This window comes from Chenopodium album, chromosome 12, assembly GCF_948465745.1.
Source record: "Chenopodium album chromosome 12, dcCheAlbu1.1, whole genome shotgun sequence".
Classification (NCBI taxonomy): domain Eukaryota; kingdom Viridiplantae; phylum Streptophyta; class Magnoliopsida; order Caryophyllales; family Amaranthaceae; genus Chenopodium; species Chenopodium album.
The window spans coordinates 50,644,713-50,716,801 of NC_137845.1; the positions used below are offsets into that span (position 1 = coordinate 50,644,713).

The following is a 72,089-nucleotide window of genomic DNA, read 5'->3' on the forward strand; positions in this document are numbered from 1 at the left end:
TTAATTGCAAATTATAAATCCGTCAAAAAAATTACAAATAAAAAAGTTTCAAAATAATTAACCCCAACAACTATAATGTAGTCGCAAAATCTCCTAGAGCGTTGCAAATTAGCAACTATGTAGCAACTACTACAAAATCAGTTGCAAAATTTGCGACTACTCATCTCTGTTAGTCGCACAATATATTTTTTACGACTGAATATCATGGTAGTTGCAAATATCAGTCTCAAATTAGTGACCGCATAGCAACTACAACAAAATCAGTTGCAAAATTTGCGACAGCGCATCTCTTTCTGTCGCAAAAATATTTTTTGCGACTGAATATTAGGATAGTCGCAAATATCTGTTGCTAATTCCCCTTTTTCTCGTAGTGTTGGTTGCCACTCACAATTGCACATTGGATTATTTACAAGGTTCATGTCACACACATGGCCATTCTTAATGCTTTTTATGGCATAAGTGTATCCATCTGGTAGTAAGCTGACATGGATTCACCGGCCACACCTTGCATCAGCACATTCAGCGGTGTATCTATCACACTCTGCTCTCCTCACTATCGATGAAAAACCCTCCTAAATACAGTAATCCCTCAAGGTTTCCTTAAAATGCTCTCTATCCACAAAAAGTTGTAATGCTTTCAATCTAATCTTCCCTATGTCTGAATCAAAATAAACTTCTCCATTCCCATACACCCTACTCAAATAGGCACCATCATCATCATAAAAAGACTCATATGACCTAAATGGCTCCCAACCACCAACAACATAGTTTCTGTTCAACAAATCCCTAACATTCTCTTCAAGTTCATCACTCTCTTCCCTAGATTTAGTCTGATCTTCCTCACATGCATTTGATGGTTGATATTCACCTTCAGAATCATCACTCCCTAATCCACCATTGCCCACCCCTTGTTCATAATACCTCACATTAGGGTCCCTCTCTCTACACCTACCTCTTACAATTTGACCGGGGGGAAACTAAATGTGAAGGAATCATAATCCCCTTCAATCTAGCAGCGGTGTGAGGCAGTTTTTTACCATGAGGAAAAATAACAGTTCTATTTCTTTTTTTTGGAGGGGGTGTAGGTTGATTAGTTTGAGGGCCTGTTTGTGTTTGAGGAGGTGGGTGTGTTTTAGGAGTGGGTGTGTTTCAGGAATGGGGTGTGTCCCGTCATTCATTTCATCACCATCAACTGCAAGTGAAACAAAGAGAGGGGAGTTTTGTAGAGGTGCAAGTCTGGACTCTTTTTGAGTGGATGTGTAGGAGATTCAATTGTTAGGCCTACAGTTTTGGGGTTTTTCCTTACTTTCAGTTTGGACTTAGGAGGTTTACTGGGCCCAACAATTGTTTGTCCTATTGGGGTTGATGGGGAGTTAGATGGGCTAGCGGTAGATGAGCCAGCAGCGAGTGGATCAGCATTGGATGGGCCAATTAAATTTGAAGCAGGAATTAATAACTATTATGGTTTAACTGTTTTGGCAAGGTTCCATATGAAACTAGGCTCATCTAAATAACCCACCCACACATCAATCTCCCTCTTAGTAATATTCTCAAACATTTTCATCAAACTACCATCATCCACTAACTTAATAGCCTTCATTTGGTAACGATAATGCAAACCAGAGAAAGTAGGCAGCTCAAACTCTCTTCTTTGAAATTCCTCACACATGTCATTAATCACATCAATTAGCAAACACTTATTAATATCATCAACCGTTAACTCAACATAGTTACCACAATAATGGATTTTCAAAATCCTAGAATCATCCATCTGCAAATTCAAACAAATAAACCAACAACACAAATATCAACTGCAGCCCAAGTTTTAAACAAAACAAAACTCCCCACAACAGCTACCAGTTCAGCACATCAAATTGCAACAACTAGCAGTAACACACATTACACTCCAAACACGATATACCCAAACACTATACAAATCATCAGCAAATTGGCAAAACCCATAATTTTGTAAATTCTACAACATTTTTCATTTCGAATACCAATTTATAGTACGTTCCCAAACATAAAAACACAAAATTAAAGGCCGAGCAAACATACCTTCGCCAATTACAGAGCTACACTGTCGTCGCCTTCTTCTCCTCTGTCCACCGCTACAATCGCCCTCTAAAAAACCCTAAAAATTCGATCTTTGTAGAAAATGATTTTGATCAAACTTAGGGTTTATGGGTGAGAGAATTAATTTATGGTGAAACAGAGAGTAGAGTTAGAGAAGGAATTAATTTAAGGAGAGAGAAAAGTACAATTAAAAGGTGAAGTTAGGTGACGGAGTAAATGCTCCTCTGACGTCCATCATAAATGTTGCTTACGTAGGGTACCGTACAGTTACTAAATGTACCCCGAGGTTACATTGTGGAATTTCTCAAAAGGTTGGGCACACCTTAGAAAACCCAACACCTCATGGTTATTATGTACTCTCTTTCCGTTTTTAAATACTTGCTCCACTTTTCTTTTGCGGTTGCTTTTAAATACTTGCTCTATTTCCTTATTTGGAAATCTTTTACAATAATTAATTCATTTCTCTCTCCTCAATACTCTCCACTACTTCTTTTTTTTACAATTATTCTTCTACCAACCCCACTACTCCATATTTTATTAATTTATTCAATTTCTCCTAAAATTCCACGCATGAAGAAATGAAGCAAGTATTTAAAAATAGAGGGAGTAAAAAAAACCTTTTCTTTTTAATTGATTGGCAAAATACGAAGTAAAAAACTTTGTAAAGAGGACAAAAGATTCAAAGACAAGGACACTGAAATCTGCCAAATGCCAACGCATCTTCCAAATAACACACATTTCTAAAAAGCACGATGCTAAATTGCTAATATAGTGACTTTACTGACATTACCACTTTTAGTTGTTTGGAGTGGATTGCCTACTCCATCACTCTGTCTTTTCCTCATACAATTCACTCATTCAAAATGGTTCAAGGGGTTAGCACCAACAAATCTGCCCGATTTTCTTCTGGTAATCTTTCAATCTTTTTTTCAATTGTTAAATTTCTTACCTTTCTATTAATATGTGCTTTGATATGTTCGAGTCCCTAAAATAACGGTTAAAATGTTAAATGTGCACATGATTCGTAAAAACGGGAGTAATTATAAGGTTTTTTTTTTTTTAACTAAGTATATTGGCTGGTTTTTTTTGTTGTTCTTCTAATATGGATATATGAATTTAAAGAGGATTTTTAAGTCTCTACCTACTTGAGACCAGCTTGGTCTCAAGTAAGGGTACTTAGGTCATTTTCCCTTAAAAGCTGTCTTTTTATATAAAAAAAAAAAACCGTCAGTGATGGGCCCCCCACTTGGTTTCTTGTGAAAAGTTGTAAAACTCTGAAAAGTGGAGAGAGAAAGCATTAGAAGCTTTCATAATCTTAAAATAGTGAAAGAGGGAAAGTGAAAGGTTTATGCTCAAGGAGAGAAAGAGACGAAGAAACTGCAGCATTTCACCTGAAGGCGTAGAAATTCTGCATATCGGTTTGAAGACACTGAACATCCATCTTGCAGTTAGTTTGTTGGTAATTTTGTCAAAAAATTTTGGATTTAGCATTTGTTGAAGTATTAGGGTTTTAGTATACATTTGCACTGTATTTTTATAGATTTTAATTTTGGATTTTTTGTTATATGTGCTGCATTTTTTGTGGTGAAATTTGATTATATGAAGTTGTCATTTTGGGCTCATGTTTGAAATTTGTGTGATGGATGATTGATGAATTTTTCAAAATGGATGATTTTTTTGTTATTTTAATTGTTGAATTTTGGGCTCTTGTTGGAAAATGGATTTGTTGTCGTGTTTGTGTGTTCCTGTTGTTATGTTATGAAGTTTTAGAGTGATATCACTGAAAATGGATTAATTACAGTGATATCACTGAAAATGTGGGAAAATGCGAATTTTGTTAACAGAAGGGTATAATGGTGCCTGAATATGCAGTGTTGGTATTGTATTAATACCATTATATGTCTGTTTGGTATTGTATTAATACCATTGTGTGTTTTTATTGTATTAATACCATTGTGTGTTCATTGTGTGTTTGGTATTGTATGAATACCATCAGATAACATCTTGTTAGGTCTCGATGACAACGATAAGCATATATTGTATTTATATATATTGTATTAAAACAGCTAATCACTTCCCCTTAAAATAAACAGCTCATCACTTGATATAAATTGAGAAAATTGTAGTGAGCACATTAATCAAACCCTAGGCAATGGCACAATATAAATGCATGCTATTATATTGTGGTGTTTGTGTGTTCCATGTGTGTCTGTTTTTAATGTGATTTGAATTCTTGTGTTTAATGGATTGTATTTTTTTGCTTTGTTTTAGTCATGGTGTTGGAGAAATCTGGTGACTCCTCAATAAGCTGCAAGCGTAATTGGGGGGTGAGTGTAATTTAATGTGATTTGAATTATTGTGTAATGAAGAAGTGTAGTAGTTTGTTTGTAATAGTTATAGAATAAAGATGTAGTTCAATTACCTGGGACAGACCACCTGTGTGTAATTTATTCACCGTTGTATGCTTTGCAGGGTACCTTGAAAAAAATTATGAAAACTGTACCAGCGGCTTCTTCTAACAAACAAATGGATAAGCGGAAATTGAAAGGTGTGGTGGAGGAGGTAGTACCTCAGGATTTAGTAGTTGAGGAAGAGTTTGAGGATGAAGATGTTAGTGAAGCAAGTACTGATGATGATGATTATGTAGAAGAGGATGAAGAGGTTGATCCTGATGATGAGTTAGATGCTGGTGACTATGTACAAGAGGTGTACGTAGAAAGCAAGAGTGGGCGTAAGAAGCGTAAAGTGGTTGAGGAAGTGGTTGAGTAAGAAGAACCTGTGCCCAATACTACTACAAGCAAACCTGTTAAGCAACAGAAGAGGATAATTAGAACAGTGAAGCGTCCCCCGGCTGCAAAGAGGCAATATGTTCAGAGGCCGGCACCTGTTGAGAGGATGTACGTGGAGAGGCCGCCAGCCGTGGAGAGGCTGCCAGCCGTGGAGAGGCAGCCAGCCGTGGAGAGGCAGTATGTGGAGAGGGAATACGTTGACAGGCCGGCTGTCGTTGAGAGGCAATATTTAGAGAGGAGGCCTGCTGCTGCAGAGAGACAATATGTGGGGGGCAGGCAGTATGTGGAGAGGTCCGCACCAGTACATAGGCGACGATTAGCTGTGGAACAAGATGATCAGGTGAAATTTAAAGTTAATAGTGTTTTTTGAATAGTTTGTAGTTTAGGGTTGACTTTATTTACCAATGCATATTTTTGGTGTTGCTGTAGATTGATCTAGAACCGGGCCCATCGGTCGGTGAGAAGGTGAAAATGAGTGGGGTTGTGGTTAGTACGCAGTTGAGGAAGTGCAAGAAGGTAAATTGAGTTTATTGTAATAATTTTTTGTAAGTTAATGGTGCATGTGCATTAGGCTTACATTTCTGATGGGATTTTGTGTTTTGATTCGACAGTCTGCAAATTACATTTGCCGTGTTTCTGCATTTTGTGACCTGATTACTGTGCTGAAAATTGAGCAAGGGAAGATTGACCTTCTGAATAGGTGTGGTTTTGGAGGGCTGTTGAAGTTGAAACTTAAAAAAATTGATCGTAGGTTTTGTTACTGGCTGATGACAAGGGTTGACCATGAGAGGAGTATGTTTGTCGGTGTTGATGGGAAGGAGTTGCCTCTAGGACCCGAGCAATGGAGGTGTATTTTTGATCTTGCTCGGGGTCCAAATCCCGTGCCAGAGGCTGTAGAGGATCCAGTTATGGAGAGTAAGTTGACCGACATTGTTAGGAATTTTGGTGATGTGAATGCTAGTGGGAGAGATTATATCTCGATTCAGAGGGCGTATGATTGTTTAGGGTTGATGCCAATTGGAACAGAGGAGGAGAAGGACCATTTTATGAGGGCGTTTCTAATAGTTGTGTTGGGCTGTATTCTGTGTCCTACGACTAATGGGCAGAGCTTGGCTACTAGCTTGTTGCTTGCTGTCACTGTTGGTGCTGATGCTAGTCAGTATGACTGGTGCTCTATGGTACATAGTAGGTTGATGGGTCATGTGCGTGACTTTCAGAAGAGATTTGATGCTAAAGGCTTTGCTACTGGTGGAGGTGGTTGTGGCCTTTTTTTTATGGTGAGGAGATTGTTACTTGGTTTAAAATGTTGTGTATTTCTGCTGTTATGTGTAGTCTATGAAGTTTGTATTTTGTTATTTAAATGTATACTTGTTTAGTTCTGATTATTATACTTAGTAGAGTTTTGTTTTTGTTGTAGATTTTTTATTTGGATCATCTTGCGTTGCCACCGCTTACCTGGGGGAGAATGCCCAGAATTGATGTCTAGACGGAGAAGAAAATAAGTGCAGCTATTCAGCAGGACTTGTTGCCATCTTTAGATTATGGAAAAGTGAAAGTAAAGTCCATTTATTATGTATTCCATATTTCAAATATTCCGGTTTTCCAAGTTGTTGTTGTTGATTCTTCTGTTTTGTATCCTTGTCTTTGTCAGTTGCTTGACGTAGCGTATGGGGAAAGGCATCCATGGGAGCCTAGGGACACTGCGGAATCATTAGAAGTCAGGGTTGGAAATGAGGTATGTTGGCAATTATGTAGACGAGATTCGATTATGCTGCTAGTATATTGAGCAATAATGGATTGTAACTATGCACACTTCACATATTTATGCATTAAAATTTCTGAATCTTCCATTTGTTATATATGCTTTTGTTTTAATTATATACTTGTTATTTCTGGCCATATATGTATATATTTTGTTATTATTGATTTTGCTTATGATATTAGTGATTAGTGGTCCTTAACAGCTGAATAATTTTTTTGTTTTAGTGTTTAATATATGATGATATGATGAATTGTATATTGCATGTGGTCTTCCGAACAGGAAGAAGTAATTCATGTTTTGAGGGATAAATTATGTTCTACTAATTGCATTTTTGCACTGCCTTGATTTGGTTTACTTTAATTTGTTCCCTAATTCATGTTTTGAGGGATAAATTATGTCCTACAAGTTACAATTACATGAAATCATTCTATACTTTTAATTCTGACCAATTACAAGTTACAATTTGAGACCTTTAAGCATACTTTGTGTGCTACTTGATTAATTCTGACCAATTGATTGTATTGCCTTTATGAATATTTTGCTCTCTGATCAGGCTTTTGGCCCCATAATCAGAAATAATTATTGACTTTGTTGTCACATTATCCTCCCAATCCGTTGTAATTAAGGATATGACTTGATTTTACCAAAGACCCTATGTTATAATAGTTCATCCTCTTGCTCCATCACTTCTATTTGTCATGTCATACCGAGAAGATGATTTTTTTTCTTTTGAACATCATATGTTGTTTCTTCACATTTTTCATGTACTACACCTAAGTTAGTGGTTGCATACCATTCTGCTGAATAAAAATGCATTCACTTGGTTGGTTATACCATCCTAATCATAGATGGTATCAATTGTGTTATCATCCTAGTGGCATCCATGGGAGCCTAGGGACACTGCGGAATCATTAGAAGTCAGGGTTGGAAATGAGGTATGTTGGCAATTATGTAGACGAGATTCGATTATGCTGCTAGTATATTGAGCAATAATGGATTGTAACTATGCACACTTCACATATTTATGCATTAAAATTTCTGAATCTTCCATTTGTTATATATGCTTTTGTTTTAATTATATACTTGTTATTTCTGGCCATATATGTATATATTTTGTTATTATTGATTTTGCTTATGATATTAGTGATTAGTGGTCCTTAACAGCTGAATAATTTTTTTGTTTTAGTGTTTAATATATGATGATATGATGAATTGTATATTGCATGTGGTCTTCCGAACAGGAAGAAGTAATTCATGTTTTGAGGGATAAATTATGTTCTACTAATTGCATTTTTGCACTGCCTTGATTTGGTTTACTTTAATTTGTTCCCCAATTCATGTTTTGAGGGATAAATTATGTCCTACAAGTTACAATTACATGAAATCATTCTATACTTTTAATTCTGACCAATTACAAGTTACAATTTGAGACCTTTAAGCATACTTTGTGTGCTACTTGATTAATTCTGACCAATTGATTGTATTGCCTTTATGAATATTTTGCTCTCTGATCAGGCTTTTGGCCCCATAATCAGAAATAATTATTGACTTTGTTGTCACATTATCCTCCCAATCCGTTGTAATTAAGGATATGACTTGATTTTACCAAAGACCCTATGTTATAATAGTTCATCCTCTTGCTCCATCACTTCTATTTGTCATGTCATACCGAGAAGATGATTTTTTTTCTTTTGAACATCATATGTTGTTTCTTCACATTTTTCATGTACTACACCTAAGTTAGTGGTTGCATACCATTCTGCTGAATAAAAATGCATTCACTTGGTTGGTTATACCATCCTAATCATAGATGGTATCAATTGTGTTATCATCCTAGTCATAGATGGTGCCTTAACCCAATTGTATTACCATCCTAGTCATAGATGGTGCTTACACTTGCAAATGTATTTTAGTGTTAGTGATAATGGTTCCAAAAGCCAATACCTCTATTACTTTTGGATGGTATCAATACCTCTATTACAGTCCTAGGCATAGGTAGTTCCACAAGTTGCAAGATTTAGTATTGATTCTTGGTTGTTGTTTGTACTGGCCATCTGTGTGTATTGATCTTTATGTATTGTAGGTGGTGAAAATATTGAAGCCCTATCTGGAGAGATTTGAGAGCATTTTGAATGCCACTAATAGGGGTTTTGTTAGGAAAGCCCCTAAGGAGAGGTCTCCAATTGCGAGGTCATTGGTACTTTGATATACATTGTGGGTAATTATATACCATCCTGACTATACATGGTACATTTTACAATTAGGATGGTATCATATGGAGGTCATAAGTACTTTCCCATAAAGGTAATTATATACCATCCAGGCCATAGTTGGTACCAAATTCTCATACATGGTACTATCTTATACCATCATCACCATATTATACCATCACCATATTACACCATCTAGACCATAGATGGTACCATATTATACTATCATCACCATAATATACTTATTGGACCATAATATATTGGACCATGGATAGTTCCCTTTTTTATTCGATATATTAGTTCCGTTCCTTATTATATTGGACCATGGATAGTTCCCTTTTTTATTCGATATACCATCCTGTTATACCTAGATTAGTGGAATAATCAGAACATCTAAATCACCAACTCACTATACATCTCCATCAAGATAGAAAGTACTTCAGGTCAAAACTAAATACAGAGACCTTATATTCTTATGGGCTATGTTGAATTACATGGATTACATGGAGAAAAAGGGTTAGTTAATAAACGACTTAATATACACTAACAATATTATTATTAATGGGCTGTGTTGAATTACCGTATTATATTATCATCACCAAAATATACTTATACCATCCTGAACCATGGGTACTTCCTTTTTTATTCAGGATGGTATTGTATTGAAACCATCGTATAACATAGAAAACACCTTCATAGTTCTGTTGGTGTTATGTTGTACTAAAATGGTTGTAATAGGTCTTTGATGGTGTTTCTCCTGTTTTACGTGCAGGGGTCATAATTGGATGGAGTAAATGGCGTTGTAGTTGCATTTATTGTGAATTTAATGTTGGACTATAAATATGGGGTGGTAGATCTTGTAAATGTATATGTTCAGGATATATCATTTCTTTTAAAATGACAACTTCTCCAAATATTTGTAGTAAGTTAAAATCCACCCAATTATCCCCTAGTACACGAATTCCGTATCATCCACCTTATGTTATGTATCTTAAGCCTCTAGAGACATGTGAGGTAGACTTTGATATCAACAACACGGTGTATTACAAGAAGTACGATGATATTGATCGCGTGGATCCAATAGAACTAGTCGAGTTAAGGGTTTCTTTGTTGTCTTCTGCGGTTTATTGGGAGCCTTTCATAGGACGGTTCATGCTCATACCATCAGGTGAGAAAATCTTCCCTAGTCACTTACCTTTTTTGTGTGATTTGTATTGCATGCATAGGGGTTGGTGGGATTATCTTCAGTGGGAATTACAAAACTTGGGACAAGGCTTGATTCCTGAAAATTTACTACCAATATTTGATCCAAAACCCCAATACCAATTTGATAATTTGGCTATGTATGCTGTACCAACGAAGACATCTCCGATCTTTGTTGGTTCTTTCACTGATTCTATCCATGTAATGGAATTGGCTACTGTTGCGGTGGTGTTGCATGTCCAAGTGTATTTTTCATATTCCAAAAAGCGGCAACTGCGTTTCCATGTCCACAAAATTAAGGCTGCTCCAACTTCACCGTACTCCAGCTCAACACCGATCATTCCAAAAGGGAAAAAAATTGTTTTCTGGAATGCTAGAGGAATGAACCGTCCATGTTTTGTACGTCATTTCTATGAACTTTATCAACGTCACCAACCAACCATAATGGTAGTGACAGAAAGCCGTAACAGGTATAAAGATCTGCTACTTATTAAACTAGCACTCCCTTTGACTTATGAGTTGGACTTGTATGGTCCTATAGCTTCACCGGGTGGTGTAGTGGTGCTTTGGGGCAAAGGTGAAGTTCAACCTATGGCCCATCCACTCAAACACCCGGATGTACCACAGATAGTTCAGCAAGTTGTTAACCTTTCGTTCCACGTAAGATTAAAAATTATTTATATTGGTGCATTCTTCATACCATCCAATTTGTGGTTAGTAGTTGTCTCACTACGAATTTTATCAACTTTTGCAGGGAGCTCGTGGGTGCATCACCCACTAGCAGGAGGTCACTGAAACAACTATTCGGACAATCAGTCAATGGGAATAAGAGTTCCAAAAAAATCAGAGCTTATTTTAGATGGTACCTCATTGCCATGTTTGCTAATACCAATTAGAAAGTACTTGGTACTAATATGATTTGTGGTGGTGCTTTATTTTGAATATATATTATTGTAAACATGAGTATGGTACCATTATGGAACCATCTGATGCATTATGGTACTTATATTAGTGAATTATATTTTACGCTCGTGTTTATTGTTTTTCAATTACATTTTAAAGTAACCCTTTTGTAATGGCAAGATCATTTTAGATGGTATGTGATCACTTTTGTAATGGTAAGATCATCTTAGATGTGATCAGTGTGGTAATAGCATGTAGATGGTATCACGTAATGAATTTGTTTGTATGATGGTGTTACTTTTCATGTTATCATTTTGCATCATGTATACGATGGTATGACGTATGATGTTGTTCGCACACCATTATTCAACGTTATGGAGGACATTGTTCACACCACACAACTTAATGCTGCCCCTCCTTTTTATGAGTTGTAGAGCTGTTGAATAAATTTTGCAACTATTTTTGGACCTAACTTTCAACAAATTTTCAACTTAGTTGAAAAAAATCCGCTATAAAAGGGCCATTGGTTTTAGTTAAATGATACCATATTGTCATCATTCTCCAAGCTGAAAATGGAGTACGAAAATCTCGAATGCACGACGATAATATTCAAAAAAGGCATGAAAGAAAAACTGGTAAGATTTAACATGATCATTCATTCAATCATTTCATTGTTACTATGTGGTTATATTATTGTGCATGTAACGATAAATCTTTATTTGTTCAGCCTTTACCGGTCGCATGGAGACCGTGGCTACATCGCCCCACAGACGTGGCTAGGGTAATGCGTGTTAATAAGGGTCGGGTATGGGATGTAACTCTTTCTAGGACTGAAGTTACTTCGCAAAATCCAGTGTTTCTCCACCTTGGGTGGGACACATTTGTCGCTGATAACACCATTGTTGCAGGTGAGACACTAAAGGTTTATTATGCCACCGACGCTTTATTTTACGTACACATATTTTCACCAGCCAATGAGGAAAGACTACCAAACGCTGTTGAACAGTAGAGGGGAAAACACTGATCATATGTTGTGTTATCAAAAACCTATCTTTATTCTCAATTAATGTTTGTCATACTAGGTACCATCTAGCCAATTGTTAGTAATGTATTCATACTAACCTGGTGTTCGTTGGTATTTTCCATTTTTATTCCTTTTTTATAATGTATAATTGGTTATGTGTAATTGTTATAATTAAATAAGGTGAGAGGAGGGTGAAAGAATCCCTAGTCACTAAATTTAGTGTATGTGTTGTAATAAAAGTGGAGTACACACTTCATTAAATGAGAAGTCACCTTTAACAAGATTCTCATTAAATGTGTATTTCCTTCAATGCAATAACTCTTGATGGGAATAAAAGCATCAGAAAGCTCATCTCTTTCAGTCACTTCCATTAAATGAAGTAAATGGAACTGATCGTTCATAAATGATAAATGCATTACTTCTTTATCTATTGATATATGTGTTCGGGTGTTCAAGAAATTACCACCACCTATGTTGGTGTTGGAGAAACCCCATTCTCACATACAACGGTATAATTAAGACCGCAAATGGTATCACATAAATAAATGTAAAGATGTTAAATAAGTTAAAACTACCGTTGTTCTCAGCCAGCCCTCAAATAGAGTTTTGTAAACATCAAAAATAAAAGCCATTTTGTAAACATCTAGTAGGTAAAACAACAAGCAATATGCATCCTTTCTAAACTCTCTCCCAGGCCCTAGTTCTAGTAGAGTCAAGTAAGGATAATCGGGATGAAACCTTAAACCGCGTATAGCACCCGAACCTTTACCACTGTAAACAGCTAGTTGAAATGGCCGAATTAGATTCTTCGACCGGTTCTCGAGAACTATGGCACCTATGGAATCTTTGACATCCCTCTCTCCCGGTTCTTCCAGTTCCTTGCATATGTCGAAATCTTCAACCTTAGCTTTTCCCTTTTCGGCATACATGTACCTGCGGGTCATGCTCCTTGTGACTCTTTTATGGGTTGACGAAGACTCATCGTGTTCTTTTTTTCCCATGATCAAATTTGATAAAATATAAAATGTAACAATTTAGCAAACAATGTTTCAATTCAACATTTGGAGAGTACACTATTATATTTTGTTTAGGTTGCAAGTACAATATGGGTATAATGTATTAATTCTGAGGATGCACTTTCTTTAATTCAAGTTGTTGGTATGCTGTTAATGTCATGTACGGATTTATGTGCTAGTGTACTGCACATTTAACAATACCATCCTAAGCTAGATTGGTATTTGTAATATATTCAAATAGTATACCATCTAGCATAAACATGGTACTGAGTACTATCACACTAACTCGTAAAAGACATGTATCACAAACTTTTAGTATACCTCGCCTAGGTAACACATTCAAATAATTGAAATCACTTTTATTACAGCAAATACACTAATGTGTGTGGTACCAATTATGGTCTGGAAGGTATGTAATTACCCACCATGTATAAGATAGTATTATTGACCTCCATATGATACCATCCTTATTGAAAAAGATACCATCCACACACAGTCGGGATGGTATAGTGTGGGACATTATTAGTACCATTAACCTCTACGATAGTATAACATGCAATGCCTCTAATCTGACAAACCCGTAGCTGTTACACTAAAGGGACAACGTCGCCCTTGAAGGTGTGGGGAGCTGCTCTTTACTACCATCCACTCCCTGTACCATGACTGAGTGTCTGTGTTGAATTGCTTTGAAATGAACATCTTATTTGGAATAAAACCCTCCCCCCAGGCAGTCCCCAAGGATGCTTTGACCTCCCGGCCCGAACGTAAAGGTTTTCAAGGACAAGCTCCCCGAACTAAACGCTGCGTCGAACACATCTGTGACCTCGTTCACGACAATGAGTGCAATGCTGTAACTTTCAGCGATTTGTTTCATTTTTCTAGCTACGGCCAGTAACGTTCGATGCCGTTCGTAATATCCCTTAGATGTGTTGTCATGGTCGTCGCGGAATAAATGTGTTATAGAATCAAGCACGACTACCCTGGTGTGCCTACATCCTTCATGTGACTGCAACACCATTTGCTCCACTTGGTTCAACACTAATAGAATTTGTTGAGAATTGTCAACCTTCTTCACTTGAACCAAACTAAGTGGATTTTCAACAATGGAGTGGTGTTGTAAAAGATGTGTACTTATCTGACTAAGCCTCTTAACCGGAAACACCGGGCACGCTTGTATGTAAATAGAGGATCCATATAAGCCACCATCTTCCGGCAACAACGTACAATTCAATACCAACTGCAAGCATATTTGTGTTTTACCCACGCCACTTTCACCGTAAATTTCAGTTACCTCACCGATGCGTACACCACCTTCTAAGACCAAGTCTAATCTTTGACATTTGGTCTTACATTTTTTATTCATTTTCATAACTGTGGGTATAATTTTTTCACTACTTTTATATATAGGGGGGACTAGGATATATATGTGGATAATGCCTTTGGATTACATTATCCACAAGTACATGCAAGTACATGCAACACGTAAACACCCACACAACCGTGATTTAAGCATGTCCTATGATGGTATAATTGACATCCTCATTGGTTTTGATGCTTGTGGTTTGGCATACCTTTCCAAGGGCTAGATGGTATGTAATGCATTCCATCACATGTTAGTTAAATACCATTAGCCTACTTTTGTACCACATCCAGGACATTTTAAAATAGTAATTAAATATTACAACAATACACAAAAAAAACACAATAATTCATAACAACGACTCATAACAGCACAACAACCAAGTTCGATAAAGTCAACCATTATTAAAGGAGAAACTAGGATGGGGATGTAGATTTCGAAAATGTGGATTTGGATTTTGCATAAGGGTATGCGAATGTGGATTTTGTATGCTATTGTTGGGCACATGCGCCGGGTTGATAAAATGGCTGCCATCACCAAATTGGACTTGACCATACGCATTGTTGGCGGTGAAGTAACCAACTGCCTCACTATGCTGGCTCATATGTATCCCACCAGCCAGCACCCTCCTGGAAGGACCACTCCCACTTCCGGTGAACACCAACGGGTCACCAGCAAAGTATCCTTGGTTGTTCACCTATATATTCATATAAATACCACAACTATGAATACAATCATCTCCAACACCAACACTTAACAACACACTAAAATATACACTTTACTCAAATTATAGTTACCTGATTATTGGGGAACATATTCCCAATATGGTGCAGAGAAGGTAATACATTTGGGAAACCAACCTGTATTAATGTAATCACTTAGATAGTGAATAATAAAAAAAACGGAAAAGATTTGGCACAATACTAAAACACTTAAAGCAGTTCAACTTACTTGTTGTTGCATGAACTCAGGTGGATAGGGATTCCCATGACCGTATTGTACTTCGTTCTCATGTCCCTTGCCCAGTTTCTTTTTGCCCCCTGTCTTCGGTACCTTAGCCATGGCCTTTTCCACTGGAGATACGTAACGTGTTGTTCGAGGTCTCCCCTTCTTATTATTACCCCGAGGTTCTGGATCTTCCACACATGGAGAAGTATTTGGTGTATCCGTTGAACCTACAACACTGCCCTTGTTAACTGAGCTTAGGGTTAAGGAAGTTGGAGGTACACCATGTTTCACAGGCTCCATTTCACCACTAGGAGGCCTTTCTTCACCACCCGAACCTTGGCCTGACCCCTCAGCCAACACCTGCAACTCATCGACTTTTAGGCTCATAAGCTGAATCAAGTCCATGAGCACTTCCATTGCTTCATTAGATGCAGAAGCCCGAAGTACAATAGGTTCAAGTGCTAACATAAGCTGATCATATTTTCGCACATCCTCTGTTTTTGATGCGTCGTGGTACGCAACTTTGACAAGCATATGTTTCCTACTTATGTCCTTTCTCCACCTATCCACAACATACATGGATGGAACTTCAGTCACTCCACTCATGTTTAACACCTTTATTATATGCCTGCAAATAATTCCATGACATTCAAAATGTCGACAGTCACAGTTTGCCTCTTTCCTTTCTGTATTATACAGAACAATATATTCCTTCAACCGCCCTTTTAGGGGAATCTCCTTCTTCTTACTCTTGCAATAAATCCACACACGATCTGAAAACACATACTCCTCCTCCTTTTGTGACAATGACTTCTTTGACACAAGGGTGAGATATGCTACACGGTTGCACTGGTTTTGAACTTCCACAAACTTTGCATCCATGTACACCTTCTGGAATTTACGTTCTAAGGCAAATTCCGATATTAGAGGCCTAACAAATCGTGCACAATTAGCATCCGCTTCCTGCTCATCATTAGCTCGGCTCTCCATCGCCTTAATATAATTAGGAGCAAACTCACACAACCGGGTATGGAAATTAATATAACCATAAAAAAAACTATTTATGCTCTCAACACGTTGAGTAGTCTGCATTCCTGCCCAAAATACCCCTTTTACATATGCAGGAATCCACATCTCTCGCTCCTCGTATAGACCTACCTCAACACAACAAAACCAAGCAAATGTTACTAAACTGAGCTCACCCGCCAGCTTAAAGAAAAAAATCACCTTTAAAATTTGGTTATATGTACAAGATCAAACAAAACCAACCCAAGAAGGAATAAGACAAAACCAACAACACAATAAATGCTTATGTACAACAAATCAAAATAATCAGTCCACAAAAGTGCATAATTATACTTTCCACTTCCAGATTGTTTATTTATCTAAATGTCAGCTGTGGTACTATCTTTGACTAGGATGGTAATACATACATCACTCTTTAGTACCTTTTCTGTCTACAATGGTACCATCTGTAACTAGAATGGTACCATCTTTAGCTAAATTGGTAGTCAATTGCATTTTTTTTCCAGAAAACAACTTCCACTACTGAATCCTCTTTCAGTAACTAACAGTGAATATTTCAGAATCACAAATAAAAAATGAATTAAGGAGCTACTAACCTTCCAGCCAGTCGTAGCACTCATATTGTTCTAGCATGAACTTATTCATCACTTCCCACCAGGATTCAACAAACTCATCAGGTGTAATGTTGTTGTAGATCACACCTTGCAAGGCATCTTTCACAACTTCGTAATCTTTTACAGCACCCAACTTCGTACCAAACTTTTTCATGATGTGCCACATACACCACCTATGACGTGTTTCCGGCATAGGGAACACGGCTCTTATTGCCTTCCTCATCGCTGGATCTTGATTTGTCATGATAGCCGCCGGCCGCTTTCCCCTCATGCAAGACAACCATGTCTTAAATAGCCACTCAAATGTCTCTGCATTCTCATGTGATACCAAAGCACAGCCTAATAAGATAGTCTAACCATGGTGGTTGACACCCACAAAATTTGAGAAGGGAAGTTCGTATTGGTTAGTAAGGTAAGTGGAGTCGAAGCAGACAACATCTCCAAAATACTAATAGGCCTCCCTGCTCCTAGCATCAACCCACATGATGTCTTTCAATCGGCCCCTGTCATCAAGCCGATGCATGTGGAAAAAATTTTGGTTATCGGCAGTCATTTTATCAAAATACTCAAGCATAGCAGATGCATCGCCATTTTTCAACTTCAATCTCCTCTTCCTATTCACTAAATTATGAATATCTTTTTTCGTAAAACCAACATTTTCGACTCCGTGTCTTTGGCCGGCCATGTTGTTGAAAATCTGACTAACCGAGGCACCAGAGGCATGGTCAGTTTCAATCCTTTGCTCCAAATGCTTCGTAATCTTCTGCTTTCTGTACATTGCAATGTGCCTTGATAGCTCAGGATTCACAGTGTGATTGTGCTCATTAACGGCTTTCTTAATCTGCCACACACCGTTACCGTGGCCTTGCCCATACAACATCACTAGACATTCACATTTTTTACTCTTCCTCTTCTTCGATGGCTCATCATATACCACAACCCTCTTCCCATTTACCCTCTTCTTGTATGTTGTAGTACCATAACACTCGCACTTCCAAACATAAGTGCTATATGCCCCTTTGTTGAAAACATCATTCTTTCTCCCACCTATACACACAACCCCAAATCCCTCTTGCTCTCCATATGTACGATAGTAGTTATTCATGTCATCCCAAGAACTAAACTCCATCCCAACTTCTGGATGAGGTAACGCAACTGCTGCACCTACACTTCTACCTGATCCCGAATTGTGTAAGTGTCCACAATCATTATTCAACTCACCAACATCCCTGGGAAAGCTACATTCACCAGGGTCATTATTCAAATGACTAGTACTACACTCAGCAGGGTCCTTAATCAAATCAAAAAAATCCCCTCCATCAATATTCAAATCTTCATTTAAATCAAATTGCAAGCTATCATCACTATCTGATGAGCTATCTGAACTGGAGTTTACATATGTACTCCCCTCCATGACACTATGCTGGTTATCAACGTTACAATCCTACCCAAACAAGCCAATTATTAATTTAGTACTGTCTCTTCTCACATTATAATACATTATAATATAGTACAAAGCAACAATCTTCACAAAATTACAATCTCCAATAGCTCAACACAATCAACACAACTGCTACACAAAACAAAAATCTTACTAGTAATCTATTTCATAATTCATCAAATCAATTACCCCAAATATATAAAACAAGTTCATATCATTAACTAACATCCACCTTCTCAAATTCAATTCATGAACTATGTTGGAAACATGTCCTTATTATCATCTCATTCCAATTAAATCGATTACTTACCATCTTCATATTATCTAGATTACAATCCAACACACACTTACATTTACTACCTGTACCAGCAATACCAGCAATACCAGCAGCAATTAAAACTACTATCCAATAAATTAATTGATTTATTTCAGCTGAACAACTACCACCAAATATAATTCATTAATTGATTTTTCAATATAAACTAATTCAATTACTTCAGTTCAACTAGCAAATATAATTCACTTAATTCATTTTTCAATATAAACTAATTCAATTACTTCAGTTCAACTAGCAAATATAATTCACTTAATTAATTCATTTTTCAATATAAACTAATTCAATTACTTCATTTCAACTGGCAAATATAATTCACTTAATTAATTCATTTTTCAATATAAACTAATTCAATTACAGCAGTTCAACTAGCAAACTAAACCAATTCATACATTGATCGAAACACTAACCTCAATCATCTCAATCTCTTTATTCGAACAATTACTGATCATTTTGCCGCCGCTAAGCTTCTTGAAGTTACTAATTGATGAAGAATCTGAGTCAAATTGCGTGAATTAATTTATGAGAAAAAATAGGGTTTGAGCTCTCGTAATGAACAAATGCAGCTCGAAATATACTCCAACTCCTCCCAGCTCTTATTTGTTGAATATTGCTGCAGCTGAGCCTTCAAAAAATAATGGATGGGAATCCATTAATTTTTCCCAAAACATTTGAAGAGGAGGGAAAAATTTTAGGGAATTAGATCCCGCCATTAATTTGGGGGAAAAAAATTTCAGTGGTGAATTTTGTGTGAATTGCAATTTGTACAGTACAAAAGCAATGGAACCCCACCTGCAGCTGTCCTTTTCTTTTCTTCCATTCAGCAACTTTGGCTTTTTCCTCCTTTTCCAATTCCAGCTAATTTTTTTTTTTAAAAAATATTGGTAGAGACAATCTAGGTCTCTAGTAGGTTGAGACCAAGAATTACCGGAATTTAAATGGGTTGAGTTGAGGAGGATTCTTCTTTTCTTCTCTCCTTATTTGTCTTTATTGTTTACTAAGCAAATTGCTACTTTTTTATTTTCTTTTGGCAGTTTCACAATTTTAGATATTTAGATTGAAGGACATATAAATCTCTTAGGCTATGCTAAGTTTGTTTGAAGTTTTATAGAATTTGAACTTAACTTTAGTACGGAAAAATTAATGTGCGCGTGTCAAATCTTTTCTAAATTTATCTGAACTTATTCTGGTTCAACTTATTTGAGCTTAAGGAAATTCATTTATTCATGTATATATGGCGTGTGAATAAGTGCAATTTATACTAGATGGAGCATGTATATTATGTTCCCAAGAAATTAGATACCAAAGCTATTATTTTTCCTAACATTTTGTTCATTCCTCGCTATTTTTTTAAATATTTCGAATATTCAAATGAGTAAAAAAATGATATTTTTTAGGTTGCACAATTTTGAGTGTACCCTGGAACATCTAAGAATTACGGAGTAATACTTTAGATAGGACGGTGAATTGCATAGCTCACTTGACACTCAGGTAAAAGGACAAAGGTATTACCAATTAATTTTATGACATACCATCTTTGTATGTTTTTCAGGCTTGATTTTTGTGTTGGTGCTGGTGGGTTTCTTGGCATGGGCGTATCAGGCCATTCGCCCTCCTCCACCGAAAATCTGTGGATCTCCCGGAGGCCCTCCAATAACAGCTCCAAGAATCAAGCTAAGAGATGGAAGGCATTTGGCCTACAAAGAATACGGTGTCCCTAGAGATGAAGCGAAGCAAAAGTTCATATTTGTCCATGGATTTGATTCCTGCAGACATCATGCTGCAGTTGCCACAGAACTATCTCCTGTATATACTTTATCACAGTCCTTTTCCTTAATAGTTGTCGCAATGTTGTTAGTTTTTTGTAAATTACACATTATTTATGCGAATGTTATTGCTTCTTCAAGATCTATTTGAGAGTTTAAGCATATACATAGTGTCATTTGACAGACCGGGGTATGGAGAAAGTGATCCACATCCGAAAAGAACAGTTAAGAGCACTATTTTGGATATTGAAGAGCTTGCAGATCAGCTCAACTTAGGACCAAAGTTTTATGTCATTGGCTACTCCATGGGTGGACAGTTAATCTGGGGCTGTCTAAAATATATTCCACACAGGTATAATTTTGTCGAATTTGTTGTTCATGACCTAGGCCGAGGTTCTTATATATTTGTGTTGTTAGTCTGATCTCTGATACTTGTACTAATAGGCTAGTAGGAGCAACATTCTTATCACCCGTATTCCAATTTTGGTGGACTAGCTTACCTGCTAACATCACTAAAGAGATCTCAGGCAGAGCAAGTATATGGGATGTACTGTCAAGAACCGTGCCATACTATCTTCCTTGGCTAACTTATTGGTGGTAGACTCAAAAGATTTTCCCAAATTCAAGTGTTATCGCTCACATCGATCATCTCTTTTCTGTACATGTAGAGTAAAATTACTCAAGTTTCAATTAATTCTGGGAATGCTGCAAAATACAGAGAGATTTGAAGAATGTTCTTCTTTTAATCATTCACTGATTTTTTCAATTTCTTTGTACAAAAGGAGGCAGCCCTATATCGTCACCTATATATATGCATCAACACTTAACCCTATCACCTAAGCTGTACAAGAAGACAAATTTAGAAAATAATACAGCTGTCTGTATCCTAGGAAGTATTCTACCAACTTCCTTGGATCAGCAGTACATATCAGGCCATATATTTCATCACTCCCCCTCAAGATGGGGGTGGGTGAGGAAGAACTCCCAGCTTGGACAGAATATGATGGTGCTTGGCAACAGGGAGGCCTTTAGTAAGCACATCAGCCAGTTGATGTTGAGTAGAGACATAGACTGGTGTGATGGTGCCTTTGGCAACGGTGTCCCGAATGAAATGACAATCAACCTCCACATGCTTCGTCCTTTCATGATGAACAGGATTGAGAGCAATAGAGAGAGCTGCTTGATTATCACATTTAACTGTGACTGGAAGTAGTGATCTCAGCCCCAAATCTTTGAACAGTTGAGTTAACCATGTAACTTCACATGTGGTTAGGGCAAGAGCTCTATATTCAGCCTCCGCAGTTGATCTTGCTACCACATTTTGTTTTTTAGTCTTCCAGGAAATTAACGAGTTACCCAAGAAAACACAAAATCCAGTCGTTGATTTTCTAGAATTCGGACACCCTGCCCAATCACTGTCAGTGTATGCAGTTAGGACAACTGCTGATTTTGAGGCAAGCAAGATGCCCTGGCCTGGTGCTCCGGCTAAATATTTGAGAACTCTTCTTGCAGCTTGCATATGAGCTGATGTAGGACTTTGCATAAACTGACTAAGTACATGTACAGAGAATGCAATGTCCGGTCTTGTAATAGTGAGGTATATCAGTTTACCTACAAGGTGCTGATATTCTATTGGATCAAAAATTGCTGTCCCTATGTCGTGAGTTAGCTTCAAATGTGAATCAACAGGTAGCTTTAATGGCTTGACGCCATCCAATTTAAACTCTTTTAACAATTCCAAAGTATATTTCCTCTGAGAGATTAATATACCATGACTGCTTCTATCCACTTCAATACCCAAAAAATATCTAAGTTCCCCGAGATCCTTTATATGAAACTTCGAAGATAAAAATGCTTTTGCTTCATTGATCATTTTGAGATCATTTCCTGCAACCAACAAATCATCCACATACACCAGTATAATCACAAAGCTCTTCTCACTTCTCTTCACAAACAGAGAGAAATCGGCCCTAGATTGGCTAAATCCAAAATCCAACAGGGCACAAGACAATTTTGTATACCATTGCCTCGGGGCCTGTTTTAGTCCATATAAGGACTTATTGAGTCTTAGCACTTTGCTTGGATGTTTCTCAGCATATTCGTGCTCCCCCTGTCCTCTCGTAATCGGTTTCCCTGGTCCATTATATCCTACAGGAAACTTCATATATACTTCCTCCAACAAATCACCATGCAAGAATGCGTTTTTCACATCCATTTGTGAGACATACCAGTTTTCCATGGATGCTACTGCTAGCAATGATCTAACAGTAGTCATCTTAGCTACAGGAGCAAAAGTTTGCTCATAATCAATCCCTTCTCTTTGCCTGTTCCCAAGTATGACAAGCCTTGCCTTTTCTCTTTCAATTTTCCCATTCTGATCAGTTTTAGTGGTGTATATCCACTTTGATCCAATTGCCTTCCTTCCCGGTGGCAGATTTGTTTCATACCAGGTATCATTTTCTTCTAGAGCTTGCAATTCCACATTCATTGCTTTAACCCATTTCTCATGTTGAACAGCCACCTTGAAATTCTTAGGGTTCTGTATTGTCTCAGTTTGTGCTAGATAGGCTGTAAACTGAGGTTGAGCATCAGCCATTGCAACTTTTAAGACTTCTTTCGGCTTCTCCTTGGTGGCATTTGCTACATAATCAACAAACCACCAAGGTTGTTTCCTAGATCTTGTTGATCTCCTGACCTCACTCTGATCTTCTGTCTCAATTATTTGATATGGATCTTGTTGTATCGCCTCTTGCTGAACTGGAACTTCTTCGTTTTCCTGAGTTTCTTGAGTGTGTTCTGTCTCCAGCTCTTCATTTTCTAAGTCGGCAACATTTTGCCACTGCATTTTTTCACTACTCAAATCTGGAAAGGTCACAGGCACAGGTTCCATGAATTTCTTCTTACAGTTCACATTACATGGGAATACATCTTCTATAAACTTCACATGTCTTGTTACAAAGACCTTCCTCGTCATGAGATTCAAGAGCCTGTAACCTTTTTGATGTTGAGGATACCCTATGAAGATGCAAGGTACACCTCTCTCAGAAAATTTATCCTGAGTTCTGCTTGGATTACTAGCAAATGCTAAGCAACCAAACGACTTAAATATCCTGTAATTCGGAGGTTTATCGAACAACCTCTCATATGGTGTCTTCCCTTTCATTACTCCAGTTGGCAATCAATTTATAATGTATACAGCTGTAAGTACACATTCACTCCAATATTTCAAGGGAAGCCCTGCCTGCATTCTCAATGCTCTTGACATTTCCAAGATATTCCGGTGTTTTCTCTCTACCCGTCCATTCTGTTGGGGAGTATCTACACAAGAAGTTTGATGTACAATACCCCTCTCTGCAAAGTACATTCTACATTTATCATCATCAAAATCTAAAGCATTATCCGATCTTAGAGTCTTTATACGTTTCTCAAATTGGTTTTCAACAAAGTTTGCAAAGTTTTTGATCATTTCAAATGATTCAGATTTAGCTTTCAACAAATAGACCCAAGTAGCTCTAGAGTAGTCATCAACTACAATCAAGAAATACTTGTGTCCACCTCTTGAACACATCCTGTAAGGACCCCATATGTCAATGTGGAGCAATTCAAATAAATCACAAGCAATAAAGTCACTCACATCATAAGGTAATTTAGTAAACTTTGCCATAGGACAAGTCAAAAATACTTCATCACAATGTTCAAAACTACCAGAAATACATTCAATCTGTTTTAACTTGCTCACAGGAGCATGTCCTAGTCGATTATGCCACAAGGCTACATTATTCATCTTCTTAGACACCAAGCTAGCTGCTACTTCTTGAGTCTCTTTTGATTCTTCTTTCTCTTCTACTCCTGCTCTCCTTATAGACTTTAGCATCCTTCCTACAGCATCCTGCAAATCCTTCACCTTCATGTTCACCAGCATATACAGTCCATTATGAGTTTTTCCAATCCCTTTAACCATCTGAGAATGTGAGTCCTGAATTATACAAAAATCAGGATAAAATACCACCTTCCACTTAGTGCCTTTAATCAATTTGTTCACTGACATCAAATTATGCCTAAACTCCGGTACACACAATACATTCTCAAGCACAATACCATTTTCCAACTTTACATCACCCACACATGTGATACTTGCTGTTTTTCCATTAGGCAAGTTTATTTTAGGTCTATTCACCATTTCTTCTATATTTTTCAATAGTTTTCTATCATATATCATGTGATCAGATGCACCAGAGTCAATAATCCACTCACATTCACTAATAGATGCATTATAACAGAAAACCATACCTGCAAATGAAGTCTCAATTTCATCATCTGTTTCATCACCTCCCTTAGCATTGTTAGGTCCACTTTGAGATCCAGATGGGAAGAGCTTTATCCACTCTTCGAGTTGTTGCCTTGTGACAGAAAGTGCTGACTCACTCTTCTCACCTTGAACAGCAGCATTTGCACTTATCTTCCCTCCAGCTTGTTTTCCTTTGTTCCATTTCAATCCACCACCATCCTTTTTCTAAACTTTCTGTTGAGTCTTATACTTGTAGTGTCCCTTGGGAAAACCCTTTACATACCAGCACTTTTCAACTGGATGAATTCTCCCACCACAAGCACTACACTTTTCTTGCCAGTTGCTTCCTCTTTCATCTTCTTCTCTACCCTTCCTGGTAAACATCGCTGATGCTTCCATGTTCACCTTGGATACATTCAACACTTCTCTCTGAGCTTCTTCTTGCTGCAAGGCTCCACATGCTTCTTCTGCACTAGGAAGTGTTGACTTCTCTGAGCAGCATAGTCTTCATCAAGACCATTCAAAAACTGAAACAGATGTTGCTCCTCAACCTGCTTAAGTATTGCTGCTACAAAGGCATTTATCTCTGGTGTCATGTTTGCTATAGGGGGATACTGATTCAGATTATCGAGTTCCTCCCAAATAGCAACTAGTTTAGTGTAGTATTCACTAATACTCTCACCATTTTGCTTGCACTCATACAGCTCCTTATTGAGTCTGTATTTAGTTGCTCCATTTGTCAACATGAACCTCTTCTCCAGCTACACCCATATTCCTCTTGCAGTGCTCAAGAACATCACAGATTTCTTGATAGATTCCGAAAGTGTTGACAAAATCCAAGAAATGGTTACATTGTTAAATGTATCCCATTGTTCCTGCTTCTTAGCATCAGCTTTGTCTCTGATGAGCACACCAGTGACCATTCCCAGCTTTCTCTTGGATGCCAGAGCTATTTCTATAGATCTTCTCCATGCCCTGTAGTTAGAGGGTCCTTGAAGTTTCTCAATTACCAACAGAGGTCCCTCATTAGGATGTATATAGAGTGGACTCTGAGTATCAACAATGTTAGTGTTGTTGCTATCAGAACTCGAATCTCCAGCCATATTTAAGATTTTTCAGGAATAAAGATACTATCATTAGACTTCTTCTGTGATAAAGATACTATCTTTAGCCGATAAAAACACTAACTTTCGACTGTAAATAATATCCAACAACCTCTCACACTCTCTCTTTCTTGCAGCAACCTGGTTGCTCTGATACCATGTAGAGTAAAATTACTCAAGTTTCAATTAATTCTGGGAATGCTGCAAAATACAAAGAGATTTGAAGAATGTTCTTCTTTTAATCATTCACTGATTTTTTCAATTTCTTTGTACAAAAGGAGGCAGCCCTATATCGTCACCTATATATATGCATCAACACTTAACCCTATCACCTAAGCTGTACAAGAAGACAAATTTAGAAAATAATACAGCTGTCTGTATCCTAGGAAGTATTCTACCAACTTCCTTGGATCAGCAGTACATATCAGGCCATATATTTCATCAGTACAAGACAGAGAACTCATTCCTAAATTCGAGAGGAAGGACTACAAGGTACAGTACAATTCTTACTCCTACAACTCTGTATGACTTGATTATGTGCACCTACAAATAAGATTGAACATTGTGGGAAAAATATACCTGTATTGGCTATATATTCTACCAAATTTAGTTAGTATTGCACTTAATTGTGCAAAATCTAAAATATTTCTTAGGATTTCATTGATTTTTCCCCACTTCATATCTAATCTGCTATCTTATGCCTAACAGGATCAAGTAAGACAGCAAGGGGAATACGAATCCATCCACCAAGACATGAACGTAGCGTTTGGAAAATGGGAATTTGATCCAATGGAGCTTGCAAATCCATTTCCTAACGGCGAGGGTAAGGTTCATCTATGGCAAGGTGATGATGACAGACTCGTGCCTGTCGTGATACAGCGTTACACAGCTCAAAGACTGCCTTGGATTAACTATCATGAGATACCAGGTGCTGGACATTTGTTCCCATTTGCACCTGGAATGAGTGATGCTATTATTAAAACTCAATTATCTGTTGAAAACTAACAGCTTTGTCTAGTAAACTTGTATGTTTAACACTTGTACCAAATTTGTATTAGCTGATCAACAATCAATTAGTTGATTTTAAATTGTGATAGATAATACAGGGGATATGATTGAGTAATGCTAGCTCCTAATTTTCAACTTCCAGTTAACAAAACTTACTACTACCATAATTACATTTACCAAATTAAAAAAGTTCGGAAGATTTCACTGATCAAAATCTTTGATGCTAGTAGGGTACCCCTCAAGAGGATTTATTTTTGTTAATTTAAGGTGGCCTATACTCTATAGTTTATTTATAATGTTTACTCTGTCCCAATTTTTTTTTTTTTTTCGTTTTTCGTGTATGTTTCTGGAGAGGAATTGTAGTGAGATACGGTTGAAAACCTCATAAAATAAAATAGACATTAAATTATGGGACAGATGGAGTATTAAAATCTAAATAAATCTAACTAATCTAATATAATTAAAAAAAATTAAAAAAAAAACATATTTTTATATGTTCAACATATTTTTTCCATTTTTTAATATTGCACCACTTGTCTTTTAAAGAAGCTCCACAAATATTGCACCGTTTTTATTTTAGGACAAAACATATTCGGGTTCATCTTGCAAACATACCCTTACTTTTATTTACATCACATGACCAATTATGTATTTTACCTTTCACATGACCAATTATGTATTTTACCTTTCTTCATCTTCCTTTTCTCTACTATCAAAATTATTTTTTTTTTTAAAAAAAAACGAAGGAAGTATTAAGGTTCGTTCACACATGTCATTATCAAGCGTCATATTCAGTTCAGTTAGAACAATTGAATAGGTGTGTCTAGTGCATTGCAGTTGAGTTGAGACTAATGATTTTTATTTTATTTTTTTGTTTTTTGACGAAGATTTGAGACTAATGATGTAATTGCCAAATACTAATTGATCATGGGAATGTTTGGAAACCAGCTTTTTAGCTGGCTTTTGGCTTTTTCAAGTTGGTCAAACAGCCAAAAAACATGTTTGGTTATTGACTTTTTTAACTAGCTAAAAAGCTGGTTTTTAAGCCAAAAGCAAAAAGCTAATTGGAGCAGCTTTTGGCTTTTGGCTTGTTGACATAATTAACTTTTGATTAATATTAATTAGTCATAATAAAGATAATTAGTAATTAAATATTTTATAATTAAATATTTGATATTTAATAATTAATGATTAAATATTTGATGATTAAATATTTGATAATTAATAATTAATATTTTCTTTGAAACATAAATTATTAGTGTTTAATAATTAGTATTTAAAATATTAGTAATTTATAGTACATTATTATTGATAATTATCAATTTATTACTAATAAAATTAATGTTAATTAATAACCAATAATTAATTAATTTAAATTATAATTAGTTATAATAAAATTATTATCTATAATCAATAATTAATGTTAATAATTACTAATTAGTGTTATGTAGTTTAACAACAGCTAGCACCCAACAAACCAATTTACCAAACTCTGCAACTTTAGTCAAACAGCCTGTTCAAAAGCCAATCTAAACAGCTAGTCAAACCAGCCAACTAAAACAGCCGACAACCAACAGCCAACAGCCAATTGTCAAACAGGGCCCATATAAATATAATAATCATACGCTAACTACAAGTCTATTAATATTCTCTAGCATCAACCATGAAAAAATGTTAAGTTTTGTAACTAACAATAGTAAAAAAGACAGACTAACCAAACATTCGCACAAAAGAGTCACCTAACCCTGACACACCTCACAACACACGCGCACACATATTGAAAACATAGACATGACTTTAGACTTGGTTATAATTTTCCAAATTCAGCGGCTGAATATAAATACTCAAGTGTGAGCCACTCAAAATAATCTCAACATTCCACCATTTTTGGACTTGAGATTATCAAATCAAAGGTAAAAAAGTGGATCTTGTATTGGTCGATTATGGCTGGAGCACCTGTTAACAGAAGGGTTTCTGCTTCTTCTGCTAGGGCCCACACTCGCAAATCTATTCCTAATTCTTCTTCTTCTGGTATTTCTTTCTTTCTCTGTTTTTTATTGTATTAATTTCATCATTTTTGTGGTTGAAAATAAGGGAGAGAATCATGGTTGTTAATAAAATCTTGGTTTATGTAGCCCACCCCATCATTGAGATTAGAGTTTCAATATTGTTGTTGTTTTTGTTGGATTGTTTTGGGTATTGAAACAATCATTCTGATGTTGATTTTTATGTAGTCGAAATACCAATAATTATTTTTGGTACTGAACCATTTACAGACAACATAGGTGGTATTACGTTAGACCTTTTTTTTTTTGTTTTTTTTTAAACAAAGTTTTGGGATCTGGGTATTTTATTTTATTGTTTAATTCATATTTTTATGATTTTTTTTTTAGTTAGTGAGGTAATGCCGTCATGGGTTTATCATGTTAAATCTTTAAATGGAGTATTAGCATTGAAATATGGAAGATAATTGATGATAAACTTATGTTCATAAGAAAAGGAAAATTGACTCTTGTTAGTAGAGTAGTGAGACTAGTGACTGAGTACCATAGTGGACAGATTGACTCTTTGGTAGTGAGATTTGTATTGTTTGTTCATTTGTTGCTCGATTCCGTATTACGAACTATGTTCACTGTGATAATTGAGAAATTTGGATTTGGATTTGGATACAGTTTATAATGGTTAGTTTTCACATACTATATGATGAATTGTTGGAGCTTCATTTGAAATTGCTGTTTAAGATTGCTGAATTGGTAACTAGATATCTTGTTTTATGATGTGTAATCACTTACCTTTTTAGTTTGATAACTATAGGTAGAGCCCCAACTTTTGAGTATGAAGTTGTGTGTATTGAGTTTTGAAATGTAGGAGTAAAATTTGATAAAATTTCCATGTCATATACTCACATCATGCACGCAATTTCCATTGGTTTCACAATAATCATGCCATAGGAGGATTGGGCGACGTGTTATTGTGAAACCAATGGAAAGAAGTAGAGAACTGATGGTAAGAAGTTTAAGCAAGTCCATTTGTTTCCAAAGCTGAAGGAAATGTTCATATTTGTTGAAATGGATCTTTTAATCTGATAAAAATAAAATGTGATATTGCTTATACAATTATGACTTCTTAAATTGTTAAATTTTACTACCTCTGAAATAATAGAAGTCTATAAAAATTCAAAATCAGTGTAATGACAAATCATCATACTCAATTTTGGGCGATTTGACAAGGTATCAAAATTTTCAGGGTTGTTTAAGAAAATTCTTCTGGTTAGCCTTGTTGGGCTGTTGGCATGGGGTTATCAAGCTACTCGTCCGCCTCCTCCCAAAATTTGTGGAACGCCAAATGGTCCTCCTGTTACAGCACCAAGAATTAAGTTAAATGATGGAAGGCATTTGGCCTACAAAGAGCATGGTGTGCCAAAAGATAAAGCACAGCACAAATTCGTCTATATTCATGGCTTTGACTCCTGTCGGAATCATGCTGTAGTTGCCAACTTTCTTTCTCCGGTATATATACTATAAGAGCTTCACTTTGCTTACCATTTATATTTTGCTGGATATATATGCAGATTTGTATTAATCCGACTTGTCTTTGTTGATTTTTCTAGGAAACAGTTGAAAGTTTAGGAACATATATTTTGGCAATTGACAGACCAGGATATGGAGAAAGCGATCCAAATCCAAACTGGACAGTAAAGAGTATTGCATTGGATGTAGAAGAGCTTGCTGATAAGTTGGAACTTGGAGACAAGTTTTATGTGATCGGATTTTCTATGGGTGGGCAAGCAGTGTGGAGCTGCCTCAAGTATATTCCGAATAGGTACTAGTATTGCCTATTTGATTTTTATAATGAAGTAAAGTTTGTTAATATCAGCTATTTGATTTGAAATACGAGTGTTTCAACTGTTACATAATTTTTTTTGATGGGTTACTATTATGATGATAGGCTAGCAGGAGCAACATTAATAGCTCCTGTTGTCAACTACTGGTGGTCTGGTTTGCCTGCTAACCTTTCTGCCGAGGCCTACAACAAACAGCTTCAACGAGATAGATGGGCATTGCGTGTTGCACACTATGCACCATGGCTATCTTATTGGTGGAATACACAAAAATTATTTCCTATTTTGAGTGTGATTGATCACCTTCCTGAAATCTTCTCACGTCAAGACAAAGAGCTTGTTGCACAATTTGCAGGAAAGGAAGATTCGGTATGGCTCTTCAATTCAGAGAAAATCTTTGATTTTAATATATTTTGTGTGTTTGTTTATATTATCATTAGTTCAAGGGAAACAAAATTAACTAACAGGAACAAGCTTCGGATTTTAGTAATCTCAGGCTTAATAAAATAATTAGCATAGTAGCATGTAGAAATTGGAAAATGCTCATGTTCTGTTAATGTTTTGAGATCATGATGATTTTATGAACTTATGCTAGACTAATAATGTTCCTGTTTAGAGTAGAAAAGCCAATCCATGACTGCTTCAATAGGTTTATTCTCGTGCATTAAGTGTCATCTTGATTTCTGACAAGGAAAAGTTTGGAACTCTGCGAATTATGAACTTTTGGATAATCACAAGAAAGATATGAATGTATAATATGCTCCTGATAATTTATGGTGAACGAATTTTTGAAAGAAAATGGGATTTGGATGCATGCAGTCTGTTAATAGGGCTCATATGTCAGCAAGTAGCATTTGATACCCTTCAATTATTTCATTCAATCAATCATTCTATTGTCACTCCTCTGGTTTCTAACTGTTGTCATTATTGTTTTAATGGCCGGTTATCAGTCTCCTGTAAGACAGCAAGGAGAACATCAATCCATCCACCGAGACTTGGCTGTGGGGTTCGGCAAATGGGAATTTGACCCAACTGAACTGACAAATCCATTCCCTAACAACGAGGGGAATGTCCACCTCTGGCAAGGAGATGAAGATATACTCGTGCCTGTCACGTTGCAGCGTTATATAGTTCAAAAACTCCCTTGGATTCACTACCATGAAATTCCGGGTGCTGGACACATGTTCCCTTACTCCAAAGGCATGAGTGATGCCATTATTAAGGCACAACTTTCTGTTGAGAACTAGCACAGTCGACATAGTCATAGATACACCATATACTGCAGGTGAGCTATTAAACCTGATACACCATTATAGTTTTCCATAGCTATTTATGTACCGGCTTTGTTTTAATTTAACCATTGTAATCGTTAATGGCGGTGCAAGGGTTGTAGTCCATACTAGAGACCTAAACGTAAATCATAGAACTCATTATTGTTTTGTTAATCCAAACATCTAAACAAGCTTGGATTTATCATTTTGCTTCTTTTTCATTGTTTTTTTGTAAGTTTTGGTTGTTACTTGTTAGGTATAGATGTCTTGTAGTGCTCTTTATAATACATGGTGTCACCCATGTTGAAAATAATGTCTTGATTTTGGAGTTTTCCTTCACTTTATTGAGATTTGATTGCTTACCTCTTTATTTTGTTAGGCTTGTACAATTATTGATCCACTTTTGCACCCTCTGTTTTTGGATTATGTCATATAAGTAATGCACATTGTCATTATGAGACCATTTAATTTGAGGAGGTACATGGCTAAAATTTTAAACACAAATACAGATATTTGGTTCGATTAATTTTATCTAAAATTACATTATATGAACTTAATTTATACGGAGTATAATTATTTGATCACATATTTTGAACTTATTTTTCATTGTATCAGAATTTATTTGTGAGGGTGTCTAAAGTTATTTTGTCTGAAATTATATATTCTTATTGCATTGTGACTGAAAAGATAAGGAAAAAGTAAAATCAAACCTGCATTTTTAGTTTTGCATAAATCAAAAAAGATTATCCAAGAGTTCGCGATTTGATCACGGATTTTGAACACTGTCATAATTTAAGTCTTTAACTAACTAAACTAACTAATCATCCATAGATATTTCATATACGTAGTAAATGAGGATGAAAATTGAAATTTTGAGACTTTTGGAATTATCGAAGTTAACTCATGCAAAGTACAAACGTCTTTGGAGGAAATTGATTTATTCTAATAAATGCTCGAGCTACCTTTCCTTCAAATCAAACCAAAATAATAAATAAATAAATAAAATAAAATAAAATAAACAAAAAACATTTGCTTCCTTATATTGTGATTAAAACATATGTTGAACCCAAATTTCGCTTTAGCCCACTTTTCACTTTTTCAGGACCTTAAACCCATTAATGCTTTAGTGAGAGAGTCTTGGACTCTTGGTTTACCAATCTGGAAACATCTTCTATGATTAGAACTCAAACTATGAGAAAATCCAAGTTATTTGCAAATATCTCTCCTCTCACAATTTTATGTTTTCCTTTTATCTTTTGAGATAAAGTTTTTTAATTAAGGGCCTGTTCACATTTACTTAATTTCAGTTCAGTTCAGCTCCAATCAGTTCAGTTCAGTTCCAATCAGTTCAGTTCAGTTCAGCTCTTAATTACCCTCTCACATAAAATATTCATTTCAGCTCAATTCAGTTCAGTTTAGTTCAGTTCAGTTCCAATCAGTTCAGTTCAGTTCAGTTTAGCTTTAATCAGTTCAGTTCAGTTCAGCTCAGTTCAATAAATATGAACAGGCCCTAAGTGGTATGGAAACAAATGTTTAAATTTGTGAGATCAGATAAACAAATGTAATTTCGGAGATTAGCCTGGGCAAACTACTCAAACTATAGAAGTATTACATAGGCAAACATTATTTTGTAGTTTATTTGGACATTTTTTTGGGGTCTTAGGAAGAATTTTGAGCAATATATGGGCCTAGTGAGATATATGCACCACACGTATCATGTGCATATAGAACTAGTGGAAAATAGGCGAAGATATGAGTCTATTTAGTTTTAGTCGTTTGAATTACTGCTCCCTGCGTTTCGTAATAATCACACAAAATTATAGAAAATTTATAGGTAGGGATCATAGGGTGAATTTTATAATAAAAAGTATAGTTAGTTTAATTGTTAGTATAAGGTAGTTTAATTGTTAGTAAGAGAGAAAATTTAAAAAATAAAAAATAAAAAAAAAAAGTACTATAAGCGGGATTAATATGGAAGAGAAATAATAAAATATTTATGTATGAGGTTAGTGAGAGGAAAAAATAATAATATAGTAGTGGATCTTTACCAAATTAGGAAGTGTTGCAATTATTATGAAGCAAATGTAAAAGAAAAGTGTTGCAATTATTAGAAAATAGAGGGAGTGTGAAATAATGCAACTAAATTATTGTGAAATACTACCTTCAATTAACGGTTGAGTATTTTTGACTTTGCATCGCATATAATTCTAACTTTTGCCCAAATAAACCCTGCCACCTAAAAAGTGGCACCATTTGCTTTCAAACATAAACACAAAATATAATGCAACTAAATTGTTGTTAAACACTTTTGCTATGTTCCATTGATTAAATGCAACCTTTGGTTTTATCTATATTGCTGTTGTTTTGTTCCTTTAAATATCCAATAATTAACCTCCAAATGATCAATTGATAAGTTAAACACCATCAAGCATGCAAGGTAAGTTTGTAAACATAATTAAAGGAATACTAGAATGTTTAAGATATTACAACTTCTTTTTCATTACATAATAAGCTGTTGCTCTAGACTTTTAACCTGGCCTAAGTAAAGATCATGTCATTCATCATATAATTAGGCTCCACTAAACAAAGGGTTTTCTACGTAATTAGTCAGACAACAAGTAATTAAGTGAAATTGGGAGAGGATGATGGCATGACCCAGTACAAGCGTGGTTTTGGAGCCTTTTTTCACTGCTATACTTAATTGGCAGAATAAAATATATCCAACTATATTGCTATAGGCCCGGAATGATGTGCAATGTCTACCATAACCAGACCATGATTTTGACGAGATTTGATCCTAAAGCATAGGTTCATCTGCAAATACTAAATCTATTAAATCCATCTAGAATCAATTATATCTGACTTTGATAATCAAAAAGACCAAAAGTTATAATTATATATAACTAGTTATTTTGGTGAAATTTGATCCAAGATTAGAAGTTTACCTTCCAAGATTTAACCATATAACTTATTTGAAATTAACTATTAGTGACTTTGATAACCAAAAAAAAACAATCATGCACCCACACATTGCTAGATAGGTTTAAAAAAAAAAATTAATCCTAGGATAAGTTTGAAATTATAATCCTTCAATTTTAGTATAGCAGGTTTAAAATCTTAAATACATGATGGTTACTTTTTTATACTGTTTGCATTTCTTACAGAAGAATTTCCCTTCGCTACATAATGCTTTGGTCAATTGAACTATCAACTATAATACTACATAATGCTTTGGTCAATTGAATTTCCCAGCCCAATGCATAGCCCAGCCCCTTTGTTGAAATCAACTATCTAAGGGCCTAGCTTGTAGCACACTTGGTTATCATTACACTGGCACAAATTATTTTCATTTGTATTCACTATATGTCTATATACTATAACTACCCACATACTTTGTATAAATCTTTTTTTTTGGGGACCCTATCCAAAGAGCGTATCAAAATCTTACCGACTAGATTAGTATGAGACAGTCTCATGCCGTGGGACGGAACAATCACCCCATCATTATTCATTCATAATCTGCAATCAGATTTATATATTTACATTTATCTTATCATACAATTGTTTAGTTGTTTTGAGATTTGTAATTCATCCAGAGTTTAGGAATGTTTGATATCCAAAACAAGATCTAACTTTCAAGGATATTCATATTCCATCACTTAGTCAAAAACTCACATAAAAAGCTCTTGATAATTAAATCACCTAATTGTTCACCATAAACACTTTGACAATCGTTCAATAGAAGGCTAAAAGCTTAAGAGAAAGGAAAACACAGAAAGGGCAAAAAATAACTTACTAATTAAGTGACTTTTTTGGGAAAAAATTTCTTCCTAATGGTGCTAATCTGATCAAGTGTCATACCAAAAGCTTTTTCAAGCAATTCATCATTAACTCCAGCACCAAACAATACATTTGGGATTCTAATGATCCCAGGATTTTGGCTATTAAAACTTCCAATTATCTTCGCCGGAGACTTCCCAACATTCATTTGAAAATGCACTAAACCTCTAGGGTAAACCATAACCTCCCCTGCCTCGATCACCTTAGCAAAAATCCTATTCGTTGAGTCAACAAATCCGGAGTAAACACTCCCACTTACCACGTACGCAATCTCCGTGGCTCTAGGGTGCAAATGGGGCACGTTAACACCCCCAACCTTAAGATCGGCCCTAGCAAATGACATTCCAAGGGTGTTTAGGCTCGGAAAATTTAAGGGTGTTACAGATATTCCTGCGAAACCTATTTCAGAAAAGTTTCCAGGATGTTTTATCCCGGAAAATATAAAATCTTCGGGCGTTACCTCGGCCAAGGTTTTGCATGGGAGGATATGAAAATGAGGGGAAGTTGTAGCTCTTAAGGGTATGGAATTGTTGCTAGGTATACAAAAATCTTGGATAGGGTCAGGGTCAGAAGCATTTGCTAGGAAAATATACAAGGAGAATATAACTAATAAAACTACCTTTATTTGAGCCATATTTTTATGGAATTTTCTCCTTGTACAACTTCTTAGGGATTACTAGGAAAGAATTTATAGGTGTGATTTCTACAATGGGTATTTTGGGGATTTAATTGTAGGCCATGAACATTAATTTCTTTTGCTATAACATATTACCACGCCAAAACAACATCATTGAGATTCAATTAACTACAATAATAATATGATATATCTTTTTGTTTTATTTATGTATACTTTTTACATGCTTTGTCTTGCTCCTTTGAAATTTAAAGACAATGTAATAATGTTGCAAATAATTATGATAAAGATATAATGATAGTTAGCCAAGTTTTAGTAGTGATTCTCGTTTTCTCATGAACAAAAACACGTCACAAATCCAATGAGTTTGATCTTGTCGTAAAAATGCACGTTTGTTGAATTAACTTACTCATTGCATGTATTAAACCAATGTTCATAGCTAATCCATATACTGACAAAATTAGCTATTCCCTCCGTTTCATAATGATAGTCCCATATACTATTTTGGGAGTTTTAAAAAAAATCTCCCCGTATTGAATATGATCTATTTTTAACTTGATTTTTTTTGGAATTAATTGGTTGTGGATTGATGACATGGCTCAAGTAAGAAAATCTCTACCTTGAATTATTTTGTATTTTAATACGGAGTATTTGATTCCATATATTCTTCTTTTCTTATTTTATGTGATTGATTTTATATGGGACTAACATTATAAAACGGAAGGGGTAATATCTAAAACATGTTCAAATTATATACTTCCTCTGTTCCTTAATTAGATGCTTATTTTACTTTTTGGGGGTTTAAAAATGTACTTTTTGACAATATTCCCTCTTTTTGATGTTGTCATAAATTTTCTTTTATTTATTTTGTACTTTTGACATTATTTTCCAACACTTTTCCTCTATATCTCTTCAATAATTATCAACTTTTTTTTTCTCTCTATCTCTCTAACCCCATATGCACTTTGTACTTTCCAATCATGGGTTTTAAGAAATCTCTAAGTTTCTTGATCACCGTATAATTTTAGAAGTATGCATCTAATTAAGGGATGGGGGGAGTACTTTCAAATGTAATTGTGTTACCTCATAATTATATTTAAAAAAAAAAAGAGTCAAGTGTAATTGTGTTATAAGTGTTTCATTGCAATATATATTTTCAAAATATTAAATTTTAAATTCTTTACAAATGCACAGTTTAAGATATTCATTGTCTGACTAGTGCATTGAAGACCATAAAAATAAAAAAATAAAAATAAAATAAAAAAAATAAAAAAAAAAAGCAGTTTGAAAAAGAACTTTGTTCTGTAATAAAAGTAGTAAATGTCAATCATCCTAATATAGGGGCATGTTCTCTTCAGTTTAATTTCAGTTCAGTTCTTAATTTTCTTCTCTCATAAACAATTCAGTTCAGTTCTTAATTTCCTTCTCTCATAAACAATTCAGTTCAGCTCAATTCAATTTAGTTTAGTTCAGTTCAATTCAATTCAATTCAGTTCAATTCAATTCAATTCAATAAATCAGAACAGCCCCTAGAATCACTATATTCCTAAATAATAGCTCTACTTCTTCAGTTCTTTCAAAGTATATGTCATTGTTAAAAACTAAATAAAAAATCAATTCTTATTTGGATGGATCCCCATATTGACTAGTTCTATTTTATTCACTCAAGTTTTAAAGCAATAACACTCCAAAACCCCACCATAATTTCTTCTAGAACTCCTATAAATAATACTCCGTAGATATTCATTCTCACCACCATCCTTTTATATCCAACTTTAATCAACAATACCCTACTACGGACTGTACGGAGTGTAACTCAATTCCTACAACTATGTGCACCGAAGAAATAAGACTTTTATTTAGACTAGTCGTTGGAGCACACGCGTAAGCCCCCCCGACGGTAAGATATGTAAATATCGTTGTAGTGTTTGGGTTTTGTAATATTCGTTGTTGTGTTCGGGTTTAATAATTGCAAGGAAACATGAATTTGTAACAAGGAGTAGTAATAAGCTTTCTATGGGGAAATATCTATGAAAAAACAATTATTAAAAGTGAAGTTATCTAGAATTGATTTGAATTAAATTATACCATTGTTTAAGATATTATTTTAAAACGCAATACGATTTCTTATTACCTAAATAAATTTCGAATAGCTTTATTTTAAAATGACTGTGATAAAAAGGAGTAGTAAAAAGGAAATACAATATTAAAGATTAAGGTTATGTAAAATGAATTAAATGTAAAAGATATAGAATTGTATTGTTGTTTTGAAAATGTAGTTTATGAGAATGCACTCATTTGGCAAATAGATCAATGTGTTGACTATTTTAAAATATGTTGCTATTAAAGTAGAAGATGAAGAATTTAGGTGAATGGGAAGACCCTTCACAAAATACATAAGTTTACATGCTATTTAGCTCCTGTTTTATTGACAAACATTTCTATACGTAATTCTGTTTTAGCGTTCATTATTAAGCACATTATTAAGCACTAAAACCTGTGTGAGTTGTACATTACAACTATTTCTCTCATTCTTGACTTTAATTTGTTCATGGAAGACAATATTGAAGGGTGTTCTTCTAACATCAAGGTTATTAGTTGCAAAGAAAGGGCAATGATTAAGTACAACATTCATCTAGATTGGTTGGATCGGTATCTTGATCGATCATGGCTAGCAAAAGTTGATGAATGATGTTCGAAGTATTAGTTAGAGATTACAAAAAGATGTTAATAAGGAAGAAAAGAAAAGAATCAAGTAAGAGCGAGATGAGTTAAGTTGTTTTGGAATGAAGTGACACTATACACACACACTCTCTCTCTCTCTCTCCTTGGTCTTGTCTCTTCGTTTCCTTTTTTAAATGTTTTATTTTTAATGGCTTTGAAATATATATATGCCGCATTTCTCCCCTTTTACTCATTCCTTTTATTATTGGCCGAAGCTCTTTTTCTCACCATCTTTCTTTCTTTTCTAATCTCTTTTGTTCATGTTCCATCTTTAAAAAGGCCATAAAATTATAGGTTGCATTTGCTCTCTCCCTCTCAATCCTCCTTCTCCCCTCGACCTCTTTATCTTTCCCAGTTTTCTTCATCTCTCTTTCTTTTTACCTCCTCCTCTCTTTTTCTCTCCTAGCCCCCCCCCCCCCCCTCTCTTTTTTCTCTCAAGGCCCTTTTGTCTCTTATCGTTCTATTTCTTTCTCTTTTGACCTCTCCTTCCCTCTCTTAGTCCTCTTTCTCGTTCTTTCTTTCTCTCTTAGGCATCTCTCTTAGGCATATCTCTCTCTCTCTCTCTCTCCCCTTACTCCTATCTCATAGTCCCTCTATCTTTTCCTCTCTATTGGACCTCCTCTATCGCGTCCTCCCTTTCGCTCTCCCCTTCCCTCTCGACTTGCTCTGTCTCTTTTTCAGCCCGTCTTCTCTTTCCCTTCCCTTGGCCTTGTCTCCTTGTTCCGTCTAACTCATTTCTTCTTTTAGCCGAAACTCTTTCTCTTAATCTCCCTTTCTTTTATAATCCTTCTTGTCCTTATTCTATCTTTAAAAAGGCTTTAAAAAATTATACGAAGTATCGCACTTGTTGTCCTTCTACCCTTGGCCTCTTTATCTTTCTTAGCTTTTCTCGATCTCTCTCTTTCTTTCGGTGCCCCATATTTCTTTTTCTCTCCCACCTCCCCGCTCTCTCTAGGCCCTTTTATCTATTTTTGTGTAACTGCTTCCTGTTTTGACTCATCTCTCCCTCTTTTATCCCTCTTTCTCTTTTCTCCTAACTCCTCTCTCATGGCCCTACTTTCTTTCACTGTCTTCTAGACCTCCTCTCTCCGGTCCTCCCTTTCGCTCTTTCTTACGGCACGCTCTGTCATTTTTTCGACCCGCGTTCTATCTCTTGACCCTTGTTTTCCCGGGTTCCTTCCCCCCTCTCTCCCTCACTCCTATTTCTCCCTTATCTCCCTCTATCCCTCTCTCATCCTCTCCTTCTCCTTCTCCTTCTCACTCTCTCTTCCCATCTCCCTCCATCCCCATCTCTTTTTAAAGCTAATTACTACTATGGTTATATAGACAATTTTTTTTTTTTAAAAGAGCACTTATTGATGGATCTAGCATGATCCTTGTAAAATGTTTGTGTACTATGTAGTGCTACAAATGTTAAGTTATTTTAGTGGTGTCCGTAGTTATTGTAATTGTTTAAATATTTAATCAAAACATACTAATTTATCAAAATTTAAACATATGTACATATAATCAAGGTGTTAGGATCGTTATTGAATTGTATGTTGTTTTCTTTTGAACATCTTACTTAAAAACGACATCATTATAAATCTAAAACAAAATATACTATATATGATTAAATTTAAAACAAAATATAGTATATATGATTATAAATTTAAAACAAAATATACTATACGAAGTATATGTTTTCTTTTGACTCATCTCTCCATCTTACTTGTTTATGGTGTGCTTACAAGAAAAATCTATGATTAAGTTGAAGGCAAATATTGAGACAATAATCAACCTTAATTTTAAATAGTTTTACAAGAATATACAAATATTAGACTATTATATAATAAGCCTAGATAAGAATTGTGAAAGGACACGTTGAATAGAACTCTGGTGAAAAACATCTTGGTTGTTGTAATCCTGATACAAATTTTAAAAAAATCCATTTAAGAAACATGATATAACCATACTATATATGTTAGGTTGATCACATCTAGTCATCTAATTAGCTTAGCTGATTATATCAAATAACTAATCACATCAATCTTTTAATTTGATCATATAATTTTTTTTTTTTTTTTTTTTTGAAACCAATTTGATCATATAATTTGATAGATGTAAGAGCATTTGAAATTTGATTAATAATTTTAGTAGTTTTATACCTATGCAGTGGATGCTACTCTATATCTTTAATACTTTTCTCTGTAATAATATCCCTAAAATGTTACTCTTAAAGCATACTATAAAGTCAAGATATTCCAAAAGGCAGACTTAAAATTTAAACTTATCCTTATCACCACTACCTTCTTACTCCCATCCTCCTCTCTAACTTTTATTTTATGGGTAGAACAATTCAACACATGAGGTATTTTTATCATGCAAGCTGAAGTTTTTTGTTAATTTTATGCCAATTTTGACTACAAACTAAACTCTCAAAGGTCCAAATTGACTCTCAAAACCTTATTTATATAACTTTATTTTTTTTATATCATTTTTTATAATAGGAATAGTTGTGTTATAAGTAGGTAAGCATTTTTACAAATAAGATAAGTTGCATGGAAAATACTCGTATGTATACAAGGGAAAAACGAAAATAAGAATATATGAGTGCATTGGAAATGCCTTGCGAAAGGTATGGATTTGTATACCTATAATCCTCTTTTAGGAGCTCATCTCAAAGCAATAAAAGTCAAAACATTGGAATTAAAAAAATACCCATATTTTATAATCTTTGGATATAATCGGATTTCAGGAATAATTACACCTACATACAATGTAATTTGCCTATTTGAGTAGCAAAACATCAGTCAGACACAAATACATTAACTTCATAGAGTCCTTTGGTTGTCTATCTTCTGCTCTAATAATCATCTACAAACAACAGCTGGGTCTAAGTAACCTCCAAACAACAGCTGAAACCGCTCCAATAACCATGAACAAGACAAGGAGGTCAAATCCACCACCAATGCCAACTGCTACACTTGGGCTTGAGGCACAAAATGAAAACAGTGACCAACCCCATCCACCATAGAATGGATACCAGGGCCAAGTGGTGGAGCTGCAAGTGGATTCACATAAAAATAAATAAATTTTTTTAAAAAAAAAAAAAAAAAACACATGCATTCTAGTTAAAAATTTGTATTGTTGAACTTTCTTTATCGATATCCTATACTACCTCCAATATTAATTTCTTCTTTAGATAATACTAATGTTAACTACTATAGATACATTTTTCGATTAAAATATTAATCACATTAATACAACCAGCTGCAAGACAAATAATAAGTAGAGCATATCCCGACATCTAAATGTTCCAAAAGACAACTGTAGCATACTATAAGAAATCACACAATAAGCATTCTACAGAAAATTGTGGGTCTTCCCATGAGAGCCTGTGCGAGCAGCCATAAGAAAATGCATGCCAATAACTAACCAAAAAGGCATAACATATACAAGCAATAACCAAGTTCATTATCTATCATGCTTGCTAAAAAGAATAATGTGCTGCCAATTTCTCTAATCTAAATATAAATGTACTGTATAAAGCAAAGCATAAGAAGATGAGAGGTTTTACCAAAGCAGTATATCTTAAGAAACAAACCCAAAACCAATTCATAAAACCCACTAACAGCAATATTCTAGAATTGGAAAAAAAAAGGAGGGGGGGGATGGGAATTTATAAAGAACCAGAGAAGCATCTTGGCACTCCAAAGATTTCCTGCGCATGACTATACTTAAAATTATCTCAACATGAAAATAGATAAAAGTAATTAACTTCATTTTTCTATAGCCTTAATTTGATTGTTAAGGACATGCATCAAAGTAACTATAAAGCCCAACCATCTTCATGAAACAATGAAGGAAAAAACAAAGTTAATTATTATAGCATTCATATTAGTCTAAATGTTCTGAAATATGCAAGTCTATAAATTCTTTCTTTAAGCTTGATAAGGATACTTGTAATATTTGATTTAATATGTAAGCCCCAATATAATCTTCACACAATCACACTTCTATTTTCTCCTCTTCTCCCCCCTATATAATCAGCCTTCTATGTGCTTTATCCCTTTTGTTTGTTTCTATAGTCTACACCCATTTCTAAAAATTTAATTCATAATAAACAAAATGTCCTTAATCTCCAAACCAAGTGTGATTGTGTGACTTATCTAGGAATGAAGTAACATTACATCAAACCTCATTTTGCTTATCTATCTTGACATCTCTGCACATCGCTTCACGTGCAATCATAACCCAATCATATGAAATATCCATTTGTGTCTATATTAGAAATTTGAAAGAACAGTAGCCCGAAATCTATGTTAGTCAGTCATAGGGTATGAATCTCAGCCTCTCAAGGCATGCATATAGCAGACAAATCAAGAAAATTTTAGGAAACTGAAATGAGAATAGTCCCTATTCTAAAAGATAGTTACACAAATATATTAAATAAAATATTTTCTTTTTTACTCTAGGATTAGTAGATTTCTTAATCAAAAACACATCGCAATCGTTAAAATCTATTTATTTATTTATTTATTTATTTTTATTTATTTATTTTTATTTTTGCTATAGGCATAGCCAATGAAAATTTGGGATGGTCCTCTCAGCACTATACCTTGTTATCCTATTCCATCTTTTCTTTGCAATAGAAAATAAATAGTAAGTAAATATGATAAAGGAGGTTCGTAAATCGTAAAACAAGGGTATATAAACATACTATGTAACACATAGCCACAAATGATAATTAGCAAAGTGGGGATGACAAATTTGAATTCATTTTCAACCATCAATGCCTAGAATAAGCTTAAAAGGAAAAGTCCCCCCAAGTAGACAGCTCCTTGCTTCTTGCATATTTTCATAAGCTTAGCCGCTTGAGCATTACTTAAAAGAAGCCTTCTAAAGCAAAGCACATAGGCAAAAACAAAAAAGCTACCTAGGCATTAAAAAGGTACCTGAATCACAAATGTTCTCTGAAAAGGGCTCTTATCAGTGTTAAGGGGTGCACAATAGAAAACAAATTAACATTAATCCAACAACCACAACTCAATATAAAGAATGATCAATACATTGGATCTCAAATTCATTAGGGATCACAATTATTAGAATTAGGTTTCTGGTAACATTTCTATTTCGCATAAAAGCAAGAAGTCACTCACAGAGTTCAAGCTTCTCTGAGATTATCTTTGATCTTCTCGATCTCCTCCTCTTTTTCCCCTGGAACTTAACGAAGCAGGCGAGCAAGCGAGAGACCGAGAACTACAACTCAGTTGGGCTGGGCTGATAGATTTGAGCAACTGTGCATTAAAAAATATAAAAGGCATTTGCATACAACCTATACAAAATCCTACAAACACAACAATCAAATAGATTCAAACTTTAACATTTCACTTATTCATTGACACGTATATTCCTATTTTCTAGAACAGTAAACCAACCTCAGAAGAACAAAAGGTAATAAAATAAATAGCAAATTTTCAACCAAATTTAAAACAGATTATCAATACTATTGAATGTAAGAAAGAAATCTAAAATAACACAAGCATCACTAACTCAACCCTATTACAACTATAAAATTAGTCATAATCACACTAAACTTAGATCTTAATCAACCCCCCCCCCCCCAACCAAATTAATAATACTAATTAAAATTAGAACTCAAAAGTGAAAGGAGAGAAAATAATACCTGGAGATCAAAGATAACGGCATCGAAGAATCAACAAATTACCTGTCAAGCTGCATCAATGGAGAGAGAAGATCAGAAGTTGCTTCAGTTGATTTAACATAAGAACACATAATAATAAACAAAATTCCAAACCGAATTCAACAATAACGGTGCAAATAAACCCAAATATAAGGAATACCTCCATAGCTTTCTCCTGAAATGTAAAATTATCTCCTCTTATAGTGTGGGAACCGTTCGAACCACTCCAGCAGAAACTTCAAGGAGTCCTGAGCTGAGATCCATACAAAGAACAGTCTACAACCATAAATGATTCTATTTTTTAAAGAATATAAAAGTCCACGTCATATATGTTAAAAGCAGAGTAATACCTGTTCTTTTGTCTCCATGAGATAGCAAATCAGATGTAGTGTTGGAATATGAAAAGCCAACTCCAGCAGGAAAATCCAGAAACAAAATATTGGCAACTGCATAAAAAGCAAATGATTTTAAAAAGAGCCCCCTTCAAGATCAAAATAGCACAAGACGGTACCTGTTCCTAATGATCATACATTTAACATTAACAAATCTGGCCATTACGATCTTAAGCAGAGCACAAGCAAATTGAACTTGTTTACAGCTTAAACAATATATTTACAGATGCAATAGGTGTCAATTAGGCCCAGCATTATCAATCTTGATCTCTTTATTAGTGCTAATACATGGCAGTTACCGTGCAGAACCAATTGCTAGACATTGGACAAGATGTAAAAAGCATATTTGGAAATGAAACATATTCTCTAACATGTTTGCTGCTAATTTTTTTACCACTCAGGACCACAATGATTTCAAGAAGAAACTAAATAGGATACAGTTGACATGAAAAATTACAAGTTCACTCATCAACCCATAATAGTCCCAATAAGATATACTCCCTTTGTCTCTAACGGTTCTTCTTACTTGGACAGTGATTGCACACAAACAGAAGTCAAAACTGGAAGAACTTCTAGAGACAAGGAAAGTATGTCCATGTCTTTGTTAGGTCTTTCAAAGAAATTAGAAAATAATACTTTGGACTTAATATAGAAGTACACAAAAGATTGGATAATCACACTGATTAAAAAGAAAAAAAAAAGGGGGGGTGTTAAGTTCAGAAAATGGGGGGAAATTTGCTCTACTTGACTGTAAATTTAAAACCTTTAGGGAATTGAAAATGCAGAAAACATACACACATAAATTAAAGCAAGCTGGGAACATAGACACGAAATCACTCGTCAATACTTCTCGTGGAGTATCCATTAAAGTGAATTGTAGTCCTTTAATTTTATGAATGCAATTAGAGAAAGATTAAATTGAGGTAACTAAATCATGTGTGTAGAACGAGGACAGTGGGTTTCAAATTTTAACCTTTAAAGTTTGGGTGCTCAAAAGTATTACCTTGCAAACGTGCTTTTAATCTTTTATGTGCTTCGATACCCAACAGTCTTTGCATAAGCTCCAATTTAGGTACTTTTTTTTTTATTTTTTTTAATTACATAAGCTTCAATTTTGATACTTGAAAGACAAAGATGATACAAAGAGGCAAAAGAAATTACGAGTAGAAAGGAAAAGATATTTTATGTCTCGTAAAATGTATTGGTTGATCTCCCTGTTGCATTAATGGCGGAAATTCAGTGTTAACCAACTCTTGACTTCTTGCATTGGGCGTTTATTGATTATAGAGGGAAAATAAAAAAGTTTACTTGTTGATAAGTGATAACCATTATAAAGGGTAACTAACAACAAAACACTTCATCAATTTGTAATATAACCACTCAAAACTCTCACCAATTCACTTGCCAATTTACCAAAAACAATTCGAAGTTTACAATTTAAATTTCTCAATCAATCAAAGTAAAATTCCATCAATTCCACAAAACACAAACAAACATCAACAATATCAGAAAATTTTTCTAGAAATTAAATAAATTGAAAAAAAGACCGAACATCCCATAATACCTGAGTACATTCACCTCAAACTCGAGTCCATCAAACCTTGCTCCATCTTCTCCTTCCGCCTATTTTAGAGAAAAAATAGAGAAACAGGAGGACAAGAAAAAAAGCAAAAAAAAAAAAAAAAAAAAAAAAAAAAAAAAAAAAAACGAAAAAAAAGGAGAAATAAACAAACAAACAAAAAAAAAGTCAAGATTCATATACTCCATAAAAGGTAAAATCTAATTGAAGAGAAGAGATGAAATTGGATCAATTAGAACAAGAAAGAGAGAAGAGAGATAATTATACCTGGAGATCGGAAATCATCTTCCTCAACCTAGAACAAGAAAGAGAAAGGAACCTTAGCAACCGCGTCGCCGAAACCGGAAAAATCGAAACACTGAGAAGAATCGAAGCCCCATAACCATCATCGAAGGGATTGATGATCGGTGGTTTTGAGCTCATCGCCATTACTGTTGAAGGAAAACATATTTTCTCTCTCTAGGTTTCTCTCTCCTTGTTCCCCTGAATACTCTCAGCCTTTTTTCTGAGATGAGAAGAAACAGAGCAAAGGGAGTAGGAAAGTCGGTGAGGATTCAAAGGGAAATTTCGGAATTTCATTATATTCGAGGGTGTTAGTGTAATAACACCAGAAGTTACTGTTACTAAGTTCCCATTTTTATAAGGGTTATAGAAATAGAGAGACCGTGGTAATTAAAAAAAATACTATTTTATATATAATGTTTGATGATGCACAAAAAAAAATAAAAAAATAAAAAACAATATAAAAATATGGTTACTATTTTAGTTACAGTGCGTCTTGTGTGCGGCTGGAAACACACCATATGGCCGCTTGTAAATTAACAAAATAACTCATATAACACTGATCGGGTAATCCCTATAATACTGACCGAATAATCCCTATAGCACAAATAAAGTGAAATTTTTATGGTATTGGCGACTATACCAGACAAAAAAAAGCGGAATGAAGTCAAAGACCATATAACTATTTTGTAAAAAACATCCACTTTTATTTTTTTATTTTTTTATTTTTTTTATATATCTAAAAAAACATCTCTAATATTAATAAAGAACATGATAATATTATGTAATGAACATTATTTATATATACCCATTATAATCTAAATACAAAATTCAAATAACATTTTCACAATAACCAATGAACATTATGTCACAAATAAAAGTACATTACACTAACAATCAAAGAATACGGACATATGTTCTTTTCACTCTTTTTTGGTGCAAAGATGTTCTTTTCACTCTGCGGGGTATATTTCATTTTAATAGTATATTATTTTCACTATACCTATATGTTTATTACATTTATATAATATGTTATTTCCGTTTTTGTAATGAAACGTCTGTAAGATGCGCATCGTACGACGCTTATAGGAACCACACATTGTTGATAAAGCAATCCCTATAAAACTGATCAAGTAACCCCTATAACACTAACAAAGTAACCCCTATAATGGTGGGCTACACAATATGGCCACCCATATATAAGAATTTGTGTTTTAGTTATCTGTGGTGCCATAGGTAGGATTGTTCGCTAGTTCAAAACAAGACTAAATAGATAGAAAAATTAAATTTCAAAAATGCAAGACCTAGAGATCGGATCAAACTGGTTAAATGTTCGATTTAAATCAGTCAAGATTATACTAAAGTTTTAATAATTATACGGAGTGCAAAAAGTAAAATAAAATAAAAAGAAAAGATATTTTTAAAAAAAAATTATGCCTTATTTTTCACAAGATTGATATAAATAATATGTAGCATAATATACTCCATCTATCCTAGAAGACACAAGAATAACTTTTGTATACATCCGGTGGGATCACGTTTTATCAAATTCAGGGTCATTTTTACAATTTTTTGGGTAACTTTTATCAATAAAGAATAAACACTCCGTAACTTTTATTTATGTCGGGGCAACTTTTATTCATATTAGGGTAACTTTTGCTCATTTATCCGGTTTATTTAAAAGTTTGTCAAGACACAATTGTATGCAGATGCATTGATATGATTGCCCTTATTTTTATATAATTAAATTTTAATGAAATTATAAAAATAAAATAGTAAAAGTTTTGTGTAGAACGAACTCACGTGAGTCCGGTCATACAAACAGAAAAAAAAATTGAGGAAAAAAAAATCTTAATGGTCAGAAATTAAATAATAATGGTCAGAAATTAGATTATAGTGGTCAGCTATTAAATTATAATATCATATACTATATTATAATTATCAGAAAATAGGTTAAATATATCAAAAAAAATAGGTTAAATATATCAAAAAATACGTTAAATATATTAAAAATTAGATTATAATGGTCAGGTATTAAAACCCCTCCTTTTTTCTGATGAGTCTATTATATATATATATATATATATATATATATATATATATATATATATATATATATTTATATATATATATATATATATTTATATATATATTTATTCCCCGTCCCACGGTCATATTTGTGCTTATTTGAGCTCTGCGAAGCTATTTTTATTACTAATATATGTTTTCTAGTGTTTTTGTAGAGCTGGTTTTATTTTGTAGGAATTTGCAGATTTATGGCGATTCTCGAGTTTATTGAGCCATTACGAAAATATTGGAATTTGATCGTATTTTATGACCGGATATAGCCCAAGGCTGAGTTAGAGAAATTTAGTTCGGTGATTAAGGGCTCGATTAAATAAAAGAGGTCCAAGGTTCCCACACGAATTACGGACCAAACAAGTGAAGAAATTTGGGCTAGAGAACTCTAAAAGCCCAAGTCCAAGAGCAAAGGGGAGTGGAGAGTGTCGAGGCCCAGTTACAACCCCAGCCAGGCAGGCCCGATCGGGCGACCCAAGGCCCGATCAGGCGAGTATGACTTCAAGATTGTACAATTAGCATTATGTGCACCATGGTGCATCTAGAAATAGGTGCATGTAGACACCCAATTGTGTCTCCCCAAAAACCAAATCCAATGATGAATACCTTTCACGTCGCTTGATTATCGAATGAGGTGAAAATGTGAAAAGTCTTGTGATGTGTTAGTTTTAATAAAAATCTTTCTTTTTGTTTTTGAAAACTTCTCTATTTTATGAAAATAGTCAGTCCCATTTAATTTGGTCCGTGATAAGGGTTCATTAATAGTGTAGTTGGGTCGGGCTCGTAAAGAGCTTTCCAACGATATATTATAAGCCCAATTCCGATGAATAATGAGGAAGTTATGGTTCAAATACTAATTTGGGTCTGAAATGGTTTTACGGCCCAATGATCTAGTGGATGGCCCATTAATTATTAGGATTGATTATAGTCTTCTAAGAATAGGTTAAGAAGGTTATTTTGAGTTCTAATAGCATTAGGATTGATAATTAATGAATTTGGTTTGAAATAAAACAAGTGTTTTGTTTTGGTAAAATCTGATTTGAAATTGATTAAATGGAGTTTTAATTGCTTAATTATATTAAGAAAAGGATTCCGTACTAAAAGCGCGTTTTATCTTTTAATTGTCGCAAAACGAAAAGCCTGTCGCCAAACGACAGGGTTTGTCGCCATGCGTGATTCCTGTCGCATGGCGACAGACTCTGTCAGTCGCGACAGGGAGCAGTTTTATTCTGATCCAAATTCTGATTTGTTTCTATCGATTTCGGGCTATTTTCTTATAAATAGGGGTCGTGTTTCCCCGTTTTTATTGGTTCACAATCATTGACAATCATCTAATTCTATTCTTTCTCTCTCTTTAAGCTAGAAGCTTATTCTTTCTCCCTTTTTCTAAACCTTTCCAAATACAAAATTCCACATTCACAAGTTCTAGACACACCTAGCCAAATTCGAAGTTGTCTTCGCCCTAGACGTGAAAGGTTGATAATTTCTGAGGGTTTGGTCCAAATCTCTATTTCAATTATTTAAATTAATTGTTTGATTTATTATTTTCCTTGAAGTTACTAACACGTGTATTTTGTTATTAGAAAGAAATACGAGGCATCCAAGTAAGTAATTTAATTACTTTGTTATTCTTTTTTATACAGAAATCATGTTTATAATATTATATTAATTCCCAGTATTGTGTTAGGATGTCTTTATGATTCCTAGTATCATGTTTAGGGTAATAACTAATATTTCTAATATCAGGTATGGTTGCTTCCTATTCTTTCCTATCATGTTGGATAAAGCTTTGATCTTTATTGTTTAGTGACATGCTAGGATTTGTTATTAATCTTGTTAGTATCATGCCTAGGACCTTGCTAGTATTATTATGCTTTGAGATTGAGAATATTATTATGATGATGATTGTTATTATTGTTACTTGATATATATTATTGTTATTGCTTGATCACGCCCTCTCTTGCAGGTTTAAAGGGAATTTGTACTTGTAATCACGCTTAATAAGATAATTAATAATCTTGTTTAGGTTAATATGATTATAATTCAAGTGATCGCCAATAATAGTTTTGTTTGTGCATTAATATTCAACCAACATAGATTAAACAGGTTTAGGGTTAATCTATTGATTGTATGTTAGTCAGAAAGCGCACATGAATATGAGAAGAATAAAGTAGAGGCCTATTATTAGGGCAGGTTCAATCTCTTTTAGGTTGGATTTGTACCTTCATCCTCGAATATCCAGTCATGGTTCCAGACCACTATGGAGTTAGCGATCTCGTGGATCGTGAAGGGGTGTAACCTTCACCCTGTGAACAGTTTACAAGTTTCTAAAACTTGTTGGCGACTCTTTTACTCTAACTTCCTTCCCTTTGGACGTCACCATGCTTAAGTATATGATCACAGTGGGGCTCAAGTGTGGGATGCTTGAAATATTCCTTATAGTGCACCACATCTATACTTTTGAACATTTAGTAAAAAAAATTTGAACATTTTACAAAAAAATTAACATTTAGTAAAAAAAAATTGAACACGTCACAAAAACTGAACATAAAAATGCAATTTTTATATTCATATTTTATAAAAAAATGTTCATTTTGTATACGGTAAATGTTCAGTTTATATTACAAAATATTGAATTATTACGAGTCAAATAAATTTCTTTCAAAATTTATTTGATTCGTAATAATTCAAAATTTGCGATTATTCAGATTTTTTACTAAATATTCAAAATTTGTTATTATTCATATTTTTTTTACTAAATGTTCAAAAGTATAGGCGTGGTGCATTGCGATTGTTCAGATTTTTTTTACTAAATATTCAAATTTGCGATGTTCAGATTTTTTTACTAAATGTTCAAAATTTGCGATTTACTAAATGTTCAAAAGTATAGGCGTGATGCATTGCGATTGTTCAGATTTTTTAACTAAATGTTTAAAATTTGCGATGTTCATATATTTTTAATAAATATTCAAAATTTGAAATGAGATTTTTTTACTAAATGTTCAAAAGTATAGAAATGGTGCACCTATAATCTTAAAATTTGTGGATATTGTATAGGGGTGGCAATTCGGGTCGGTGGGTCGGGTTCGGGTCAGATTTCGGGTCGATTTCGGGTTATGTTTAGAAACAATCAAAAATAGTGTAAAACTTAATATTATTACGAAATATGAAATTTTGGTCAAATCGGATCGAATTCGGGTTATTCGGGTTCGGATCGGGTCGGGTTCGGGTTTCTCTCAGTAACTTCGGGTCGGGTTCGTTCGGGTTATCGGGTCGGGTCAGGGATTGCCAGCCCTAATATTGTATATAACTGGTTATTTTAGTTTTGGGCTTGGATATTATAAAAAGCCCACTAGTATGGACGCTGGTAGTAGTACGCGGCTTTTGGGTGTGGGTTAGAAGTTGACCTTGATTAGAACTCCTCTTTATTATAAAAAGGGAGGCTACGTAGGTTGGAGGTAGATTTCTGAGAATTAGTTTTAGTTTAGTTGTTAGGTTAGCTTTTTAGTTGAGCTTTGTCAGACTTTTTTTTAGTTATGTTCGTAAAATTTACTTCTATTTTGTTTATTAGTTTAACATTCGTGATCCTAGTTTTTCCGTTATTAGTTTTATTCTATTGTTTCTAATTTAGCTTTCTTTATTATTGTCGTATTACTTTTATTATTCTTGTTCTTAACATGCTTACTTCAATTGTTTATTTAATTGCTTTATTTAATTGCTTATCGATTTTAGTTATGTTTATTTTAATTGCTTTGATTAGTTTAGGTTTAATTATGTGCGATTAGTTTAATTCTAGGGTTTTTGGGGATTCATGATTAATATGGAGGGATGATTTATTATTGTTAATGTGTTGGTTTAATTTCCTATTAATTGGTTGTAGGGAATATTTCAAGCCATTAACCCCAAGCTTGAGCCCCACTGTGATCATACACTTAAGCATGGTGGCGTCCAAAGGGAAGGAAGCTAGAGAAAAAAGAGTCGCCAACAAGCTTTAGGAACTTGTAAACCGTTCACAGGGTGAAGGTTACACCCCTTAACGATCCATGAGATCGTCAACTCTAAAAGGTTTTGAACCAAATAGGGTTCGGGGATGAGGGTACAAATCCAACCTAAAAGAGATTGAACCTGCCCTAAATAGGCCTCTACTTCATTCTTCTCATATTCATGTGCGCTTTCTGACTAACATGCAATCAATAGGTTAACCCTAAACCTGTTTATCTATGTTGGTTGAATTTAATGCACAAGCAAAACTATCATTGGCGATCACTTGAATTATAATCATATTAGCCCTAAACAAGATTATTAATTATCTTATTAAGCGTGATTACAAGTACAAATTCCCTTTAAACATGCATAAAAGGCGTGATAAGCAATAACAATAACAAACATCAAGCAACATAATAACAATCATCATAATTATAATCATAATCATAATAACAATCATAATAATCATAATTATCATAATCATGTTAAAGCATAATATTAATAGCAAGATCCTAGGCATGATACTAACAAGATTAATAACAAATCCTAGCATGTCACTAAACATAAAAGATCAAAACTTTAGCCCTAACATGATATTAGAAAGAATAGGAAGCACCCTAAACATGATACTAGAAAGCAATAGAAACATCCTAACATGATGCTAGGAATTAATAAATAATAAACATGCTTTCTACAAGTATAGAGCAATAAGACTACATACTTTGATGCCTCGTATCTCTTTCTAATAACAAAATACACGCGTTAGTAACTTCAAGGAAAATATTAAATCAAACAATTAAATCAAATAATTGAAATAGAGATTAGGGACCAAACCCTCAGAAATTATAACCTTTCACGTCTAGGGCGAAGGCAACTTCGAACTTGGCTAGGTGTGTCTAGTGTTCGTGTATGCGGAATTGTGTTTGTGAAAAGCTAGAGAGATGAGAGCATAGAGAGAATTATGAAAATAGATTGATTGATGAATGATTAAAAAACGGAGGTTCAGGACCCTATTTATAAGAAAACAGTCCGGAAATAGGTAGAATTTGATAAGGAATAAAACTCTACGCTGTCGCCGCAAACTTGTCGCGTGGCGACAAGGCTTGTCGTTTGGCGACAGCCTGGATTCCTACGCGCTTTCAAACACGGAGTCCACTTATCAATCAAAATTGACTTGCAAAGTCCGTATGAAAACTGAAATCGTATTTTCATAAAATAATATTTTATTCCAAGTAAAACTTATCAAAATATAATTATTAATTCTAATTTTATTAGGTCTTAAAAGAACCTTCTAGAGAATTTTAGAAGACTATAATTAATTCTAATAACTTTAGGAATAATAATTAACATTGGGCCCTCCCCTAGATCATTGGGCCGCATGTAAAGATCAACCGGGCCCAGTTTAGTATTTTGGCCATAACTTTCTCATTATTCATCGGAATTGGGCTTATAATTTATCGTTGGAAAGCTCTTTGCAAGCCCCATCCAACTATACTATTATTGGACCCTTGTCGTGGACCAAACTAAAATGGATTGACTATTTTTATAAAATAGAGTTGTTTTTGAAAACAGAAAGAAAGAATTTTTAATAAAAACCAATCGCAACACCAGACCTTTCACACTTTCACCTCGTTCGATAATCATTCGACGCAAAAGGTATTCATCACTGGGTTTGGTTTTGGGGAGACACATTTGGGTGTCTACATTGGTATAATGCTTATGCAATATTGATTCGAGATTCAAGATATGAGAATTGATGTTTAGGCTTAGTTTCAATAGGCAAGTTAATTTATAGATGGTTAAGTCAAGATTCGAGAGATGCGATTTAATACCGATAGATTAATTATGTGATTATAATACGTAGCGAAAGCCCTTTATAATCTGGTTAATTTATGCATTGATAATTGGTTGTTGTGTTTTATCCCGGAGTATTGATTATTGGTGAACCTATGACCCTATATCTCTTTATTATTGCTTATCCCTTAGTTTAATTATTGTCGTAATATAATTCTCACAATTCTTCCTTGTTTCTTAATTATTTAGATTATAATAATTTATTAGAATTAAAAGAATATTGTTTTCCTGTGGATTCGACCCTACTTCCCTATCTATTTTAGTTAGTGGTATTAGGAATTACTTTTAATTAGGTGATACGAATAGACCCTGTCATCTTCCTCTCTTTCTCTCTCCTCAACAACCCACCATCTCTCCCCTCTTTCTCTGCAACTTACATTTGCTCTCTCCTCCATAGTCAATACTATATTCTGTTTCGTATTATTTTTCCTCTCTAATTTCCCCCGTCTAATACTACCATTTTCTCACATCTTCCGACATCTTGCATTAACCATGTTGATTATCTACATTTTTCCTCTCTAATTTCCCCTGTCTAATTTTCCCCTCTCACATACTCACATTTTCTCTTTCCTCCATATTATTTACTCACATTCTCTCTCTCCTCCATATTTACAGGGGAAATTAGACAGTATTGTATAAACAAGGAGAGGGGGGGAGGGGTTGTGGGGTCGCAGGCGCAGGGGATGTAAGGGGGAGAGTGGTTGGTGACCGCCAACTAGTGGTTAGGTAGTAGTAGTGGGCCGGGTGGGGGATGAGTGTGTGCATTATAAACTAGACTCACATGAAACAGTCTCACGCAAAACCTTCTCAATAAAATTATATTATAAAACTTTAAATTAATAGCTGTCTAACATATTTTATGATAAAATATATATTTTTTTTATTATGTTAGTAAAAAATTATAGTCAAAGTTATTATATAAATAGTGAAAAAGGTCCAACGTCTTAGTTATTCTAGGACGAAGGGAGTAGTTTATAATATATCATAAAAAAAAGAAAAATTTGTTGAAAACCATCTTATAAAAACCAAATGTTATTGAAAATCATCTTATAATTTTTTTTTTTTTTGTGAAAGCACACCTGTTTTAAAATTTGTTTTGTTAAGTCTCACCACTCCCCGGATTCTGACTATTGACTGACATTTCCGGCATTGAATAGCATGTGCACCTGACGTGATCCACTTAACTCCATTTTTCTTTTATTTTTCCCCATTTTCCCTCCATTCATTCCCCTCTTAGTAACTCCTCTGCTTCAAGCAGTTATGGGGAGTGGTGGGACTTAACAAAAAAAAATTTGAGCTCGATCTAAACTCAACTCGATTAAGCTCGACGCGATATGTTAACGAGTCGAGTCGAGCTACCTCAAACTCGAGCTCGACTCGCATCCTAAGCACCCTTAACTACAAATATAGACATATAATATAGTACCACGCTAACACTTCAGTTGTATAATTTTAACCATCCAAAGGCACTACTATAAAAATTGCATGCTTGTATTAAATTTATCGATCGATCTGATAATAAGAAGAATATATTGTTGTTAAAAAATAGTGTAGTTGAAATTGTTACTTTGACTAGAGCTGTCAAAAGCTGACCCGATCCGAAATACCGATCCTAATCCGATTATTAATCGACCCGTCTGAACCCGAAAAAATGGTGATCCGAACCCGACTTGAAACCAACCCTAGACCCGAGTTGATCCGAGAATTTGAGACCCGAACCCGAACATGAACCGACCTAGAGACGACCCGACCCGAATGTAACCCGTATATTATTGACCTGAACCGAACCCGACTCGAACCGAAATTGACCCAAACCCGTTTTACCCGTCAAAACCCGAATTCAACCCGACCTGTTACTAACCCGACCCGAATTCAACTCGACTTGTTCCTAACCCGACCAGAATTTAACCCGATCTGTTACTAACCCGACTCGAATTTCAACCCGACCTGTTACAAACCCGACCCGAAATCAACCTGACTTGTTATTGACCCGACCCAAATTCAACCCGACTTGTTATTGACCCGACTTGTTACTGATATTGGAACATGTTTTGATATGTATAGGTCGTTATCTCATGTTGGTATTGAAACGAAAATTAAATCCTAACTCTATTCCTTCAATATTTCACTTTGAGTTTTAAGAGGTTAGTTTCACAACATGTTTTCAGGGACGAAACAATTGAGAAATGTGACATATGGTTTACTATGAAATTAAAATTCAAGATGGGCATTGTGCCATATGAAATGTGGTTTAAATATTACTCCATCTTTTTTTTTAATTGCAACAATTCTTATCTACGGCCATTTTTCTAATTACGACATTTTTTTAAATGGAAATATCATATATGAAGCACTATCTTAAAAATTGGTTAAGTCCAAACATTGCTATAAAAGCAATCTTATGCTGGACCAAATAAAAATCTGTAAAATAATTTTGTTTTCTCATTAAATAGAAATCAAATAATACTCTACAGTCTACATTGCTAGATTAAATTTAGGGGTGACATACTAAGAAGCTTTAACCATATTTTATGATTTCTATAAAAGAAAATACATTACTCCATATTATGAGCTCGATTTATTTCGACGTGCTTTGTTAAAATAATCAACATTCATAAAAAAGCTAGAGTAGAACAAAAAAGAATTAGGAATACTCTCCACCCAAGAACTCGGACGCTTGCCAACAGCCCTAAATTTGAAAAAGAAATGGCTATAGAAATCAAGATATACTTAAATAACTAAAATTGAAAAGAAATGGCTATAGAAATCAAGAAACACTAAAATTACTAAAATTAAACACACTTTCTTAAGTATTGTTTTACTAAAAAAATAATCCAGAATCCGGCAATGCTTAAAGACCTGAGGTTAGGGGAGTGAGTGCAGGAAAGGAGACTAGTCCTTTATTTTCCTTTAAGAATTTCGTGATTTGCCTCAGACCTTTAAGAATTGAAAAGGAAAGTGACTTACGACAAATTCGAAAATGAGCAGAAGGTAATCAGAAAATTGCAGAAGGTAAGCATCAAAGTAGAAGAAAATGAGCAGAAGGTAACTCTTTAATATCCTCAAATAAGCTCAATCAGAAACTTTCTTATAGAAAGAGTGAAGCAAAAAAGGCTCAAATGATAGTTGTTCCAATTATTTTAGACCACCAATTGATAGCAATACATCATCACCAAATCAAGGTGGTTACAATTAAACAAGAATATAAACTAAAGAGTTTAAACTAGAATGCTGAAATGACAGTAAGGCTCAGGCACGCAACATGCTTGAATTAATTTGGAGAGTACGACTTATAGGCATAGGAAAATCTCTGAATCTTAGTATATTTAGGAAGGTTGCACTCTAATGGCGAGATTGGCGACATTATTGATTATTTTCCCCATAAAATCTCTATTGTGATTGATTTTTTTTTTCCTAATTATCTTCAACTTCCTATATGAGCTATACGAGGTGATAGAGTAGAGCTGTCAATGTTTTTTTACACGTATTTGAGCTATATGAGGTGAGGTGATAGACTGATAGTGATTTTGCTAATCAAATCTGCCAAATGTATCTTTTATTTTTTTTCTAAATTTATCGTCAACTTCAAAAAGAAAAAAAAAATTAAGCTCCTTTTATTGGTCCTTTTTTCAAATTTTATTATTCACTTGCCTATTTTATATTTTTTAAATGTTTTAAATTATGCAATTTAATTTGGAGTTTAAAAAAATAAAAAAAAAATAATAATGCCATTAAAAAAATGGTTAACTCGAATACGAACTTATAAAAAAAAAACTTTAGTTAATTTCAAATAAAAAAAAGTTTAGAAAAAAAAAGTTTAGAAATTTCAAATAAAGTAACTTATTTGAATTTATATGAGTTTATTGTGTTTTATCTAAATTTATTTGAACATGTTATCTCGAACATGAACTTATCTGAAAATGTATCCCTAAAATGAGTTGAAACAATGTGCATATCTTATTGGAAATAATACGAACTTATAATGTAGGGCCCCGTTCACTTGACCTTAAAAAAATAATATTAAGTAAAAATAATTTTAATTCAGTAAAAATAAGTTCAGTTCAGTAAAAATAAGTTCAGTTCAAATTCATTATCTTTAAAGAAGAAATATGATAGAAAATCAGATAAAATAATTTCAGTTCAGCAAAAATAATTTCAATTTAGTAAAATTAATGTAACTGGACCCAATATGACCCGACCTGATATCAACCTTAAACCCATATTAATCCAATATTTGATAATTGATACCCAAACCAGAACATGACTCGACTTGATTATTATAAGACTTGGAAAGGACCGACCTGATTATAACCCGACAAATTATTGACTTGAACCGAACCCGAGAATGACCTGACTTGGAATGGCCCGACATGATTATAACCCGCAAATTATTGACTTGCCGACTTGAACCCGAGAATGACCCGACCTGATTATAACCCACAAATTATTAACCAAACCTGACTTGAACCCGAGAATGACCCGACTTGGAAATGTCCCGACCTGATTATAACCCATAAATTATTAACCGAACCCGACTTGAACCCGAGAATGGCCCGACTTGGAAATTACCCGACCTGATTATTACTCGCAAATTATTGACTTGAACCGAACCCTACTCGAACCAGATAATGACCCGACTTGGAAATGACCCGACTTGATTATAACCCGCAAATAATTGACTTGAACCGAACCCGACTTGAACCCGAGAATGACCTGACCTGATTATAACCCGTAAATAATTGACTTGAACCGAACCCGACTTAAACCCGAGAACGACCCTAACTCATTTAAACCTGTAAAGACCCGAATTTAACCCGACTTATTTTTCACCCGAACTTTTATTGAACCGACCTAAACCCGACTCAAACCCGATAAGAGGTATGACCCGACGTGACCCGACTCAAGCATGACCCAACTCGAACCCGACCCGCATATGTTACGACATTAACCCATATTGACCCAACCCGAGATGACCTGACCTACACTAACCCGACCCAAACCCGACCTGTTTACCCGAATTAACAGCTCTAACTTTCACAAGTCAAACTATAAATGAATCTGCCTAACATAAGAAACATCATAACATGCCTAACTTGTTACGAAAATAAATTAATGTAACATGAATTTGGATTATTCATTATAATTTTACACGAAGTAGTATATTCTAGTTAGAAGGTCGGAGGAAAAGGAGGCGAAGCTAAAGTTGCTTACATATGAAGAGAAGATTGATGAATTTTGGACCAGATATTCAAACCTTGAACTATAAGATAGAAAAATAGAGGCAGCTTTTATGTTTTGGTGGACTTCTAAACGTATGCAAGTAACAATATCACTTAATTTTCTTCTACTTTGAGCAAAGAATTTAATTATTTCGTCAAAGTTTTTATTCAAATTGGTTGGTTGATTATCCATAAAAATAATTGTATCATCTACAAGTCTATAATCAATCTCTTAATATATGCATGTAAAGCTTTAACTGTAAGTAGAATTTATTATATGCATCCGGGTGTACTGTACACCCAACTAAGTTAAGATAATTTTTACTCTCCTTTTGATAATAAAATGAAAAACAATCATGAAAATGAGTACAAATATTCATGGGTGTATGATACACTCGAATGTATATAACAACCTCTCTACCGTAAGTAATGGTTTAACTTTGACTTACACCTTTTAAAATTGAGGATTAGGCGATTTGGCCTCATTAGGGAAGGTAGTAGTTTTAGGTACATATAAATATATTAATTTGTTCTCAAATATGTTTTACATGTCATGTTGTGCTCTTTCTATTTACTCGTAATAGATATAGAGTATTTCATTTTAATTATAAAAACACGTAAATAGTACAGGATTTGAACTAGTAAGTAGTAACATATAACTTAAAGACTAAAGTGTTAATAATTAAATTATGTGATAATCTTATACAAAAAATGAATTATTAATGACATTGGTGCAACAATCCAAGACATTGTTTATACCCAATAACTCATTTGCGATCAATTGTCAATAAATTTTAAAAGTTTCATTTCATTCTAGATTTTAAATCCTTTTGTTTTAAAGTTTGATAGGGTTGTATTGGATTGGATTGATTAATGCTATTTGACTTGGGGCTTTTTTTTTTTTTTTTTTTTTTTGAGATAACCTTTACATGTTTTCATCATATTCGTTCTTAATATTTATCACAAGTATTCTTTCTAAATGTTCGTTCTTAATAGTCGATTTCATAATGTTCTTTATAAATTTACTTCTAAATGTTCTTAATATTTATCGCAAGTCAATTTCATAATGTTAAGTTACTTCATTTCATTCTCGACAAGAAACTTTTATCATTTTACGCTCATTTGACCAATCACAACTTATCCGCTTGTATGATTTGAATATAGGACTTAACTTAGTTTTATTGTTGCACAATTAATACACTTTTATATCCGATTATAGCATGCCCTAACATTAAACAATTTCCTTTTATACCTTATCATCATTACTAATAGTAATTGTCAAAAACATTATAAAACAGATATAGTATTATCTTATAATCTTCTGAAATTAAGAGAAATCCTCTAATCATTTGAGCTAATATCTCACTCTCAGATGTAGTATCAATATAAAAACATGTTACTCCGTGATTGAATTATAACCCATATAATTAAATGAATTAGAAATCTCAATCCAAGCCCGATATTTTTATTCTACGTTCGAATCGAATTATCGCATCGGGTCACATTACAAGTTCTTGCAACAATAAAAATTAGTAAGACACGCGTCAAACGAGGGATACACGCATGAATCCACCTGTTGCACACGTGCTAACACCTCCATCAAATCTAACAATCTCACTCTCCTTGTGAAATTACTAAAACACCCCTACTCCCTTTACCTAAGGCGGACTTCACAGTTCAGAACATACTTTTATAAATCCAATTCAATAAATATTCATAGACTCGTAGTACTCAAAATTTTTTAAAATGAAATAATAAACTTTTTTTAAAAACATAAATTATTTCTGTGGTCCCCAGATAAACCTTCTCTCAATACTACCGTCCTGTGTGACGGCCCAAAAATTAATTGGGCCCCCTAAAAGAAAAGGATACCCCACATTTTAAGGGCTACCCTTGTCTATTTCTCCTCCTTTTACACCCCAATTTTTCCAGTACTCTTATTGATTTTTACACATCCAAAAAAAAAAAAAAAAAAAAAAAAATATCTCAAGACTTTTTATTTTCTCCACATTTTTTGATGGGTTTTCCAGCAGAAACTTGGATGTCTCAGATTTGAAGGAATTGGATTGAATTTCTACTATTTCATCAAATCAGGTTATTTGAGCTTTTTGTTTTTGCTTTTGTCTATAATTCATTGCTTCCCCGTCATTGATTATGATCTTGAATTGGTTCGGGATTAATTATTAGTCACGTTGATATTGTAATTTGTACCCGTTATAAGACGGACCGATATCGTAGCGTTTTTGAAAGGGAAAGAGGGATATGAGAGAACTGTGGATTTTACTACTGCATTTTTAAGTACCCCCATTGAAACATACATATACTTTTGGGAGTTTTGGACATAGTTTTAAGTTTTTACTACTAATTGCCATTTTTCTTGGTTTTAAATTGATCCACTTGTAAAGTGTCTGAATCACAAACTCTCAGTATTGTGGTATTCTAAATTTATAAAACAATATATAAAATTATTTATTATTGGATGTAAGTGTTAATAATAATAATAATAATAATAATAATAATAATAATAATCAATGAAAGTGACGAAGAAAGTAGATTATTCATCCATCTGATGTGGTAGATATTTATATTTCATCCATCTGATGTGGTAGATATTTATAGTTATTACGTAAATTTGGCACATTTCAATTTAACTGTGATAACTAATTGTTTAACATAATGGGTAGATTAATGGATTACCTACTGATAGAAGTAACACAGATTTCTATACTTCAACCATTACGTAAGCTTTTGATTAAGATGGTCCACTAACATGGTATCAGAAAACTAAAAAAACGTTTAGATTTTAAATAGTTAGTCAGTTAATTAACTAATGACGTATTATATAACAAAACTGTTAGAAATCTAATAGTTAGGCGACCTGATTGTACCCTTAGTTGTGAGGGAACATATGTGCACCATTTCCGAATTGGGAAGTATCCTTCTTTCCCTTTCATGACGCTATGTTGTTAGGCTTGTAGCACACCGCATACGTATTTCATTTTTTAATATAAAGAAAAAAGATTATGCTTTTAAGTCCACTAAACAAATGCTAGTGGAAATATTTGGTTATTTAATTTATCATTAATCTTTATGATTATTTATGTATATCTTCTAGGAGAACTATCCAGTCCTAACTCCCAAGTCCTTGAAGTTAAGTTTTAGATAAAAAGTTAGTGTTTATTAATTGGCAAAAATTGATTTAAATATGTTTAGTGTTTCATGAAAAGAAAAAAAAAAGTTTAATTAAGAAAAATGCCTAAAAAGAGGTTGATCCTAGTCTTTGGGCTTACGCACTAATTATACCCGTTTTTGGTATCAGTGACGTTAGGTGGTCCAATTATAATTCCTAAAAGTGAGCTTTTTTTTTTTCTCTTGTGAACGGCTGTTGAAGATATTTATTTTCTAACATGGAAAGGAGACCAATTTTTGGATCGGAACCACACATGAGTCAACAAGATCCTATTTCGTATCTCTGTTGATGTTCTTATTTATTTGAAATACTTTGATTAAACATGCTTGATAATGTTGTCAAGTATATAGGGATAGAGGAAGTACTAAGTTAAATGGGGTGAAGGAACGGAAGAGGAGGGGAGAGATTTCTATCTTCTAAAAACGTATATTTTAAAATTGTGATCTAGTGTTATACTCTCTCTTTCTCTTTTTAAAAGAACGAGTTAAAACATAAAAAAAAAAAAAAAAAAAGTTACACATCTCAATCATGACATAAAGTAATTGATCTAAGAATACTTAATTAATGTTATTATTAAGAGTAATATGAAAATATCAATAATTTAACATACTAAATTTAGAAAGCGACATATATATCAACTCTACCTCGTGTGGGTAAGATGTGATGATTTACAATTTTACCAACCAATTCCCACTTAATTCTCAAGATTGAATTTTGGTGGCCACATCATACCACTACTTTGAGGAAGATTGTATCGGTGTAGCCTTGTAAGCATGAGGGGGTTACGCTTATGGATTCATGTGCCACTCAAAATAGATCTCAATTAATGATGTGCATATAATTAGATACTCCGTATTTTATAAATTTTAAAACCCCTTTATAAAAAATAAAAATAAGAAAATCCTACTAATCTATGCTATTTTCTTTATTTGAAGCTTTTAAAATCCCTTTTTTTTTTTGACAAGAAAATCCTCTTAAATCTAACATAAATTTAATTATTAAGTACATCATTGTGATTTTGTGTTATACATATATCAAGTTTCAATTCTTAGGGCATGTTCTATTCGGATTATTTTCAGCTTAGCTTAGGTTCTGTTCAGTTTTTAATTTTCTTTTCTCATAAAATATTCAGTTCAGCTCAAATTCAATAAGTTCAGTTTAGCTCAGCGAGTTCAGTCAATCAGAACAGGCCCTTAGTGTTGATATAAGGGCTAAAAGTGAAAAAATTTAGCTAATTTAAACAATAAGTACATCAGTCAACATTCAATACATAATTTTGTCATGTATTTTAAACTATTACCTAATAATAATTTCAGAAAATTAATTAAATACTTGTATGCTGTTCTTTCCCTATGCTTTTGCGTGTGTATAAGCATCTTATAATTCAAAGCTAGTAAGTCTTCAATTTCTTTGTTGCTATCAGATTATTTTTCGAAAATGTAGCCATCACAAAAGTCACAAAGCAGATTGTGACGAAAAGTACTTGTTTAGCTTTGATTTCCCCCCCCCCCCCTAAATAAATCTCGATTGATTAAACGACAATCCAACCTATTTTTTGTATGACTAACCTTTGTTCAAAACTTCCAAGATGTGAAGCGAAATGACGAAGTAACTGGCAGAATAAAAAAAATTGAACGTAATGGACAGTAGATAAGATAAGAAAGGGTGAGTAAAGGAATCAAGAATCATAGTACAAGCTGTACAACAAATAAGGTTGTCTTTTACCAACAGAAACAGCATTTTGCCTTTGCTTTCATTGGCTTTGTTGAGAGGTTGCCTAAAATTTAAGAGGGCTTTTGCATCAAATTTGCGCCATTTTGCTTTCTTTGCTTCTTTTTTATACTGCTAGCTGTCTAGGACTCTAGGAGCATGCGAATGGTATTCCTATAATCCTTGGCTCGTCGCTATTCCTATGCCTTTTGAGAGGGCATTACCTAGGATCCGTATCTCATGAGTTTTGAAATTAAACTATATAGTCGTTTTTCTTCAACTATTAGTAGTTCCACTAGTTCTACTTCTTGGTATATTTTTCTCAATTTCAAGTGTATCTATAAGCATTTTTTTTATTGAATTTGTACTATATGAATAATAAGTGAGCTGATATTCACTCATTCTTATTTGTTAGTTGTTACTACTGTTTGTTATAAGGCGTATTAAAAAAGAATGGAATTGAATCATACTCCCTTTGCTACATAGGTTTTCTTGTTTTGTTAATTGTTGCCAAGATAATCAATATGAATTCGTTTCAGTGGAGAATTATTCCAAAAATGTGAAAGAAATGTTTTGACAGTTCATTTTACGTAAAGAGGACAACTCAAAATCGACCATTGGAATTACTCTGATAATGTTATAATGAGAGGTTAAAAAATTAATTTACGATTTATTATATTAAACAGTCAATTTGCACATATTATTCCTGTTAATTATTCCTTAATACAAAGTACAAATTTTGTGTGTATTGGTCCATTTCAATATGCAAAACCATTACTGAAAATGAGGTTCTACCGTTTGTGAGCTAGGAAGCTAGGAAAACTTTAAGAAAAGAAAAGGGAAAAATTCAAAGTAAAAAATGACTAAATTATCAAACAGTATTTGTACTTTTTGTTCTTTTTTTGTTCTTTTTTTATTTGGAATTTGGGGTGTGGACAAAAAAGGGAAGAATTTATTTCTTGGTATCTCTTTTATTTCTTCCACTTTCTTTATCTATGATCTACCTCTAGTGTGATGGTTATGCTAACACTTCTCTGCTTTGCTCTACTGCAGCTTCATAGTCCAAATTACTGCTTCCTACAACAGATTTAAATCAAAGAGTTCAATCGGAGGTCCGAAAGGTTATCTATATTCGGAGGAACGAATAACGGTGGCGGTGAATTTACAAATGGTAGCGGGTGAGTTGGAAATAATGGCACAAGCAGAGGTTAATTCACCAGCAATGACAGCAACCATAGATCCTCATCACAACCCCAAAAACAATCACACAGACCATAATCATAACCATGGCAACGGCGGGACCAACAATAATAATAACAACAACTACGCGTTCCCAGCCTTGGGGCGCCAGTCTTCAATCTACTCGCTTACCTTGGATGAGTTTCAGCATACTCTTAGTGAGAACGGAAAGAATTTTGGGTCGATGAATATGGACGAGTTCCTAAACAGTATTTGGACTGCTGAGGAGAATCAAGCTCATCATGGCCACCATCATGAGCATCCTAATAATGTTCAGCTGCCTTCTGTTAGTGTTGCAGCTTCTTCGAGTAGTAAGGGGGCAATAGCTAAGCAGCCGAGCTTGGCGAGGCAAGGCTCCCTCACCCTCCCAGCACCACTGTGCAGGAAGACAGTTGATGAAGTTTGGACTGAGATTCAGAGGATCCAACAGCCTGAGGATGATGAACAACAGCAAAATGATCAGCAGCAACAACAGGTGGTAAATTCCAATGATCCTCAGCGCCAAGCGACGTTTGGAGAGATGACTCTAGAGGACTTCTTGATTAAAGCAGGTGTTGTTCGCGAACAATGTGGGCCCACGGCTCCAACACCATTGGCAGTAGCACCCGCTCCACCTCCAGCTCAGCACCCGCCTCACCACCAATTTGGCTTTAGTGCTCCCCAGATGGGTCCTACCTTCGTCACAAGGCCCATGATGGGTATGGCCACAGGAGGGGCCTACCAGCCTATGCCGCCAAGTGCAGGAGAGAGTTCCGGGTACACTGGGAATGGAAAGAGGAATAATGGGTATCCAGCTCCAGTGGTGGGCCCCTCAGTGGCCTGTTATGGAGGTCGTATGAATAATGGAGGGGGCCCTGGTGGAGCTTTCGCACCTGGTGCACCAGTTAGCCCGGTTTCGCCAGAAGGCATGTGCGGACCAGGCCAGGTAGACAATCCTGGTGGCCAGTATGGGATGGACATGGCTGCGCTACGAGGGAGGAAGAGGATAATCGATGGCCCAGTGGAGAAGGTGGTGGAGAGGAGGCAGAGGAGGATGATCAAGAATAGAGAGTCTGCAGCCAGGTCTAGAGCCAGGAAACAGGTATCACTTTTTTTTTTTTTTTTTTTGAGTAAATAACTTTGTCCATATAGTTATGCTAGAAAATAGTATAGAACTCTTAATAATTACAGTGAGTAAATTATGATGTAAAAGAAGAGCAATTCTAGAATGCAGTGACTTATTTTGAATCGATCGGTTTTGTCTTGCACTAGTTCCTTCAACTATATGGCTTACTGAATTGCATTCTCTACAGGCGTATACCGTAGAACTGGAAGCAGAATTAAATCAGTTAAGGGAGGAGAATGCACAATTAAAGCAGGCCCTGGTAATAATACTGGTGTTTCCTGTTGAATTCAATGTGTTTTTCTATTCAAGCGCACATTATTACAAACAAAAGAATTCCCAACTATAATTTGTCTCACAATTGTTGCTTTTCATTACAGGATGAAATTGAGAGAGAAAGGAAACAGCAGGTAATCCTTTTCGCTTTGCCTTTAAGAAAAGTTTTTGACGGCCTCACGAGTTATGATTGTTAAACCTGGAATGCTCACAGAAACTAATGATTTTTTAAATGAGAATCAACTTTAGTAAGCCATAGTTAGAGCCATAGAGGTGGCAAGCATGTCTATTCCAGTGTAGGTACAGTGTTTTGGGGCATATTTTGATGATTTACTGACCTGGTTTAATTTTGGCCTGGGTCATATTCGGTTTTCATTAAGTAGCTTATTATGATTTGTCAATGAATGATAGACCTACTAATTTTCAGGTCAGGTTGGGTCAATTTTTGTTCGAGCCATGAAATTTTGGATATTGTTTGAGATTGGTTCAAATAATTCAGATCATGCAATTGTAGGGGTCATTGTTCGGAGCAATCAAAAATTGATCTTTAGACAACAATTTCATCGTGTTTTATTTGCTTGTGGTTTGCAGTATCATGAGGAGCAGAATTTACAGGCAGTACTGAGCAGGGCACAGAGAGCTCAAGATAAGTTGAGAACAATGAGGAGGAGTCGGAGCTGCACCCTTTAGATTAGATTCAAAGAGGAAACTGAGTCCGGATATAGTATTTAGTAGTAATTATGTAATCTGATCTTCAGAGATCAATAATGTAGTGTTTGTTGTTCTTTTAGGTTATATTATACACAAAGCAAAACAGCCTACCTTTCTCTTCTGTTGTCATCTTTAAAATGCTGTAAATATTTTCTGCTTTTTAGCAACTAGTTGCAGAATTTGTATATGGATTTCATCCTCTCCTTAATGTATTGCAAACTTAACAGGAGAATCTGTCAGATAGAAATTCAAGTCAAATTTTGAAACAAGTTGCTAATTCTCATCATGCGTTTTGAATATAGGTTTATATTGATCAGTCTAGTTTAATTTTGGTCGACACCAAATGCAAGTTGAATAACTTGGCATCACAACCAGTTTATGTTTCGCTAGCATTCACCAGGACCATTTTAGCTAATGTTAGCTCTGTTAGCACTTAGCAGGGGGAAAAAAAAAACCACATGAATTGATTTAAACGAGCTTAGGCAACTGAGATGCAACTGCAAATGTTGCCTCAATTTCTCCAAACCAAGAGCATTGCCTTCCATTGTGTAAACTTAAAGTATCAATACACATGCTTGATAAGTTAAGCAGCCTTAAGCTGTTAAGGATATATGCATGTACTTGTTTCGATTCTTTGTGAGCATAGTTAGAGGAACTGGTTAAGAACTATATAAAATGTTCTAATTATGGTAAAAAAAAAAAACACAGCTGGTCCTGTGTTTGCATCACTAATCATAAACCATGATTGTTATCTAGGACTGCTAATATTTTTATCAGAACAGACCATTGCAGCTACTTCTTTCTCATGAACAACAACATTAAAGGTAGCTTGTACATTGTACTCTAGTACATGATTTTACAAGACAAAAAAAAAAAAAAAAAAAAAAAAAAAAAAAAAAAAAAAAAAAAAAAATCACATCTTGGTCCATATTTGCATGACTTCATACCCAACCACAAACAATGTTCAACATTTAACAGTGTATGGGAAAATTTGTAATCTTTCCATAAAAACATAATTTTGTTTATAGCATTTGGGTTCCTAATATTGCTTATGAACATGTAAGGTTACAGCAATTTCTATCTGTAGGAAGCCTTGATCCCGAGAGGATTGGAGGAAAGAGAGTGACATATGTCCCTGACCAAGCCACACTTCTAAAAAACTTGACCCAAAATTACAAAGGAATAGTTGTCATTCAAATTCAAATAATACCTCTACTTGTGAATGAATCCTCATAAGCCGAACAATGGATGAGGTGAAGCGAGCAAGAGCATTGCACTCGTCATGTGTTTTGGCCCCTGACACAGCCCCATAGATAATCAACTTCTTGAGATTAGGGCATCTTTCTAGAAGTCCAGACAACCATTCGATGAAGAGATCATTAATTACCGTCCACCCCAATTCCAACACAGCTACATTCTCCAAACAAGATGATCCTGGCAAACCATATTGAAGCACAGAGTCTCTTTCATAGCTTAAAGAGAGATGCTTCAGTCGAGGAAAGCAAACAGAAACAGCCTCCAAATCCACAACTTCATCTTCATCATCAAATACTCCGCCCCAGAGTCTAAGATATCTCAATCTCGGTGACTTTGAGATTATATGATAAAACTTTGGCCACATAATTGTGAAGTTGCTTGCATCAACAACTTCGAGATTTTCAGTATTCTCACCAATATCAAAATGCAAAACACTAACATCGTCAATCCTCAAAATCCTCAACCCACCTTTCCCAACAAGCAAAAACATTTCAAGGGTACAATCCTTCAAATGCAGTTTCTCAATATGATCACCCTCTAATATAACCTTGTCCATGCTTATAGCGTCCATATAGACATCTTTCAATGAAGTACTACAGAGCTCCAACGTTGTATGATTATCAGATATGGCAATATCAGGATTAATAAGCTTTAACACCTCAAGCTTAGGACAAATATTGAGGAGCAAACTCAAGTCTAGCGCTGAGATGCTAACACTAGTCAATAACAATGACCTCAATTGAGGAAACCTCTGATAACTAGGCTCGACACCAATGATCGAGTTATGAGCTAATGCCAAAACCTCTAGCTTATGCCGTCCACATTTTTCTAAAATGTTCACACTAGGAATTGTCCTCACATTATAGTATAGCTCGCGCAAAGAGTCTCGTGTATACAACAACCAAGCAACTACAGGCGCAGCTGAGAATTCGTCGACATCATCCATAAGGATCGAAAGACGTTGAAGTCCTCTTGTTTGGAAGATAGTTTGAGTGATCAAAATTTCCAATCTATATTGTGGGAAATCATGGTACAGAGGCCAATCACTCGAGTCGAACAAGAGAGAATGAAGGTGATTCCTCCAAGCCTCACGCCATTTTCGGCATGAAGTAGATGCTGTCACCACATCTCTGGCAGCCCCAAGTTGGGACAATATGTTACCAATAACTTCAACTGGGAGATTATCCATACATACACAAAAACAACCCAAAAGTCCAACCTCAATACAATCTGTCTCCGTATCTGTCTCCGTGCAACCTAGATTAAAACCCAAATAAACGAAACAATTTTAAAATCTAGTGTAGGATTTGTGAGAATCAGGGTTTCAAATTTGCCCCATCAAAAAGCAAAAAAATTGAAAATTTAAGACACCCAGAAACAAAATTAGATAAAATCACTTAAAGGGTGTAACTAAAAGACGAAATTACAGCGAATTATGGTACAATTTAGCAATTTTAGAAGCAATTGAATCAAATTGTTCCCCAACTGAAGCATAATAAATATAAAAAATTCAAAATTACGTTGTATAAAAGGAAACTTTTGCGATGAAATTCGAAAGAGAACTTACCGTTAGATGTAGATGTCAAACCGGTGAAGTATAGTGTATATCAATCAATTCAACTATTCAGTAGTTTGTGCTGCGGCTGCAAAATGGGGCATTGCCGCATTGGCGTGCTCTTCCTATTTTCCACCTTTCGGGTAAGAATAGCAAGATTAGAATTTGACGATGGTCGCCAAAAGTGAAATTGTGAAATACTTACCAGTAAAAACAAGTTTAGGAAAATTTGTCAATTACAATCTGTAAAAATACTCATCTTTGCAGGTCTTAAATTACACTATTAAAGTTCATTTTTGCAAAATACAACAAAAAAAGGGAAAAAAAAAAGTCACCAAACATTTTAAAATACAACCAATATCGGATATCCGGCTACTTTCGCTGTAAGTTTATGCATTAATCATTTATTGATACTGTATAACCCCGTCCCCTGCCAATACTAGTTTGGAACCATTTATTGATATTATGAAATTCTTGCATACATATGCGCAAAAGACAAAACTACCGGAAATGTAAGTGAGTTGTTCGTTGAAGTTATAGAAAATATGGATCAAGAGATTAATAAGCAACCATTGAATGTCAAGAGTGATGAAGATGATGATGTGAATTCTACTCATTCGGACACTTATTATTCTACCAATCAATCCGGAAAACGCCCCATGATGAAAGAGAATGATCATTCAACTACTTTCAAAATGGCAAAAGTGAAGGCTTCTACAACTCATTCTTTTGCAAGTGATTCTACTACTCAATCCGAAAAACGCTCTATGAGGCTAAGGTAAAAGGAAAGAAT

At 34.6% G+C, this 72,089-nt stretch overlaps 5 protein-coding genes, 1 long non-coding RNA gene and 1 pseudogene across 7 annotated transcripts; 3 read left to right on the forward strand and 4 right to left on the reverse strand.

Annotated features, from left to right (window-relative positions):
• Nucleotides 1–13,683: 13,683 nt before the first annotated feature.
• Nucleotides 13,684–14,346, reverse strand: LOC145571283 (DNA repair protein XRCC3 homolog). Its single transcript, XM_081630346.1, has one exon. It carries the CDS (start codon nt 14,344–14,346, stop codon nt 13,684–13,686), a length of 663 nt encoding a protein of 220 aa, XP_081486472.1.
• Nucleotides 14,347–20,251: 5,905 nt separating this feature from the next.
• Nucleotides 20,252–26,919, forward strand: LOC145571284 (uncharacterized; the record flags this gene model as incomplete). The annotated part of the gene is made up of 8 exons (XM_081630347.1): nt 20,252–20,511; nt 20,612–20,824; nt 20,917–21,069; nt 21,746–21,948; nt 25,017–25,136; nt 25,488–25,737; nt 26,250–26,355; nt 26,572–26,919. Coding segments are annotated over 8 exons (1,602 nt in total), but the record flags the coding sequence as incomplete, so codon positions are not given.
• Nucleotides 26,920–28,647: 1,728 nt separating this feature from the next.
• Nucleotides 28,648–32,372, forward strand: LOC145572533 (uncharacterized). Its single transcript, XM_081631502.1, has 5 exons — nt 28,648–28,902; nt 30,118–30,380; nt 30,482–30,693; nt 30,820–31,081; nt 31,663–32,372. The coding sequence occupies exons 1-5, from the start codon at nt 28,815–28,817 to the stop codon at nt 31,957–31,959; spliced, it is 1,122 nt and encodes a 373-aa protein (XP_081487628.1). The 5' UTR covers nt 28,648–28,814; the 3' UTR covers nt 31,960–32,372.
• A 3,319-nt stretch (nt 32,373–35,691) lies between these two features.
• On the reverse strand, nt 35,692–36,477 carry LOC145572534 (germin-like protein subfamily 3 member 2). The gene has a single exon (XM_081631503.1). It carries the CDS (start codon nt 36,455–36,457, stop codon nt 35,783–35,785), a length of 675 nt encoding a protein of 224 aa, XP_081487629.1. The 5' UTR covers nt 36,458–36,477; the 3' UTR covers nt 35,692–35,782.
• Nucleotides 36,478–44,266: 7,789 nt separating this feature from the next.
• LOC145572535 (uncharacterized) lies at nt 44,267–46,969 on the reverse strand. The gene is made up of 4 exons (XR_014096876.1): nt 46,824–46,969; nt 45,218–45,313; nt 45,028–45,120; nt 44,267–44,899 (listed from the first exon to the last, which is right to left on the reverse strand). It is a non-coding gene; the product is annotated as an uncharacterized LOC145572535 (long non-coding RNA).
• Nucleotides 46,970–66,248: 19,279 nt separating this feature from the next.
• Nucleotides 66,249–68,671, forward strand: LOC145572536 (protein ABSCISIC ACID-INSENSITIVE 5-like). The gene is made up of 4 exons (XM_081631504.1): nt 66,249–67,476; nt 67,688–67,759; nt 67,878–67,907; nt 68,365–68,671. The coding sequence occupies exons 1-4, from the start codon at nt 66,325–66,327 to the stop codon at nt 68,461–68,463; spliced, it is 1,353 nt and encodes a 450-aa protein (XP_081487630.1). The 5' UTR covers nt 66,249–66,324; the 3' UTR covers nt 68,464–68,671.
• A 534-nt stretch (nt 68,672–69,205) lies between these two features.
• On the reverse strand, nt 69,206–71,445 carry LOC145572537 (F-box/LRR-repeat protein At1g67190 pseudogene; annotated as a pseudogene). Its single transcript, XR_014096877.1, has 2 exons — nt 71,309–71,445; nt 69,206–70,998 (listed from the first exon to the last, which is right to left on the reverse strand). The product of XR_014096877.1 is annotated as an F-box/LRR-repeat protein At1g67190 pseudogene (transcript).
• Between the last annotated feature and the right edge of the window lie 644 nt (nt 71,446–72,089).

Bases quoted from the DNA above. Each gene is read 5' to 3' on its own strand.
- LOC145572533 (XM_081631502.1), top strand. From the start codon at position 28,815: ATGGCTGGAGCACCTGTTAACAGAAGGGTTTCTGCTTCTTCTGCTAGG. The intron at 30,694-30,819 runs GTACTAGTATTG...TTATGATGATAG, and splicing joins CTCAAGTATATTCCGAATAG to GCTAGCAGGAGCAACATTAA. The intron at 31,082-31,662 runs GTATGGCTCTTC...GCCGGTTATCAG, and splicing joins TTGCAGGAAAGGAAGATTCG to TCTCCTGTAAGACAGCAAGG.
- LOC145571283 (XM_081630346.1), bottom strand. From the start codon at position 14,346: ATGAATAAAAAATGTAAGACCAAATGTCAAAGATTAGACTTGGTCTTA.
- LOC145572534 (XM_081631503.1), bottom strand. From the start codon at position 36,457: ATGGCTCAAATAAAGGTAGTTTTATTAGTTATATTCTCCTTGTATATT.
- LOC145572536 (XM_081631504.1), top strand. From the start codon at position 66,325: ATGGTAGCGGGTGAGTTGGAAATAATGGCACAAGCAGAGGTTAATTCA. The intron at 67,477-67,687 runs GTATCACTTTTT...CATTCTCTACAG, and splicing joins GGTCTAGAGCCAGGAAACAG to GCGTATACCGTAGAACTGGA. The intron at 67,760-67,877 runs GTAATAATACTG...TTTTCATTACAG, and splicing joins CACAATTAAAGCAGGCCCTG to GATGAAATTGAGAGAGAAAG.